Source organism: Borostomias antarcticus, assembly GCF_949987555.1.
Source record: "Borostomias antarcticus genome assembly, chromosome: 11".
NCBI lineage: Eukaryota > Metazoa > Chordata > Actinopteri > Stomiiformes > Stomiidae > Borostomias > Borostomias antarcticus.
Window position 1 is genome coordinate 7,148,494 of NC_140244.1, and position 62,236 is coordinate 7,210,729.

Sequence of the window (62,236 nt, forward strand, 5' to 3'; positions counted from 1 at the left end):
GACTTGGTCCCAGGCTAGTTGAACAGCTATCCACCCAGAGATGGGATCTCTCGTTGCGGCATGAAGTTCGTGGCTAACCCGCCGAGCTCGAGGGGGCTCACAGGCCAGTGCGGAGATGTATTACCAGTAGGCTAATTATAGTGGAATTGCTCAATGACAGTTTATCATTGAATCTGTATGCCTACACAACATCAACTCATTTCCATGTATGTGAATAAAGTTAATTCCAGTTATTTACAAAATATCACATCTCTGTCCATTTCGGGAAAAAGCAAATAATTTCTGTCAAATGATCACTCAAGTTTTATCAACAACCCCACAACTATTTTGAGTGAGTATTGTGAAAAGCGCTAGGCTATATACATACAATGCATTATTATTATGCATAGGATGTTGTGCTGTGGTCATTTTCATTAACACATTTGATTAATCAGTCAATAGTATTAAGCCCTTTTTGATCGTTTTCTGTTTGCAGTGTTAAATGTAACCCTATGCAGCCTCAAAAATGTAATGGTTACATCAGTCAAACTGTGAATGTCTTCATGTAGTTGTTTGTTCCAAGATCCATCTCCCATAGTTTCACAAAATTCGCTTGGAAACACTGCAATACGTACCCGTTTAGCAGATGTAATGTAATAGTTATTGTCATATAAATTGTAGTTTCACCACCTCACCACCTCCCTCAACCTTTCACATAGCTGTGCTAATCTAAATTATGACAGGATGACCTCCAGGAGGTCAACACACCTAGACGTTGTCTGCTCCAGAATAACCATCCTTTGTCCCATTGTCCCTGCAAGAATTACCGCCTTTTCTCATGTCACGTGTCTGTATTCTCGACCACTGTTGATGATGCCTGCCATTTAATATGACGTGCACAATGAGTTAGCCAATCACATCCCTAGAAGCGTCATACCTGTGTATTGCTTGAATATAAGGCTGTGCAAGACCAGGCTGCGGCACTTCTGTTGGATGAACCACTCACCTGCTTTGTCCTGAAGTCCTTGCGCTCGTATGTTTTCTCAATAAACCAGACTTAATAACCTCTTTGAGCGAATCTTGGAAAATCATTTTTGACTAGATCAGTTAAAAATCTTCTACATTATACACATAGCCTACTGTAATTTGCACAGACAGACGAACCAACTTTAGCCTACTGATAGTTTTAAGTTTGAAATACATTTGATTAAAGTATGGAGTAGGCTATACTGCATTGAAGGTGGGTTGGCTTACACTTGACAGTGCACACAGAAAACGCTCCAAAAGGGCTGAAAGCAGGTCAAACACAGCAGCAGGTCTGGTTGAGCTGTGGTTGAGCGCTTCTCATTCTAACATCAGCAGGTGCCTATGGGTGAAAATGGCAGTCACTGGGGAATCCTCACAGAGTTCTTTACAAGGCCCGAGGCAGACTAGTCCATTCACATTGGGTCTATAGCAAAAATATATAAAATTAGCACCCCACAACATAGGAGCCTTGTCCGTTTGATTGATTGATTGACTAATCACTAGATCAATATTTTCAGTGGGGGATAGGACTACAACACCACCTGTGCTGTGGCACCAGGAATCTGCTCTGACCACTGTTTTTATTCACCACCATATCATGTTATTATGCAGATTAAATGTACTGTATGTCTACGCAACACAAAAAAGGCTTTATATAAATGTTATTTTAGTGCTTGTTGAAAGCTACAACTGACGCCAGCATCTGAGTAGCTATTTCAAAAAGCTCCCAAACATTAAGAGTTAACAGCACTTCAGGTAATTATCATTGTCATCATGTATTAGCTATTCCATTTTATTGACATGGTATGGTTATATTTTATTTGTGGGCAATATTTTAATGCACTCTCTCCCTTCTGTTCTGTTGCAGCTTTGATTTTGGGATGCCTGGTGTGGTTGAGCAACTGACTCTGCACCACTGTACACTCGAACCAACACCTGACAACACTTGAGCAATTCAACACCTCGTCTATACAATAGACAACTGACTCTGCACTACTGTACACTATTACTTGAATCAACACCTGACAACACTTGAGCAATTGAACACCTCGTCTATACAATAGAGAACTCACTCTGCACTACTGTATACTACTGTACAATATACTTGACATGTTATTCAATTGCACTGCCTGTATCATGACACAGTCACAGCCATCCATGATCAGATGGGATAAGTAGATGAGCGTGATACTGATAGAATACTAGTTTGCCAGTAAATTGCCTTTAAATGTCTAACTGCTTACCTAGGACTGGAATGAGGAACTGATCAGCACTGATACTGAGGACAAGCGAAGACAAGAATTCCAATGTACCTGTTTGCTATGCATATTCTTGCTATTGTATGTACCTTTACAACTTATGTTTGCATCACTGGATGTTATAGAAGCTATGTAAAAATGTGGTTACCAAGTGGTGCTATGTCAGTTATTGAATTTATGCACAGTAATTGAACATTTGAAATACTCCTGTTTTGAAATTATATCTACAGTATAGGTGTCTCAGTAGTTATACTGAGACACCTATATATTAGGCTATACTTTGCATGTATGCAGGTATTTGTTACGTTTTTTCAGGGAGAGATCCCATGGGAACAAAATGTTTTTTGTTTTGTTTATCTTTAAGGAAATACAGTGTGTTTTGCAGATCCATCAAAACAAACACGCGATGACATCGCAGATTTTCCAGATCCTTGGTGGTGTAGTGGATAGCCACAATGTGGACGATATTTTGTCACTGGATTTTTTAGAAGCTATGTAAAAATACGTCAGTATTTTTAATACTGTTAGTATGATTCGACGTTCTTTGTCTGCAACATGTACCGGCGATGGACTGCATTTACCGTTTTCGGCCACGGGAGGGCAGCAACAGGCTTAGATAGACTGTGTTACTTCCAAAGTATTTCTGTTAGTCGTCATTATATTACTTTATTATTTCAGAAACCACACACTCACTGTCTTTATGTTCGTGAAGAGAATTGAAAGGTCAAATGATGCTTATTAAGGGTTTAAAAAGTATTAATACTGTCACAATACTGAGGAAAGCGTGCATGCTCCTCTCACTTAAGAAATTGGGCTCAGCATCATGATCATGACCTTTTTATCCCTAACATAAATTCCACAAGTAGAGTAGTGGTCAGAGCATTAGACTCCCACATGGGACATTCTCAGAGATTACGGTTTATATGTAGCAACCACTGTTACATTTTGTACATCCGGTGGATTCATTACCCCAAGTGAAGTTTGTGTGTGAATCTCACACAAGCCCAGATTGGAGGTTCCACTTGGCTACTGGCACAAACGAACCCTACTAAGCCAAACTAAGCCCTAATGGTGTCTTCCTTTCCTACTAAATTCTAAATACATACAGAATATAACATTACAAAAAACATAGAGTTTAATTATCACTTTATTATAAGTTGCTTATGAAAATGTAAGTACAATAATGGTGTCTTTAATATCTTCATATCAAGATCCTGTATATATATATTTCTATATATATATATATAAAAATAAAAAAAAACATCAAACAGAAGTTGAACCAATTGCAGCAAAATAGCTAACATTACAGGAATCATCAGTGTAACTGCTTTAGCCACTGACCGCTACCATTAATGTTATGGAAGCTGCTGCTAGTTGTTGTGAGCTCATGAGCTAACTGGCTATCCCGCTCTCATTGTGCTGGATTAGCATTGGAAGCATTGGAACTGATGTGTCCAGGTGACAAGACCCATCTTTATTTATCAGACATTATTTCATGTCATTTCAATTCACAGCAATTTCAGTGGCATGACTAGCTTCCGTCCTAACAATCCTGAATAGAAACAAGCCAGCCTCGCACCTAAGCCAGGCTGGACCTGGCCTGGTTAAATTAAAACACCCTGCATTTTTCCAGCACTCCCTTGGCTGTAGAGGACTATGGGGTAGGTGGTGGTCTGGCATTCTGACCACATGGCTGTCCTAGTCAACAGAAATGTAATTTGGCAAGGGCTTCAATTCAGAGGATGTTGGTGGTGTGGAGTATTTCTCTGTGGGCTGAGGGAAGCAGTCGTTCCATGACAAACTGAGGATGTTAGACACAAAATGTGAAAAGCCTCTAGGAGCCAAACATGGTGCCTGCATGGAGTCCATGTTTCACATCTGTAGAGGAGTGTGAAGATGCAGATGGCAGTATGACGACCTTAGGGCTTGTTCTGAAATTGTAATTTTCGAATACCCTGATGCAGAGGCAACCACAGGCAGCAGAGACTCTACTTACATGAAAATCCTGGTCGATGGAGCAGATTGGGGAGAGGACAACACTGAGGGAGGTGAAGTGGGGTTTTGAGGAAGATTCCATTATCGTGGACAGTTGGGAGTGAGGAGGGTATGGTGATGTGCTATGCATTTATCTCAGTTCTTTAGATGTTCATTTGAAGACTGACAGAGTGGTAGATGAAGGAGACCACATTAAGCACAAGCTGCATAGCTTCAGGGGTATGAGCACGAAGAGCACAGTAATCTGCATACTGCAGTTTGAAAATCTGTTGGGTTTGTGTCTTGGTCTTTGCCTGGAAATGTCTCAGGTTTCCATCCAGACAATTCTTTAGGTTAATGCCATCTTTCTTGCTGAGGTGGATGTAAGGTGCGTGATTATATAACTGTTACTAGAGGATGTCTCACACACATACACACACACACACACACTGAGAGGCTGAAAACAAGATGCTAAAAAAAAAAAAACTAATCAGTGAGAACCCAATCCCATGGCTTTCTTCATGCAACAGCTGATCTCCTGTTGCAGAATCCCACCTACAGGTCACATTGTTCCATTGTAAGAAGTTAATTCCCTCTCTCTCTCTCTCTCTCTCTCCCCTCCTCTCTATCAGTGAACTTATTTCCTGTTGTCTTTCAGGGTCAGTTGTTTCTTTCTTTGTTTCTGTTGGGTGATATGGTCCACTACACAAAAGCCACAGAAAGAGAATTCCAGAGTTACTTGATTAGCTGACCAAAGTTGAATTGCATTCTGTTCTGCAAGCTAGGAACTGGTTGTAGGGGATAACAATAGTGTATACAGTACCTACATTGTTCCTATGCTACTGTATGCACGGCTATTTAATGTGGTCCCGCTAGCTTACTTTTTTGTTTTTGTTTAATTTTTCAGAGCCACCTAGTCACAGGGTGTGTGTTAGTTTAATCTCTAAAGTGATTGGCTACACCATTAACATGTTCTGAGCAATCTGCCCAGAGATTGGCTCTTTGACATGTTAATACAATTTTATGTCCACGGTATGCTGTTTGCTGTTATGGCGACCAAATGTCACAATGTTGCTAAGAATAGGCTTGACCTTAACAAAGCTGTTAGTGGCTAATTAATGTAGCTTGAGTGACTGGAGCAGAAGAGGCTCAGGGATGCTGGGACACAGATGTTTGCTCAGTTGAGCCCTAAACTCAGACGTGACGTGATTTAGCTCTCTAAGAAGTAATTGGTAAGCTTTAGCTCAGCTAGTTAAGATGGTCTTGTGGTGGAGAGAGAACTTGGGTTAGATTTGTTGCAAACATGAACATGTGAACGTCGGTTTAGAGGGGGGGGGGGGGGGGGGGATTATGGCAGTTTGACTAGGCATGGGGCCAGGTACTAGTGCCCGTGGCCGTTTGTCTTGGAATGGTCACACATCAGTACTTCAGCACAGTTTTACAACAGGATAGAAGGATAATGTTTAGTACAGCACACCCTCTGAACCTGTCCTTCTGGCAGCTTATAGAGCAGGACACACTCAGGGATGAGAGCTTCTGGCTGTTGGCTGCTGGTTGAGAGCTGCAGCAGTCAGAGGCCGGCCAGAGAAAGCAGGGCTGTGGAGAAAGCAGGGCTGTGGAGATCTGGAGCGGGATGGATGGGGCCCTGCAGTGATACACCAGGCCTGGTTAGATATTGTATCATGGGAACATCTGTTTGGGTTGGCAAACACCCTCTGAGCAATATAAATTAGTCCTTCTCAGACCAACATAGTTCGCTATACTAGGCCACTGTTGAGTGAGAGGACTGAGACAGTGTGATTCAAAATATGTACAAAATAACCCTAGAAATATAAAATTTCTTTAAAACAGAATTGTTCACCATGGCCTGTGCCAAATACTTAGATTCAAAACTTGCTTTATCTACCGATTTATTTATCTAAATGCTTTTCTGGCTGTTCCATTGATGACAATGTACAGCATGAAAAGATACATTTTAAAATCTATATCAAGTTTTTGATAGTATTTGTAAATAATATTTGACCCTGGATTGATACTCACCTTATTTGTTATATTTGTATTCTTCCACTGTCTATGATGTGTAATGATTTGGCCCTGAGTATCATTTCATCATTATAGGCCTACTAGATAGTTTACCATGGAATATATGTTAAAACTGACTTTGTTCAGTGCTCAACTGTTATTTCATTCATTTGATATGATGTAACTTTATTTATATGGTATAACTTTCCTCAGGTGCATTGCCTGTAAAGTGAACATGCATGCATATAAATATTTGATATCATATTTTACTCCACAAGAAGCTAATGTTCTATTTCAAAAAAGGTCAGCAACCCTGCAGCCCGTTTAGGAATGATGATTTATTTCATTTATATTGATACCAAAAACAGCTGGTATTTTTCTATTGTGCTGTGTCTGTCGTCTGAGCTTATTCTGCTCTGCAGGCTAGGGTGTTCTGAATCAAAGAGCTGGCCTCTTGGGCTGTGTAGCCCATTATCATTCCTGGCTCTTTGTTCTAGCGGCTGTAAAACGGACTCTGATCTGCCTGCTCTGATGAGGAGGGAGCTAGGTCACTACTGAGGCAGGAGTGTGGGGCAGGGAGATAAAACCACTGCAGGCCCTGAAGACTTGTCTTCCTGCACCAACTGGGAACAGGCTGGTTGTTACTGAAGGCCCCCAGGTAGGAGCCGACAAAGCTTCCTTTGAAACTCAGATCTGCTCTCTAAACAGTAAACAGAACGGCTGTATGGTTGGTGTTGGGTTTATTATTCTGTTGATTATATATTTAAGAAGTACACTACACGGCTAGACGAGACCAAAATAGACAATCCCCTACCCAGCCTTCCAGGCCAGATCAATACCCTACCCCAGCCTTCCAGGCCAGATCAGACCAGACAATGGTTGTTCTCAATCGAAGCCCTCTTAAAACTATGGAGCGATACTGCTCTCTGGTGGTTGGTTATGTGGAACTTACTGTAACAGTAGTCCTCCTGTCAGTGTGTTTAGTATTCACTAAATGTAGCTTCAACTAAGTTATATTTATATTTACATAATTTAGCTGATACTTTTATCCAAAGCAACAGCAAAGTACTGTACATTTGTCTACATTAAGTCAACCATCACAGTCATAATAAGTAAAGCCTTCTGACACCAACACTTTTTTTTTTTTGCACGAATGTGCAAGGCCCCCTATTGTAATTGGTAGTTTCCCTATTATTCTGCAATGGAAGTCTATGGCAGCCCCTATAACCGACTGGTATCTTTTTACGAACTTGGCAGAATGGTAGAGCCTTGTGCCAGGAACGCATGGAACAAGTGCTGTGGTGTTTCAATCCTCTGTCTCAGCCCTCCACTAACATCCAATGTCCTGCACGCCTCTCACGGTTTATCAACGCCCAGACACCTGCTAAGTTTTCCTCTGCTTTTGCTGCCGCCCAAAACACCAGGGCAGGTGAGGTGCTGTCATCAGACCCAGAGGAGCTTATGTCCGTGTTCAACTCCACCTGCCGTTCTGTTCTGGACTCTATTGCCCCTCTCAAGATGAAAAAGCCCAAACCCAAGGCTGTGGCTTGGCTAAATGAGACCACCAGAGCAGAGAGGAGAGCATGGAGACAGGCTGAGCGGAGGTGGAAGAAAGATGGCCTGCAGGTCTCTCTCGAAATACTGAGGGACAGACAGAAGAGCTACCACAGGGTGGTTAAAGCAGAGAGAGCCAAGTACTTTGCTAGTCTAATTGCAAATGCTCCAAACTCACCCAAAGTGTGATGAGTTTCTGTCCTTTTTCTCAGAAAAGGTCGACAACATCAGAAGAAACATCCCACCCTCCACCCGGGACTTAGCTGTTACTCTGAGATGCTCATCCACCTTCTCTGTGTTCAGCTCCATCTCCCTCTCATCCCTTTCCAAGATGGCCGCCGCTTTGAGACCGTCCCCTCAGTACCCCGTCCCTGCCCCCCTCCTTAAGGAGGTTTTTGAGGCAGTTGGTCCTCACATCCTGTCCATCATCAACTGCTCCCTGGCCACAGGTATCGTTCCATCATGCCTAAAAGAAGCGGTGGTCCAGCCCCTTCTTAAGAAAGCCAGCCTAGATCCCACTATCCCCAGCAACTACAGACCCATCTCAAAATTACCATTTCTGTCAAAGCTGTTAGAAAAGGCCGTCCTCAGTCAGCTGCAGCCTTATCTCCAACACAACAACATACTGGAGAAGTTTCAGTCCGGATTTAGGGCCGGCCACAGCACCGAGTCTGCCCTCTTGAAGGTGTTAAACGACCTACTCCTCATCGTTGACTCAGGGAAATGTGCTGCACTGGTTCTCCTGGACCTCAGTGCAGCATTTGATACTATAGATCACACCATCCTCCTCGACCGCATCCAACAGGGGGTTGGCATCACCAACACAGCCCTGTCCTGGTTCAAGTCCTACCTCAACAACAGGACCTTTTCAGTGAATATAGCCAACCATTCATCCTGCCGTGTCAACCTCACCTGCGGGGTCCCTCAGGGCTCAATACTGGGTCCCATCCTTTTCTCCATCTACATGCTGTCCCTCAGCCAAGTCATTCATCGCCATAAGATTTCCTTCCATTGCTACGCAGACGATACTCAAATCTATCTTCCACTCAGGGCAGACGATCCCTCTGGGCTGGACCGTCTGAAGGACTGCTTGTGGGACATAAAGGAGTGGATGTCACAAAATTTCCTGCAGCTCAATGACACCAAGAGTGAAATCCTTCTGATCGGCAACTTCACCTCGATCAGTCAGATCAGAAATAATCTAGGAAGTTTGTCCACCCTTGAAAAATCCCACGTCAGAAACCTTGGGGTCATATTTGACACAGACCTCAAGTTTGACAAGCAAGTGAGATCTGTGGTGCAATCCTGTTTTTTCCAACTGTGCACAGTATCCAAAATCAAGTCCTTCCTCTCCTCCAGCGACCTACGGAGGGCCGTACTAATGCTCATCTTCTCCAGACTGGACTATTGTAATGCCCTCTATGCCGGGGTCACCGACAAGACCATCCACAGCATGCAGCTAGTCCAAAATGCCGCTGCCAGGCTGGTGACAGGCACTAAGATGAGGGAACACATTTCTCCTGTCCTCTCCTCCCTTCACTGGCTCCCAGTGAAGCGCAGAGTGAAATTCAAGATCCTCACGTATGTCTTCAAAGCCCTCAATGGTCTCGCCCCAGCTTACATCAAAGATCTCCTGGACCAACCTACCAGCTTCAGGCCTGGTCGCCGGCTCAGATCTGACAACCAGATGACCCTGAAGGTCCCACGGTCAAAACTTGTCACAAAGGGAGACTGTGCATTCTCAGTGATGGCACCTGGGCTATGGAACAAGCTTCCTCTGAACATCAAGTCCGCCACCACCCTGGACTCTTTTAGAGCACAGCTTAAAACTCACCTCTTTGTCGCAGACGATCTATAATTTATGTCCTTGTCTTGTGTCTTAAATGTAGTTTCATTTTGTGTCTCTGCAGTCCTTTGTTTTTGTTTGTCTCTTTTTGTACCCGGGCTGTGCCCCGGGCTGATGTAACAGTTGGTTGGGGGGTCTGTTACGTATTGTGTCTGTCCTGTGCTTTGTTACTGTTCATGTTTGTCTCCCCCAGGTGTCTGTCAATGCTGTGTGCACCCTCCCTTGTCATTCGTCCTGTCAATCATTGTCTCCTGCCATCCTCCTGGCTGCCACTGCTACCACCTGGCTGCCATCAGCAATCAACTCCCCCCAATCATCTCCTGCCCAATCAGCAGGCGCCTTCCCCCTATATATATGTGTCTGTGTTCCTTGTTTGTTAGAGGGAGACAGAGGGGTATGTGATTGTGACGTTGATTGACCTTAGTTTTCTTATAGCCTACTGTTTGTTTACTTCTGTTTGACAACCTACCTACCTTAGTTCTAGTTGTGTTTGGGTTTACTGTGATCTTATCTCCCCTTGTGTTCTTCCTCTCCTGAGAGAAGGGCTTTAGGTAAGATACCCTGGGGTATACATTTTCACCACGTAGGTAACCCTCTGTTAAACACTAGGTAAGAGTGAGCGGCTGCCACGTCTTTTTGTAGCAGGTAGGTAAGGTTCCGGTTTAGGCTTAGATAGATAGCTAGTTAGGGCCTCTAGTTCTGTTTTCAGTTAGATATTGTTAGGGTCTATAGGGTAGAGGTGTAGGGAAGGTAGGGCTGTGCTTCTTAGTGGCACCGTTCACAGTCCTTCTCCCTAGGTCCCTTATCTCCTGCCCTCTGTTCATTTATTTCCCCCTTTGTGGTTTTGTCGTCTTGTGGTGTTTCTGTTCATTGTCATTTGTTGTGGGCGGTAATAAATCCTTTTTTTGTGACGAACGGTATCTTTGGTTTTCCCTGCCTGGTTCCGTACAGCAATCCATCCCCATAGTACTGTCTTGTTACATCGGCCCGGTGGGTCTAGACACAGGCTGTTGCGTTCCCCTCTCCCCCCTAGTTATTACATTCATTCCTTCTCCCCCCCTGGTTATTACACCTGAGTAGGGGATGTAACAGGGTCGCATTATAAATAAAAAATAACATAGCATAACACGTTTCACATCGATTGGCAAAAGGGGGATGCTATAGCAACTGTTTGAAATCGCAAAATTAGAACAGGAATATCTCATGCTCTGTTTGACTGAGTCATGAAACTTTGCACACATGCCTCCCGACAAGGAACATATTTGCCTCAAGAACCAATAACTTTCGGCTACTTAGATTTTCCGCCATTTTGAATTTTGTGAAAAACACAACATCTATCTCCTCCTAGGAGGTGTTTCACCTATCTGCATGAACCTCAGTATACACAAATAGGCACCAACGTATGAAGTCGAATTTTGGCAAAAGTTGTAAAAGTTAAATAATACAGCCACTATGAGCCAATTACGATTGTGGAGGGCGTGGCTTTTCACGTGAAGGTGTGAATGGTCACAAGTTCTGAATGGTTGGAATGACCACAACACTTTGTAGGCATATCACCACCCATAAATGGAGGCTAAACCTTGATTATTGACCTGATCAAATGCAATGAGGGCGCTAGAGAGCTCATTTCCTGTTTAGGCCTAACCGCTATGCCGATTTTTATGAAACTTTGTAGGGGAGGACCGGGACGGATAAAACGGGGACGAATGAAACGTGCTTGTTTCATCCACAATAGGGAGACCTCCAATCACGTACTTATACGTGCTTGTGCAAGTTACTATGGACGAGGTTCATTTGAAATTTGAGCACTATCGGACAGTTTTTGGAATCTCCATCTTTATTCATTTCTGTGTAAATCTGATCAAACCAAAAAGTGTTTCATTCGACCCGGTCCTCCATTACCATAATGCAAGGGCATGCCTTATGGTAACTGGTGAAAGATGAAGCTGATTGACCGCAGGGTGGCGCTATAACAATCATGCTCTACAATTTATTAAATGGACTTGAAATCACCTGATTAAATTTTTATGTCGATATAAGTAATTTTGTGAAAAGTCAGCCAATGTGCTTGCATGGCATTTTTATTGACATGTTCAAAGGACATATAGCTCAAATGTGGCTATAGTGTGTCTCCTTTGTTGCCTTTGATGCGTTCGTTGCGCTTGGCCCCTGTGATTGCTCCTTGCAGCTTTTTTTTTTTGAGAACGCTGGCCCTTCATTACAATGATGAGTCAAATCGTCTTTAGATATCAACTTAGATATCAATTTGATTTGCTGTTTAAGCAACCAATATTATCTTATCTTTCTAATATGTCGGGCGAACCCCCTGGCTATGGCTGGGGGTTATATATATGGGGGTTATATGTTGCCACCCTGGGGGGGAGGCTGACAGGCAATTCTGTTCGAACTTCGAAGTGCGATTTGTTGACGGGGGGGTGTTTACTTCGTGGAGATTCGCTGAGTTTTTTTTCTGCTCCTCTTGCCGCCCCCTACGAGATGCCGCCCTGGGCGGCTGCCTATGTTGCCCATGCCTAAATACGCTAATTTTGAGCTGCTAATTTTGCATTTTAACCCTTTTTCTAACTTGTCGCCATGCCTACAGTGTTTACGCTATACGGACATATTATACATAGACATGTCCTGCAATTTCTCAGGATTCCTATGTTGTCAATATATAAGCTGTAACATTTATAGTTTTCGCGATAGAGCTGTCTGAAGTGGACCATGTCTAGGATCAGAGTGTCAGTTGGGATTAGAGTGGTGGCAGCTGTTGCTTTTTTTGAATTTGTGTGCATGTGCAGTCTCTCTTAAAGGTACAGGCACCCTTTTATAACTAAATGTGGTAGTACAGAACTCAGCCTAAGTGGAATAGAGACGCATCTTCACTGGTGGGGGGCGGTGGGAGAGGAGTATACCGTCCCTGACTGGCTATGACCAAAAGGGGCCGAGCCTCGCCACCACGCCATTATTCACGCCACAGAACCCACTTTTCAGCCCCTGAGTGGGCTAGAGACACACAGTCTTCAATGGTGGATGCATGGAAATTGCCCGGAGGTCACTGTACTGTCCCCGACTAGCTGTGACTCAAGGGGGCGGAGCCTAACCAGCATGCCACTATCCACGCCACGGGCCCCACAACTCAGCCCCTGAGTGGGCTGGAGACACACGGTCTTCACCGGGGGAGTCAGGTAAGTGGCCCGGAGAGGGGTACACTGTCCCCGATCAGCTCTGACCTGAGGGGGCGGAGTCTCGCGACCACACCACTGTCCACGCTACGGATCCCACAATTCGGCCCTTGAGTGGGCTAGAGACGCACGGTCTTCGCTGGTGGGTGCATGGAGATTGCCCGGTCCGTAGTAGTTCTAGCAGTAGCTGTTACATACAAATGCATCAGCTAGCCCACCTCACATTTTCTCCAGGAAATGTACTTTCTAGTTGTTCTATGTTGTCTTGTATGGTCTTGAATGTTATTGTTGCATTTATGTATTTATGTTTTTACCTGTCTGCAATTAAATTTCCCCTAGGGGACAATAAAAAAATTGAAATTTGAGAATGGAACCAACACGTTGCTAATGTTAAAGTCAAGGCAGACAAGGATTTATTTGTATTTTATAACACATTTGAACCACATTTGCCTATAGATGGCGCTGTCTTCTACTCTTTACACAGTAGAGTAGTAGCCATTATGTGTGCTAAACCAAAGACTTTCTGGCCCTAACAATGACCCATGAAAACATCTAATTGGCTACAAATAATCTAACAAGAACACAAATACTACTCTGACAGTATGAACACAAGTAACATGCATCACCAATTCTCCAGTTTTTCTGCTGTTCTGAGCCAGCTCTCCCTACACCCTCCACTACCCAGGTCCGCTAGCATTGGGAAATTAGCACACAGCCCTCTATTTCTATACACTTAGCTAAAATTCTCTGATCGTTACTTCGACCAGAATGTGTAGATGATTTAATCAGTTACATGTTACACTCGTAGAATATCTTGATTTACATTCAGTTTAAGGCATAATGCTGACCTGTGATACAGAATGGACACAAACACGTTGCTGATGTTAACGTCACGGCAGACAAGGATTTATTAAGGCGTGTTGCTTAAGTCACAGAGAATTGAAGAACAAATGATCAGTCTGTCTGGTAAGATAATTCCTGAACCCAATAGCATGACTCAGAGAGGCGGGATGAAGGGAAAAGCCAAAACGGTTTATTGTATAATCCAAGAGTGAGGTGGAGGATGTGGAGGAGCAGTCGTATTACCTACTCTGGCGGGCATCCAGCCTGGTTCTCTGGCTTGTCCCCAGGGCCCTGGCTGGGCCTGGTTCTCTAGTTGGCCCCGGAGCCCTGGATCTCTCGCTGGGCTTGGTTCTCTGGCTTCTCCCCGGAGCCCTGGTTCTCTTCCTTCTCCCCATGCAGCTAAATTCTCCATCTAGGCTGGATGATTGATTTAGCCCTGGAGGCCTGGTTCCGTCTGGCTTTGATCTAGCCTGGAGGCCATGTTCTCCCCCTTCTCCTCCATCCGGCCTGGAGGCTGTGTTCCCTTAGCTTCGTGAGACCATCCTGATCTTGCGAGCTGACTTTCAATTTGCATCCACAGATCAGTCTGGATTTCCCGCTATCTCAAATGATTATTCTCAAAATTATGTTTTGACCGGCTCAATCAGGGAGTGTGATTTGGCCCCGATTCTCTTCGCCCTTTACATGCTTCCCCTGGGCTTCCTGATCAGTCAATTCAAGGGTGTCTCCTACAATTGTTACACAGACGATATACAGATCTATTTTTCTTTTAAACCTGACAAATTAGAGAAATTGACCATTCTCCACAAATGTCTGTCTGCCATCGAGGATTGGATGTCCAGTAACTTCCTCCAACTAAATGCGACAAAAACTGAAGTCCTGGTTGTTGCTGCAGACAGCATCACCGCTAGGGTTGTTAGCCACATGGGCTCCTTGAAAGACAACCTCTGCCCCCACCTTAGATCTTGGTGTGTATTTTGACCAGTCTATGCACCTGGACAAACATGTGAGAACCGCACCTGCTTCTTTCACCTAAGGAACATTGCAAAACTCTATGTCTCCCATGCAGAGCTAGAAATGTCTGTACATGCTTTTATATCATCAAGATTTGATTATTGCAATTCACTCTTCACCTGTTTAAACAAATCATCTGTGGACCAGCTGCAACTGGTCCAAAACACTGCGGTGCAGCTCCTCACCAGATCCAATAAATCCTGTCACATCACCCCCATCCTGGCTGCCCTGCACTGGTTCCCAGTGCACTATAGGATCAACTTCAAGGTCCTGGTTCTCACCTTCAGAGCCCTCCGTGGCCACGCCCCCACCTACATCTGTGACCTCATCCACGCTCACACAACCAGCCGGTCGCTGAGGTCATCTGACCAGGGGTTCCTGGCGGTGCCTCGGACCAGGCTTAAAACCAAGGGGGACCGGGCTTTTGGGGCAGTGTCCCCAAGGCTCTGGAACGCACTCCCCCAGGACTTGAGAGCCTCTGCCTCAGAAAATACTTTAAAAAAACGCACCTGTTCAGACAGGATTTTGGCTGCTAGTAGCTCCGATTGCTGAGTTTGGTATTGTCTGTCGTTTCTATGTTGTTGTGGTTCTCTTTACCTGTGTATTAATCTCTTACTGCACTGCACTCTGTATTGCACCGCACTTTGTATGGCATTGCACTTTTACTTTGCTTTCTTATATTGTTTTTAGTCTGCCTTTTTAACCCCTGTGCAGCACTCTGTGCATCTGTGCTGTGAAGAGCGCTATACAAAAAGTTTTACTTACTTTACTTACTTACACTGCTCTGCCCCCCAGTAGAACGTAGCCCTGAGTGGTTCCGGTGGCAGAACGGTATCCCGAAACAATGAACGGTAACGTTATTGTTAGCAGAATAAACACAGCCATACTGTAAGTGCCGTACTGCAGAAATAGACTCAATAACAACAATTAAACAAGAACAACGGGAGTTTCTGGGAAGAAAATAAATTTTTGCGATTCTTCTGACTGGAACGTTTTGTTACGCTGATTGGCTGAAGTTGTTAGTCTGTCAAGTCAAATACTCCTGCCCACAATAATCATTCAAGATAGGGGGAAGGCCAGGCCGATCTTCAGAGAGAAATGTGAGAATGTGACCTTGCTAGATCAGGATGGTCTTACAAGGCTAGTTTTCTTTCCCTTCTCCATCTAGCCTGGAAACCTGGATCTCTCCCTTCTCCTCCATCCAGCCTGGAGGCCTGGTCCCACCCACTCCCCCTTCTCCTCCATTCAGCCTGGTTCCCTGTGTGGGCTTCCAGCCTTACGTAGCCCTGGAGCCTGGTTCCCCTAACTGCTGTTCTCTGCCTGCTCCTCCATCCAGCCTGGAGGCCTGGAAGCTAGCCTTCCCCCCCATCCAGCCTGGTTCCATCTGCGGGCTTCCAGCCAGCCTGCCCCCAATCCAGCCTGGAGACTTACTAATATAATACTATTATGGAACTTACCCATTAGCAGTTTGCTGGTCTCAACTGAACCCTGCAGACATGAGACATGAGGCTGAGCTCAGCTGCTGCTGTCCATGGGGTAGACTGTAGAGATGGGACCGATCCAGTATCGGGATCGGGCTCCGATCCAGACGTGGTTCATGGATTGGGTATTGGCCTGACGTGGGGGACCTGATAACATTAATTAGCCAATCTGTATACTAGAGCCATTTCTCCCTTTCTTATTCTTGTTGTGTCATAGTGAAATATGACACCGTTGCTCTCTACTGAGGCTGAGACCCACTGTTGTGTGCGGAGTGAGTGACAGGAGAGCAGAGCAGACAGGGGGTCTCATCCCAAGTTTATATTTTACAATTTACTTTTTATTTGATGAAAGTGGGCGCTGATATGAGAAAATGAATAAATAGGCATATATTTATATATATATATATATATATATATATATATATATATATATATATATATATATATATATATATATATAAAGGATTATTTCATTGTTAGGCCTACATCCAATGTACAAGTAGCCATATGTTGGGTAAAACTGATTATTTAGTATGATTATTTAGTATGTTTTTATTGTGATTAATTATTATGTTTTGGCTTCTCAACAAGATAGAAGATATCCTAATAATAAAAACTGTTCAATGCAGTACAGTAGCAATACAGTAAGAATATGGTGTGTGCAAAGTGTATGTTAATGATAATAATTAATTGAATGATAATTTTTTTTTTTTTTTTTTAAGACCGCTGGTATCGGATCGGTATCGGTAGATATCCAAATTCTGGTATCGGAATCGGAACTGAAAAAAAGTGGATCGGTGCATCTCTAGTAGACTGTCATCTTACACTGTGCAGCAGCAGGGGTTGGAGTGTGCTGCTGCGACAGATGGTCAAAAGAGGCTGGGTGGCTATGCATTTGTTATTTTTTAAGATGAACTAATATGAAAAATAAACATTATTAAGTACCTAATGTAAAACATTTTATGCATACTCAAAAGCATATTATGCATATGCGACTTGAATTGCGAGGGGTGGTCGTGCCTCCTAGTCACCCCTTAGAGGCGCCACTGCTGCAAATGTTATCAGTAATGGCACACAAATGATGAAAATGTGCAATATTGGAGAATGCCCACTATCCACATATAGCATTATTGGTGAAAATAGTAAACGCATGATATATATTCTGCCCTACAAGGCCAAAAGACCGTAACTTAATTTTTGTCGAAAAATAGTTTTTGGGACATTAAGCATGTACTTTATCATGTGGAAAAGTATCTTGAGTCAATTGTGTTGTTTTTTCGAGAAAATAGTGGGTTCACTTTAACTTAACTTCCAAAAGCGCTACAGAAGCCAAGGCAGAAGAACGTAACTTCAGTTACGGTTCTTTGCCATGGCTTCTCGGCACTCTTGAACGTTCGTTTTAAGATACGGTAGGCTACTCTGCCTTGGTTTTGCTGTGCATCAACATGGAGTTAGCCTAGTTTACTGCGCTCATGTTGCGGTTCTATATTTGTATAATATCTGTCACCGAAGCATTTCTGACACACACCTTAGCTATAACTTGAGAAACAACACTGCTCCCATATGCGATCAGAACAATGCAAACAAAGCATTGGAAAGAAGCAATGCTTGCCAGCTGTAAGTTGTCATTTTTTTCCCTGTCAGCCTTTGACAGCTCGACAGCGAAACAATCTTGGCGGGCTGTGATAGCCCAACAGTGTGAGACACTTTCTAGGACAGGCGCGAGTGCGAGTGAGACACATCTCCTAGCCTAATCATACACACGCACGCACGCAATATGCATGTTCAGCACTAATGATTCACAATCAGTGTTGGGCACGTTACTTTAAAAAAGTAATTAGTTATAGTTACTTCTCCCAAAAGTTAAAAGAGTTAGTAACTTAATTACTCCACTATAAAAGTAACTAGTTACCAGGGAAAGTAACTATTGCGTTACTTTAAGTTTACATGTCAAAGAATTTGGATTGTTTTCTGAGCTGGTTTCACAAGCCAGTTGCATAATGTAGAACAGCATGTACCTACACAGAACTTTTCATATTTATTGCACCTCAACAGACCACAACTGGCAGACATATTGTACATCAAGTATTTTCTTCATCCCAAAAGTAAAGTTTTACAATATGAAGTGCCTTAAATCTTTGTAGTGTAAATTCAATAAATCAAACTTCCACACAACTTCAGACAACTGTATACTGTACTTCAAGTATTTTCTTAACAATAGTAAACAGTTTAACAATATGAAATGCTTTTAAAATAGTACTGAAAAGTATATTAATTTATTGGACAAATCCAACTTAAGCTCCTAAACATTCATTCATTGATCTATCAATCCATACACTCCTACCTAACACTCATCCATCCATGCATGCATTCATTCATCAACCCAGCCAACCCAGTCATCTAACCATCCTAGCCATTAAACCAGTGATTGTATATTAAAAGCAGAAGCTTTTCAAACTTCTGGTCAGAGAGCCTGTTCCTCTTTGGAGAGAAGACAAGCTTCCCCAGGCTAAACAGTCTCTCTACGGGGGCACTGGATGGAGTGGCTGCATTGTATTTGAGTGGAATTTTCTTTATCAGTGGAAATCCATTAAGAGTGTCCATCCCTTGTGCTTCAGATTTGAAATAATCCACGACTTGACTTTCAGCAGTAGCAGAGGAGGTGTCATCCTCATCCTCAAAGGAAAAGAACTCATCCTCTATGGCTGAGTCGGTGTGTTTTGGTGTGCTGGTAGTACCCGTTTGCTGGTCTTCGTCTCGGACACTTTTCCGGCACTCTGCCAGCAGACTTGCCTTGGCCTTGTCCTTCCTGTCCTGTGTCCGCAGCCAACGTAATTTAAACCTGGGCACAGCAGCCAAGACAGCATCCTCGCTTTCCAGCACCTCTGCAAATCTTGTTTTGATTGCCTGAAATGAGACATAATTGTAAAGAACATATTATACTATCTACACACACACACACACACACACAAATAGCATTACACATTATGAGCATATAAAAAAAAAAAAAAAAATGTACATCATATTTTTTTCATAATGTGTATCTAATGTGTATTAGATGTATTTAAAGATAAATACTAGTTCTTACTGTCACAACTGCCTCTGGAAGGTCAATGAGGATTTGCAGGCCACTCTTCAGTTCCAGGGTCTTGAACATCAATATCTCCAGCATGGGTAGAGTGTGCCATGAAAACAGTTGTCTTCTCCCTGAAGAATGTCTAAGGCTACAGTAAGTGGCTTCATTACCGTACAGTACTCCCTGATGAACTGATGCTCCCGTTCTGTGATGGCTTTCAACCCGAACTTGAAGGAGATGGTGTTCAGCTCGACTATAGGGATCTCACAGATTCGAGCAAGGGCATCATGAAACGAGTTCCATCTCGTAGTGCAAGGGACTAGCAGCTTCCTAGCGATGACATCATCCACAATCTCTGCAGCCACCGTTGAGCGGCTAGCCTTGTTCCATAAGGCTGTGCATTTTGTTGTAGCATTTCTGTATATCACTATTGCTTCTGGTCTTGAGAGTAACCACTTGTCAAAATCAGTACATGAAACAAGGTTTTAATGTGTGTGATGCACATCTCTGATGTGGTGGCAAAGTAATCACAACATCATCCTCAGTATCTTCACCAACACTGTTTTGCAAGACATCATTAATGTTCATAAATGTCACCTCATCATCCCCAGAGTCATCCTCCTCGACTGGCTGGTACCTTTTGAAGGCCTTGATGAAATTAGAGCCATTATCTGTGACAGTTGATGTTATTTTGTGGGATATGCCATAGGATGAGTGAATGTTGTCAAGCTCAGTTGCAATACTGTCATGAGTATGACGGCCCTTGAATCGACTGCATATGCCAGGGCTGCTTTCCTTCGTTCCATGCTATGTGGATGTATCCAATGTGCAGTAACGCCAAGATAGCTTTTATTATATGCAGTCCAAATGTCTGCAGTAGTAGAGACATATTCTAACTCTTCAAATCCCTTTTTGAGCTTGGCATTCATTTTAGCGTACTCTGCGTCTATGTATTTAGAAAATGTCTTTCTGCATGATAACAGCTTCAATGAGTAGCTTCAATTCGTAACGCGTCAAATTTAATTGTCGGTAACAGTAACGGCGTTAAAACGATCGAAATAGTACTTAGTTAGATTACCCGTTAGCCTACTGAAAAAAATAACGACGTTAGTAGCGGCGTTTATTTTAACGCCGTTATTCCCATCACTGTTCACAATTAGGCCTAAGTAAAAATAAACATTGCCTACCTTTTCTTTAACCTGATCAAATCTATTGCAAACGCCGACAAATTATATCCACAGCTGTTTTGAGTAGCCTACGCTGCATTGAAAACGTTAAATCCATTATTCTTTCTTGACAGGCTGACAGGTTATCCTACTGACATTAATCCAAATGCGAGTCCGAGTCCACTATCCTTGCATTGGTTGTAATCCTTGCATTCAACATTGTCTAACATTGTTTGCAAAAAGTTATCCTCCACATGTAAGAACGTGTGTTTGTTGACCGAACGGATGTTGACGTTTGTGATGTCAAAAAAACAACATCCAATCACGTTCGCTATGAATTGATATCTCTTTTTTTCTTTCGATCTGCTGTGGTCACAGCCATTTTCTGGAATGGTTTACACAAGGTATTTAACCACCTATAGGTTAAATAATTATATATATATATATATATATATATATATATATATATATATATATATATATATATATATATATATATATATAATAATTATAATTCATCCAGTGAGTAGATCTCCACGGGTGTGGGCACCCCTGTCATAATATAATAAATAGGACCTAATGATGTGCGAGTTTGTAATGCCTTCAAATACACATGAATTCATACTCATTTACATTATATTATATGTATGTTTATATTACATCAAGCCTAATTGTGCCATGTATGCAGATGGTATCATTATTATCATATACTGATTTTGTATAGTGATCATCAACCAATTGATTGATCAAATGGAAGTTACTGCCTTTTGCCTTGGTATGACTCCGTATTATTTGCAGGCAATGCAAAGGCAGAGTACAGTAACTTCCAAATAAGGGTCAAAGGTCAAGTTTGAACTAAATATTTTTATGTAGATAAATTACTTCATACAAAAACAAATAATTGCCAAATTTTCAATATCCTACCTACAATAGATTTGGCTGGCCAACAAAAAAACCTTAAAGTCATTTTTCTAATTTCTGCACTCTGGTGAGTTAAGGTCTTTTGCCTTTGTAGGGCAGTATTGTTATATTGCTCCTCTGCCAAGTTTATAATAATACATAATGTGGACATTTATAGGAATAAGAAAATAGCAACTAGAATTTTGTCCATCGATTTAATACCCAAAAGTGGATTGGCTCATGGACTATATTAGGCTACTGTGCATGTTGAATCTAATCTAATCAATAGAACTTTGTGTAAACGATGATTTTTGAGTAACAGTTGATTTCCTGTCCTGTGTATGAAGTATAATCCAGTAATCCAACAGCAATTTTTTGCACTTCCCCACTCATCTGATATCAGTGCATTTCTATGGGCAGGACTAATGTTAATAGCCAATGTGTAAACATGCTTCCTGGCTGTTCAATAGATTTTTGGTGATAATTGGTTATGTTCTGTCCTGATATTTGGTCAGGTCTGTCACTGTAATAATAGTAATCATACTGTAACATCCCATGGACTCAGACAATCAGGCAACTAATACAATTCTGACGAAGACGAGTGGTGTCACATTTCAAGTAAAGAATTCAATCCCTACCCCTTGTGGCTTTGTTCTGAAGGGCCACTACCCAGTCAAGGGCACTCCTAGGGGCTAGGGCTAAGGGGGAGTATTGGGATTGGGCCCAAATAGAATGTCAAAAGTATGATGCGTTAAGCAATCAGACCTCACTTCCTGTTTACATGGCGTTGTAGTGGAGTGGTGGCCATGTTAAATTGTTCCTATTCACCCTTAGGGAGCATGTTAACTAGAATGTCAAAGGGATGATGCGTTAAGACCTCTCTTCCTGTTTATGCAGTGTTGGTGTTGACCTTGAGTGGCGGCTATGTTAAATTGTGGTTGGTAGGTAGGAAGGAAGGAAGGGAGGTAGGTAGTTAGGTAGGAAGTTAGAAAGGAATGGAGGAATTGGCTGTAGATTGCTATCCCTACAGGACCTGCACGCCTCCAGGACCCTAAAATGGGCCATAAAGATCATGGCCGACCCCTCCCATCCTGGGCAAGATCTCTTTGACCAACTCCCCTCAGGCAGGAGACTGCGGTCCATTGGGACCGGGTCCACACGCCACAAAAACAGCTTCTTTCCCACGGCCATCAGACTCATTAATAAGGCTCGTGTCCCCCCAAGACGTGTCCCCCCTGACTCTATACCCCCTTGCACACGACCTGATTGTTCCACATGCCTCAATGGCACACACATTGCACACACTGTATACATACTGTATAACATCGCATCTATCACACTACACTCTGCACATACACTCACCACACTCCATTCTGAATATAGTACATAAATTGCATTGCCTCACGTTTTTTTAACAGTATATCATATTTTGTATATTGCACTGTATTTTGCATGTTTGTGGTTTTGTATTGCAATTCACTGTCCTGTCCTATGTCGTCTGCAACAGCGTATGCCTTAATCCTAGTAAAATTCCTAGTATGTGTGAACCATATACATGGCCAATAAAATGGATCTTGAATCTTGAAAGGAGGGATGTTAGGTAACACGGAAGGAAGGTAAGAAGGAAGGAAGTTAGGAAAGTAGAAAGGAAGGAATATAATGCTACCAGTAGTCATAAAAGGGTGTCTGTACCTGTAAGAGAGTCTGCTCTTGTGTGTCACGTGTTTACTGATTGAAAATTAAAATCCCAACTGCCCACTAACAAATGTACATTCCATGGGTAGGCAAGGCTAGCTTCAGACAGCTCTGCTAATCAGTCAGTCATTTTGGGAGCTCTACACAGCTGAGACAGGGAGAGTTACAGGGAGAGTTAAAGGTGCATGCATAAAACAATAAGTGCAAAACAACCTCACCAATAAAAACCACACATGCAACAACAAAACAAACTCTCCCTGACTAGACTGTGACAGTAACAGGTAGATTAAAATGACTTGACTGTGTCAAAATAAGTATTTATTTTTTTAATCCAAAATTCATTAGTCACATGTAGAACATTAAAGGGGTCCACGTTTGCAAAACTATCCTTTTCATTGTTTTTGCATGTACATGTGAGTCTCTGATGGGCCTACTAACACACAAAGTATGAAGTGAAACAACCCAGTCCTTTTGTTGTGGTCAGCCAAAATGAAAACATTAGAATAAAAAGTCAGTCCCTGCAAGCCATTCAAATCTCCTGTGTCACTTTACGTCACCGTCAGGAACCCCGCTAGCTGGCATAATGTCTTTGCACGGAAAATGCTCTGTTCTTAGATGAACTAAGCAGCAAAGATCGTCTCCCAAGATAAAAGGACAGCAGAGCTGAGTGGATAAATGTTATTTTTGATGGCAGCGTTTCTGCTGAAATTGGAAAAACACTGGTAGTGTGTGCTAGCCATTTTTTGCCTGATTGCTTTTCCAACCTGGATCAGTACAATGCAGGGTTTTGAAGAAACTGACCATAAGTAATTATGCTGTGTTTGTGTGCATATAGTACTAACGTTAGCTAGCTAACATAACAAACTCCCCTTTTGCCTCATCCTGGATGCTTATCTCATCATATGTTAGAGTAGCGTTAGTAGAATGAAATTGGTAGACTTCTAGTTCCATCGAGTCATTAAAAATGATCAAATGTTAAGAGGTGGACATCATTGGATTCCCCTCTGCTAGGGATGGGACGGTTACCGGTGTCACGGTGAACCACGGTGAAAACAGTACAACCGGTTACATTTTCATTTATCAAGATAACCGTGGATAAAAAAATAATTAAAAAAATATATTTAACCGTGCATGACTACGTCACTGAAAAATCATACTAAATGCTGTCTGACTTTGAAAAACATGCTAAATGCTTTCTGACCCTCATCCCCGTTCAATTTCCGAGGAAAAGCCACACAGGTAGTTGCGCATAGGCAGAGTTTTGTCTTCAGGCGAAAACAACAACACTAGCGGCATGGCCGAAAGTGAGATGTATTTTGGCGGAGAGAATGGCTGAGCGCACAAAGCGATCTAAGGCGTGGTTACATTTCACAAAAGTGAAAGAAAAGGAGGAGGCAAAATGCAACCTGTGCTCTAAGATATTTTCCTACAAGGGGGGAAATACAACGTCTATGCTAAAGAACTTAGAGTCGCACTAAAACGGACGTTTGAGATCATCTAACTTCCGTAGTTTGACATTTTTCCGACGCAAACAAGCTATGAGGGTGGGACATATGTTTAGAGGAATTCGATTGGAACATTGACAAGTGGACGGGTTTTAAGAACTTTAGACAGAATCGATAGAAGGATAGCGTTGATTGACGGGTGGATGTCGTGAGATTATTGGCCTAAAATCTAAGGTACCTGTTGTCGTCATTGCACGTGACCTACCGTTTTCAAGGAAGTAAGAAATTATATACTTTGATATAAGATTACAACAAAAGTTGAATTTTGTAATTCTTTTGGCATACTTCGTTGAATAGGTGAACACTATGACCAATTATGTGAACCAAAATGGGACAGAATGCTTTTTTCATTTCAGTGCGACTTTAAATGGTGCCCATCATATTAGAATTGGGACTTGCACTACATTTGATTGTCTCTAAATGCGAGACAGACCAACTCCCTCGTCCTCTTCTACCACCCCATGTATGCATGCTGTGCGCACCTCAATAAGTCCCGTTCGTTGACATTGACAGTACTTAAATCTAGTGCTAGATGTCTTCTTTGCTAGCTAGATTCCCTCTGTCATCGGCTTGCTAAAGCTATAACTTACAGTAGGGCTGCCTGATTATGGCAAAAATCATAATCACGATTATTTTGATTGCTATTGAGATCACGATTATTTAACACGATTATTCATTGAATTTTTTTTAAATCAAAAGTTTGAACATTTTCTTAACAAATCAAATTATACATTGACTTTGATAACAATTAATTTATTAAATGTTGATAGTGGCTTTTCTTTTTAACAATGTTCTTTGGATTATATACATGTCTCCCATGGGAGACAAATAGTGAACCTTGACCTTGATAAATAAATAAAAGTGCCAAAACTGATAAATAAATAAGCTTCAAAGCACCGCCACCACCACAGAAGAAGAATACCTCGGAAAAATAATTTCACTAGGACAAAACGCGTCTAAATAAGTTATTTAATGGTAGCGCCGAGGCTTCAAAACCCAGCATTTGTTAAAATAGACCCTTTTGCTTTTGCTTTCAAAACGCAAAAAAACAACGGCAGTGAAAAACAATCGAGTCTGGTAATGATGAGTTTGTAACCCCGATAGTGTATTCAGCCTGTTATTTTGACTATTTTGGTTCTTGAAGTGGTGTTTTTACAGCAAACTTTTAACATTGAAGGCAACGGACACTTCCGCATCCGCACCCCTCATTACGTCAGACTGACCAATATGGCAGCTGAGGTCTTCTTCTTCTTCTTCTGTGGGGCTTAATGGCGGTTGGCATCCTAAAAGTTGCATTACCGCCATCTACTGGAGCTAAAAACCTCTACAGAATCCGGTCCCTCAGACTCTCCGCATCAGGCCGGTTTCTTTTAGAAACCCCACCAAATACTTCCTGCCTCGCCCACCACTACCACACTCCAGTATTCCCTGTACCCCTGAGCCCACCAGCCCAGTCCTTCCCATTCCCTCCATCATAACCGTCCTCTCAGATTCATATTTCCTACAGTGCACGAGTACATGACCCACAGTTTCTGGAACCAGACACACCTCACAGTCTCCAGTAGGATGTTTCCCTATCACGTGCAGAGTCCCATTCAAATTACTGTGGCCAATATGCAGCCTGGTCAGCACCACCTCCTCTCTCCGGTTCCCCCCTCTACATCTCTCACCACCCACTCTACGTTGTATGGCATAGAGGTGCCTCACCCTTGTCTCCCGATCCCACAGCTGCTGCCACTCCTCATTGACCTTCCTCCACACAACACTCTTCCCGTCAGCCTTAGATAACTCAATAACTGTGTCAATGTGTTCCCTCTGAACTGCAAGTTTGGCCAGCTTGTCCACTCTGTCATTCCCCAGAATGCCCACATGCGCAGGAACCCACAGGAAGGAAACCACCGTACCCAATTTCCGCACTCGGGAATGCCCCTCCATAATTTCGGACAGCAGGTCCTGGCGAGTTCTGGACGTACCTAACTGAAGGCTGCAAAACACAGCAGCAGAGTCACTGCAGATCAGAGCCCTAGGAGGCCGGGCCCGCTCAACCCACTCCAACGCCAGCCAAATGGCATACAACTCAACCGTAAAAACACTCAAGAACATAGACGTCCGTTGACCTATAGAAACCTCCTGACTAGGGACTACAACTGCAGACCCAGTGCGTCCAGACAGCGGGTCTTTGGAACCATCTGTAAACACCTGCACACACTCAGCATATTTACTGTCAGTATACCTATAAAATTCAGACACCAAATCTGCATTGGCATGCCTTGCTTTAACCCGCAACAATGTGAAGTCCACCTCCATTGGTTCCAGAACCCACACAGGGGTCGCTGGCCACACCACCGTCGGGCAGAACTCCAGCCCATACACCCCCAGGTCCCTTGCTGCTGCATCTCCCGTCCAGCCAAAACTAGCCTTACCAGTGCCCCCCCTTTCCCAGCAGGCCTGTAACACTGATTTGGTGGGATGCTTGTCTCCATGCCCCCTCAGATTCACCCAGTAGTCTGACTTCTGAGTACTGCTTCCTCCGTAACTCCAGCGGCATCTCGCCTGCCTCGACTTGTATGGCACACACAGGAGACGTCCTTGCTGCCCCTATACACAATCTGAGAGCCTGGGCCTGGATCACATCCAACCTCCCTAACACTGTTCTCGCCGCAAAGCCATATACCACACTCCCATAATTCAGCCGTGACCTAATCAGAGCAACATAAATTTCAAGGAGGCCATATTGGCTCCCCAATACAAACCTACAAGGCACCTCATCACATTCAAAACTTTCTTGCACTTATCTACCAAAAGAGTAACATGGCTCCTCCATGTCAATCCCAAATCAAACTGAACCCCCAAGAATCTAATCGAGTCAACCCTCTCCAAAGCACGCCCATAGAGCTTAACAACCGCATCTCCCCCAATCCTCTTTCGTGTAAAGAACATGACTTTGGACTTTTCGACAGAAAATTTAAAACCCCATGCCTCCCCCCCACCTCTCAACTTGATGTACACTGTCCTGCAGTTTATGCACTACATGGTTCACATTCCTCCCCCGTTTCCACAAAGCCCCATCATCCGCAAACAATGATCTGCCTACATCCATCGCCACACCACCAAAGATATCATTTATCATAATAGTGAACAAAATTGGACTAATCACACTCCCCTGCGGCGTCCCATTTCCTACCAGAAACTTATTGGACATGTCCGAGCCTACCTTCACCTGAATGGTTCTCCCATCTAAAAAGTCCATCACCCAATTAAAGACCCTCCCCCCAATCCCCATGGCATGCAACTTTATCAGCAACCCCTCCCTCCACAGCATGTCATACGCTTTTTCGACATCAAAGAAAATTGCAGCTACAGTTTCTCTATTAACTTGCGCTTTGCTCACCTCATACTCTAAACACCACTGAATCTAATGTACCCCTCCCCTTCCTAAACCCACTCTGACACCCTGCAAATATCTCCTGTCTCTCTAACCAATACATCAGTCGTTCATTCACCATCCGTTCCATCTGTTTACATATGTGCGAAGTTAAAGCAATTGGCCTATAGTTCGTCGGTATGCTAGCATCTTTCCCAGGCTTTCCAATAGGAACAATAACCGCCTCTTTCCAACTAACAGGTAGACTACCTCCCTCCCACACCTTATTATACAGCAACAACAATTTGTTCAGACCACCGGTACTTAAGTGCTTTATCATCACATAACATGTCATCCTTCCCCGGGGCAGTCATACCACCTTTAGCCAGTGCCCTTTGCAACTCCCCCAATGTGAATGGAGCACTCAGCACATCTCCAGTATCCTCCCTCCTTCTCAGTACCCCTGCGTGCGCCGATTTTGTTACCTCCCTGCCCCTCCTACCCTCCTCCGACAAATTATCATCACTGTGAACTCTAACAAAAGCATTAACCAGCAACTCAGCCTTATCTCTATTAGTAACGGCTATGTCATTCCCACTTATCAGCACCGGTTAACTCCACGCCCGCCTGTCCCCACCCATCTTCCTGATCATACCCCACACCTCTCCTACAGGGGTAGTGTTCCCTATTGACCCACAGAACGTCCTCCAGTACGCCCTCTTAGCCTGCCTAATAGTGCGCCGCATCACGGCCTGATCCTTCTTATACTGTATCAGCTGCTGAAAAGCATGTGACCTCTTCAGGAGCCTAAAAGCCTTATTTCTAGTCCTCACTGCTTCCTTACACCTATCATCCCGGCATGGCATAGCCTTCCTCTTCAAAGTGCCCCTACTCTTAGGGATGGAGCTCAGTGCCGCCGCACTAAGACCTGCCTTTATCACCTCATCCAGAGCCTCTATAGTCCCAGCTCCATCAACCCTATTCAGATGGACATCACTCATCACTCAAGTCTTTCAAGCTCATGGAGGACCATCTTCTTACAAGGATTATAATAATTCACAATCACCAGGTTCTTCCTACCTGCCCATACTTCCACCACCACATACTCCTGCTCTTTCCCAACCTCCAGCACCCTATATGGAAGCCCCTGTCTAAGAAACGTGACACATCCCCCACCAACCCCATCCAACTTATCGCGCCTAACCGCCACATACCCATACAGAACAAAATCCAAGATGGGTTTCAGCCACGATTCCTGGACACACACTACATCTGGCTTCACCCTCCGACTAGCAATGAACTGCTTAAAGTCTTGCCCATTGGCCACCAGACTCCTCGCATTCCACTGGAGCACCAAGAACATTACTATGAACCACCTGGTGACTCTTGACTCGCCGGCACTAGGAGATCATCCCTCACTTCCTCCCATCTCAAACCCACCAGACCCAGATGATGCACAGCTGCCTTAACAATAATTTGAATCCTCTCAGTCTTAGACTTAACCTCACCTGTAGCATTAATCACCCCCGCTATAAAGGTCACCATCCTCTTCCTCTCAGCCCACAAATTCCGCTTCACCACCTGCTCCACCTCCACAGTCACTTGCCTCTGACTGGGCCCACGCTCCTCAACCCGCTTGTCCTGTCTGGCCTTCTGAAACGCCGCAGCATAAGATACTTTTTCCCTCACCCTAATCTGTTGCAATTCCACCTCCCTCTTCATCACAGCACAGCCCCAATACGCAACACTATGACTTCCTCCACAGTTACAGCACTTTGGCCCCACCCCCTCCCCACACTCCCCATATTCATGGTCCCCCCCACACCTAGCACACCGTCGCTGCACATCTTAGCCACATGCCCAAAACTCTGGCATTTAAAACATCTCATAGGCGTTGGGACGAACTCCCTTACCCTGTACATCACAAAACCAAAGTACAACTCCTGCGGAGGAGCCTCAGCATCAAATACGACCACAACGGAATTTTCTCTGCACCTCTTTTCAGCCTGTCAGCACTCTTAACCTCACTATGCCTCAGCTTCAAGTGCTCCACCAGCTCCCTCATACTAACTGAGAGTGGAACACCTGAGATCACCCCTTGCACCCCCCGCGCCTCTGTTCCCCAACCCTAACAACCTTTGACACATTCACCTTGCCCACACAGCTCAATTTCAGCGCCTTCTCCACCTGCACTTCAGTACGGCAGCCTAGAAGTAGATTGCCATCTCCCAAAACCTTCACATACATTACTTCACCAACATGTTCCCTAATGAGTTTTGTGAGCTTCACCGGATCCATTTTCTTCACTCCCCCTCAAACCTCACCAGAACATGCAACACCCCTGCCTGCTGGTCCCTCTCCTCACCCTCACTCCCCATACCCCCTGAGCTTAGCTCTTCTTACGTTTACAATCCCTCACCACCCGCCCAATACCCCCTCTCCCTACCGCTTGCCACCCAGTCCCCCTCCCCTCACCAGGAGAATCACCCTCACTCAACTCCATACTGTCACCCTCCACCCTCCGTCTAGCCATCCCGTCTCAGCCCGGACGGACCAGCGCAGGAACACCGTTCCGGACCTATACAGGCCGTCGGTCGATGTCCCGGCTAAACTGGTCCCCCCAAACCCACCCCCTCCGCAACCACCTAACTAACTAACTAACCCGTCCCGTAATCCGTTTGCCGACTAGTTCGATAAATTAAACTCCGATCACTCTGAGTTTCCATTCGCTCGATTTTGGCAGCTGAGGTGAATAAGGCAAATAGAATCTATGCATTTGACTGATGGACCTGGTGGCATCCGTAGTTCATTCTTTTGTTACCAAAATGCGCACACTAGAGCTGTGTTCGGAATCGCTCCCTCGTTCCCTCACTCCCTATTCCCTATATAGGGTTCACCATGTAGTGAACTACCTAGGGAACGGAGAAAATGTAGGGTACATGCACTGTTCCCTGGAAATCAAGGTGAATTGTGGGTAATAAATAGTGGACTATATAGGGAATGAAAATTCCGTGGAGAATTCGGACACTACAAACAAAATGGCTGAACTGAAGTGCACTATATAGTGAATAGGGAGCGATTCCGAACACAGCTACTGTCTATAACATAATCTGTGCAACGTCATCATCCTGTTTCAACATTGCGCACGCATCGCTATAATGACACCTGTCAATAGATGTATTTGATTGATCTGGACCTGGTGGCATCCGTAGTTCATTCACACACTTAATTGTTTACCAACAGTAAAAGGGTCTATATATAATGGGTAATTAGTGAGACACATATTGTAGGTATAATTTCAAAACAGGAGTATTTCAAATGTTATATTACTGCACATAAATTCAATAATTGACAAACAACCAACAGGTAACGCATTTTTACATAGCTTTTATAACATCCTGTGACAAAAAACTGTCTACAACACCAGTTTTGAACCCATGCGTTTTGTGGGTCCTGAGCTCGCAGTTTCAGCATGGCAGACTAGCTCCTTAACCACTAGGCCACCTTAGCTCTTGAAAACCAATGGTGTCATAGTCTTTTGTTTTGATGTTCTGGGTAGCGGCAGAGCTGCAGGTCAACAACGCCAGGACATACATGGCCAGGACATACTTACAACCCGACATTGGCTCTTCTAGCTGCGCTGGCTTACAGCCAATGCACAAAAAGTGCTCAATCAGCTCAATTTGATCTCGTGGTCAAAGGAGGGGCATAGAGGCATGCTACAACGCTTATTCTCAGTGGTACTTTTAGCAAAAATACTCAGACATTAAGAAACAGAAACGGAAAATTAGCATAATAGGACACCTTTAATTACAATTGCTAGTAGTATCATACAAGATTAAAAATGACATCTCAAAATCCACAAAGAATGTAATGGACATTACAGTTTGAAGTTGCTGGGAGTCTAGACATGTTTTAGGGACCACCAAATTTCAAATTGTTGATAATTAGCATAATAGGACACCTTTAAATACAATTGCTAGTAGCATCATACAAGATTAAAAATGACATCTCTAAATCCACATAAAGAATGTAATGGGCATTACAGTTTGAAGTTGCTGGGAGTCTAGATTTTGATTAACCGTTTGTCTTACTTCATCATCACCATCATCCTTCATTCAAACCTCAGAAATTCATTGATTCATTAACTCATTCCCGATGCAGAGGAGTTTGATCACTCGTCTTTGATGATGCGTGGTTGGAAGTTGGACAGCCTGCTAACCACGTACCATATCTGATTTATGTTTGCAAGACAGGACATTGGGATTGTACCAGAAACAATTTTAAACTCTTTAATTTTGGCAATTGCTCTTTCCACATTAACTCTGTGTTTGGCAATTTTTTGGGTCATCTCAACATCTGCATGTGACATCTGATGGTTGGATCTAGCAAAAGGTGTAATGTTCAGTTTGAGACCAATCTCCTCCACTTCTTTTTCAATCAGAAAACCCTTGTCTGCCATTAATCCATCTCCAACTTTAAGGTAGCCACACTGAATATAACCCTGCAGTATCTCTATGATATTACACTGATTAAAGATCTCTTTGTCTGAGATTGATCCAGTAAAGAGGGCAGACACATACATAACTGCACCTTGTGGGTCACAGGCAACTAGAGACTTGAGTGTGTTGGACTTATACGTAGAATAGGTCTGACTCTGCAGCAGTAATGAGCTGGGCCTCTCTATCGCCAGCTCTGTGCAATTTAGTATTGCAAATGTATTTGGGAATTCCTCTTTAAAGTTAGCAGGCATGTTCTGTGAAATCACATCTCTGTGCGACCAAATGGACAGTTGGCCAAGTCTGTCATACATGTAGTCTATCCAGGAGTTTATCAGTGTGCTTACACTCTGTAAAGAAATGTGAAATCTAAATGCCAGGTCTTTGTCGTCCACATTTTGTCTCAGTTTCATCAGTGTGAGTAAAAACTGACTACGCAGGGGCATTTTTTGGATTTCGTTATTTGGCATTCTGTATGTGAGAGGAATCTGTGTTTGTGGGGCAATGGGATCATTTGGCAGTTTGAAAATTTCACATAAGCTGTTGAACTGATCATAGGTGAATCCAGTGCTGTGGTGCACGTAACCAGGCACATTACTTTGGTTTAGAGACTCTGGGGTTAATGCATCTGTAGTGAATGCATTAAGTGCCTTTCCAAGCAAGTGGATTTGGCCATCTTTTGCATGAACTTCCATCTTCAGATTCAACATCTCCCGTTTCTGTTCTTCGAGTCTCTCCTTTAGAATCTTCAGTTCTTCTTCATGGTTGCTTGTGTGATTATGTGCCTCTGTAAATGTTGAAATGACAAAAAAAAACATTAGGTTCATATTCATAATTTGTATAATTTACTTCCCTTTTACAGCTTCCTCTTGTCAGTACAGCAAGACCAACACCACCTGCAAACCAGCCTGGCCATTTCCCTGATTTCCCTTTGCCATCACAACCAACACGTTTTTACCATGCTGAATGAAAATGGCATGTATAGCTACAGTAGTAGAGCGAAAGAACTCCCACACTGCCTTCTTCAGTGGCAATAAATTAATTTACTAGGTACAACGTTTCTGTCGTCTGACTTTCATCCGGTTGTCTAGACAACCGAAACATACCTATTAAAGGGGTAGTTCAGAATTGTGGACAGTTACATATATGACTTACCCATAATGTTGTTAATTGATGGTTAGCTGATTCCATGCTGTCTCGTTCACATCAGGCTAATGCTAGCGCAATCAAACTGATTTATTGGAAGTGAAGAAGGCAGTGAGTTATTTTGCTCTACTAAAGTTGATGAAAAGTAAGCCAATACGCACTCAACTAAGTCTTTAGAGCCTTACGACTTTGTGCTCAATGGGATGATTTGGCAGTTTGAAAATCAACTCGCCGATCTCTACTGCACAAGTAGAGTAGCGGTGAAAGCATTGGACTCCTACTCGGGAGATCGGGGTTCAAGACCCGATGGGGATGATTTTATGGGACTATGCCCCAAACCTCCACATGTTCGTCCTTTCACTCCAACCTTTACCCCTCGCTTTATAGGTCAGATCCTGTCCCAACCCCAACCCTTAATCTAACCCCAACCCACACTAGGGACTGGAAGAAGGACACCAAAACCAACCCTGTCGATCTCCACTCTACAAGTAGAGTAGTGGTGAGAGCATTGGACTCCAACCCAGGAGAATGGGGTTCAAGACCCGGTGGGGATGACTTTGTTATCATTAGTGTAACTGATTTAAATCTAATTTAAATAGCTACCCCTACCATTAATGTTATGGAAGCTGCTGCTAGTTGTGAGCTCATGAGCTAACTGGCTATCCCGCTCTTATTGTGCTGGATTAGCATTGGAAGCATTGGAACTAATGTTCCTTGATTTTCCCACCACATGATGTCAGACCAATATGGCAGCCCTGGCTCGTGATATAGGTGAATAGTCAGCAGTCAGCGCATGCGTGGTTAACAAAGCCCCGGACGACTGACCGATAGACCAATTTGATTTGTTTTTCTTTGACCACTTCCTCAGCCGAAGCCATCAGTAAAACAGAAATAAATGAACAAATAACTAAGTAAAAACACTTGGTTAAACACTTACCATTGTCATTGTCACCGTTTTGTGAAGCAGTGTCCTCAGCCGGTTTTGAGGTGCCGGCTTGTGCAGCATCCTTTTCATCAAATCTGGTTCTGCGTGATCTACAATCATTCCATTACAAACAAACAAATCAATTAAGTGATTAAATGCCTATCAAAGGTACTTTTCATGTACGGCTAGCTGGAATCCGAGTTGGGTTTTGAGACACTAAAATTATGTGGTAAATACACACATTAAAAACTCTAAAGAGAATAGTTTTGGAGTTGTATTGGGGGGTTATTTCATGACATTTGGAAAGTAGGCTAATCGGCCTAACCTGGTACCAGTGAATGCTGCTAAACTAGACTAATCGGTCCAGGTCTCGCCACTCCATATTGCACGCACAGAGTTGAAAATGCTTCATACTGCTTGTCTAACCCCAGGGAAGATGGAAAACAAGCATATTTCCCAAAATCTTGGCCATGTCCTTTAATGATTTACTTAACTTTCAAAGTTTTGCTCACCCTGCCATGCAGGTACAATTGGCTATGAGAATGTAGTTCTCCGTTCTGTTCACGATGACCCAAGCCTTGTACATTTCCATCTTATGTCCTTGTCTTTGACTGGGCAGGACTTTTGATTTTAGCACACAAATCTCAGGATCGATGTCATGATGTTTTATACTCTGTACATGACCACACATTACATAATTGTACACATCCAGAGACTTGTACGCTCGCATATTCTCTCTAGTATAAACGCTGGGTTTCTCCACCAAATACAAATGAATGTTGTGCTATTGAACATCAGGCCACTTTGTGGCATCTTCCACCCACTCAGTAATTCCATACGGATCTGGAAGTTGGTTACCGTTCGCTAAAGTTAACTTATTTAAGTAATTTTCTCTATCTTTTATCGTCAACCCACTAGCATAACTTGACATAGGCCTACCGAACTCCGCCATGGTTTAAAAAATGTGCGCACATCCAGATTGCATCATCACTGTTTACAAACAGTAAAGGGGTCAAAACATTTGGAAGGGTAAGGCCTAATTATTATTCTTACATTTCCATCTTTGCCTTGGGGTTCTTGGGGTTCTTGGGATTTTGTTTTGTGTGAGAAAAAATCGAGGGCACAAAATCAGGACTCTGGTAGTCCAGTGACATCTCACCTGTAAATAGAAAGATACACATTAGCCAAATAATACCAATAGCATCCAGCGGCAACCTCGCAGCCGGGGTCCAATGTGTGAGGTGCCCCATGCGTGAGGTGCCCCAGGCGTGAGGTGACGTCACGAAGCTCGCGCAAGCAGAGAGGACAAGACATAATGCAGTATGGAGGCAAGTCATGCTGAAATAAATCAATCACTCGCCGTTATGCTGAAATAAATAAATCGCTCGCTATTAGGGATGCAAATTTGGAACGTTCCTCAAAATGGTCTGACATATTTTGGAACAAGCTAGCTAGTACAACACAGGTAATGTCATGATCTAGCAATGTCCCGTTGTTAGCCACTCTGCCATTGTTAAGTAGCCAGTTGGTTTAAGTTACCCACGTTGGTTTCCACGACCATCCTTATTCTAATATCTTGGTACATGCAATGTCTAAGTTCATGAGGTCTACCTGTAGAAGAAATTTTAAATCCAGCGCGAGCCAAGTTTATCCATGTAATGGCGGCGGACGGGGTGCTGGAGCAAGTGAGGAAGCTATTTCGTTTCTAAAGACGTTTCTAAAGATCAAATATCATATATATGTAAGCACAACTAGCGATTCATAAAGACAGATTGATGAAAACAACCATTTCGCTGCAGAAAATAGATTTTTTAGAAGCTGCATTCTCAGTGCCCCGTCCGCCGCCATTACATGGATATACTTGGCTCGCGCTGGATTTTAAATTTCTTCTACAGGCCTCCGAATTACACCAGTTATCTCGGTGAGTGAAACGTCTTATAATATGCCGTAAATAAGGTCCAGGTATTCTATATTAAAGGAGCATTCTCCTTTAATACATCCATGCGCCTGGGGCACCTCACGATACCAACTAACTTTAGCTAACGCTGCTTAAGGGCCCATTCATAGTCAACGCAAGCTACGCAAGGTGACATTGACGCGTCCTTGCGTAGCAACGTGTCATGCAGAAATTTGTAACTTTACGCGAGCGCAAGTGCTATTTCACACAAACTGATAGGGGCGCTGACGCAAGGCCACGACCCCCGCGCGAGTGAACCACTTGCGTAGAGCCGTGTTCACAGCTGCGTCAGCGTAGCTTGTGTTGACTATGAACCAGACAAGTGCTCCAAGATGCTCAAGTCAAAGCGCGGGGAAGGGGGCGCACCTCATCACAACCAATGGTATGGATGATGCTAGCTAGCGTGTTAGGCAGTAAAGTTAACTAGTGTGAACTTAAGCTCACAGATTAGTGACATGGTGAAGGAGAAGGTAGTGAGGGACAAGGGGGTGGATGGGGCTTCGTGCAGACGTAGCTCACAGGCGGCCATCTTGGGACGGGGTCGCTCTTGATCACTCTGGATACAATAATGTAAGGTAAGTGATCTGAACAAACAAAAATACTCATAACTCGCTGACATTCTGACCGATTTCCAAACGGTTTGGTTTTTTACAAACGTTTAACAATGTTGACATTGCAGCCTTTCATTCCAAAAAACGACTTGCTAATCATGCAACTTGGCTAGGCTAGTGCCAGCTATCACGGCTGAGAACAGCTAAACCACAATCGAGATTTTCAATTATTTTATACCAATATCGATGTTATGACAACCCAATCTTTTGTCTAAATGACTATCATTGTGGACATGGTTGTATTTATTAGCTAGGTAATAACAAAGAGGTTTACAAGACTGTAGTAGGAATGGCAGTTGGATGTAACTATGTTAGTGTAACTATGTAAGCTAGCTCGTAGTTCGTCCAACGACCGTTCTTAAAGTAACGTGAGGGGCAATTTTACAACATTGGTTCACGTCTCTCTCTCGCAGTTGGGGTCAAGGGAAATATTCAAGACATGATTATAATGGACTCATGACAGCCAATGTCACACCCAACCACATATGACAGTATAATGTAATGATAATCCCTAGTTAGTTTCTTCAAGTTTGATAATAAGGCCTATGTCACTTCTGAATGACACTTAAAGACAACAGTCATAAACATTCCTAAAGAGTCCTTCATGTATCATGTCATTGTAATGACAGTGTCATGACAGTGTCACATCATGTCTCATGCACACCCCTTTTTGGATAATTAGGCCTGCTAGGTCATGTTTATGACAGGTTATATTGTTTTGGTTTATGTCAAGTTGTCATAACAAAGACATATCAAGCAATGTCAACTTTGCATTAAAAATTACAACTGACCGAATGACACTCAATGACAACATTCATAAATATTCTTCATGTGTCATGTCGTTGTTATGACAGTGTCATGACAGCGTCATGTCAGTCTTATGCACACCCCTTCAAATAAAGTGTTACCTCACACTCTAACTTCAACCTCTCCTCACTGTCATAAACCCGCCCAGCGTAGCTGTTTGTATTTCACATTCCTCAGAACCAACATTGATTGGCGAGATTGTTTTCCAATCAGGCTCAAAATGTTCCCTATAGAGAGTATCCAGACTGATTAACAGATTAACTGAGTAACAGCGTGCTCTAGTCTAGCGCTAGTCTCACGAGGCAAGGTGGAGAGGGGTCATTCAATGGTTAATAATGCTTTCTTGGACAAACTGACATGAAGTGATTCCATCCTGTATTTCAAAAATGGATTGTTGAGATTGGAACCTGGACCAGTAAAGTTTGAGCTAAATGGTTAAATATGAACGTTTCTACGAATCAGTACCCAACCCCCATCTCCCCTCTCTCCCCTGTGCTGTCTCTCTCCAGGTCCTCTGGACACAGAGATGAAGGTGGCGGCCCGGACAAGCACCGCCGACCCCGGCCTCAGGCAGTCCTTCACGGCGCTGCACGCCCAGGCCAGCTGCTCACCTGCCACGGCTCCTGCACCAAGCTGCTCAGGGTGCTTCTGGAGGACAGCTTCACCTCCGGAGCGCACCTGGACTACTATGACCTCTGACCTGTAGACCGCTCACCTCCACTACTACTGTATGACCTCTGACCTGTAGACCACTCACCTCCACTACTATGACCTGTAGACTGCTTACCTGACTACTATGACCTCTGACCTGTAGACCGCTCACCTCCACTACTATAACCTCTGACCTGTAGACCACTCACCCCAACTACTATGACCTCTGACCTGTAGACCACTCACCTCCACTACTATGACCTGTAGACTGCTTACCTGACTACTATGACCTCTGACCTGTAGACCGCTCACCTCCACTACTATAACCTCTGACCTGTAGACCACTCACCCCAACTACTATGACCTCTGACCTGTAGACCGCTCACCTGGACTACAATGACCTGTAGACCGCTCACCTGGACTACTATGACCTGTAGACCGTTCATCTGGACTACTATGACCTGTAGACCGTCCACTTAGACTACTATGACCTCCGACCTGTAGACCAGGAGGTATAAGACGGTAGCTCTTCAGAAGCAGCGGTCTGAGTCAAGTCCATTTCTATTCACATTATGATTTACTCAGTACTTGGATTGAAATGCTTTGAAGTCAGTTGAAATGTAATTCTTGAGTCAAAAAATCATCATGGGTAATGTGCAATTTTGAATTTGTTGAGTTTGTTTTAATCCACTTCAAGTTCCAAGTGAGTTGTAAAGGTAATTCTATTCGAATTGACCAAGGGGGAGGGGAGCTTCTATTTCACAGATCTGGACCCAGTTTTATTCTCCCTCAATCATATATCAACCATTCTGGGAGACAATTCTGAACTGTTCCTAGATCAGATCAGTAGAGAAAGGGGCTTCTTTGTGTAACACCGTGTCCTAACTGCTTGCGACGCGAGCAACAGAACGCGACATTGCATGCTTGCTGTCCTAACTGAAACCGTTCTGTTACGTCATTTGTCTATATTCCCAACTGAAGACAGTTAAAGAACGAACGCCTGTCAACGCGAGCGACAGGAGGAAAATAGAAACAGGGCGAGCGTCAAAAGGGCAGTTAAAACCTCACGCCGCTTCACTCGCGTCCAGTTAGGACATAACAATAGAAAACAAAGCAATGGAACGCATTTTGTCGCTGACATGTCGCCTGTAGTTAGGACACGGTGTTACTCTGTGATAAGAGATACACATTCAAACTGTGACACCAGTGATATATATTCCAACTGTTACACCAGTGATATACATTCCAACTGTGGAGGATGTCAGTAACATTCCATTCCGCTATTTGATTACAATGTATTCGTCTTAGTTCATCTAGTACTCTTAGAAAATGTTCTGCAGGTAATGGGACAGGAGAGTGTGTGAATGAGGGAGGGTGTGTGTGAGAGAGAGAGCGTGTGTGGGGGGGAGGTAGAGTTTGTGTGTGTGAGAGAGAGTGTGTGTGAGTGTATTCGTCTTAGTTCATCTAGTACTCTTAGAAAATGTTCTGCAGGTAATGGGACAGGAGAGTGTGTGAATGAGGGAGGGTGTGTGTGAGAGAGAGAGCGTGTGTGGGGGGGAGGTAGAGTTTGTGTGTGTGAGAGAGAGTGTGTGTGAGTGGGTGTGAGAGAGAGTGTGTGTGTGTGAGAGTGACACACACACACTGTTGCTATATTTAGGGTTATTATTGTTTTGGTTTGGTTATGCTATCTATTGTTCATATTTGAGAATGTGATGCCCCCTCCCCCCCACACACACTTCCCCAGCAATATTAGATTCCTGTTCTAAGTTTTGTATTTATTATTAATTGTTATATGTATTTTATAGAGTGTTACTTGGTTGTATTATACAATTGCACTACCTTGTGCTGCGTGCTGTGTTTTGCTATGCAATACTTAATTGTGTATGGTCATGCCAATAAAGCCGCATTGAATTGAATGTAATTGAGTGAGTGAGTGAGAATTTCATAAGAAAGTCCATTATAATTATTAGTAATTATAAAAGTGTGTTACTAGTGACATAACTAGGCTACATTTCTGACGTTTATAACCAGTAGCGTTTCTAGCTTATATGCCACCCTGGGCGAACCCCCGTTCCACCCCCCCCGAGCCGACGCAGTGAGATGGTACAGTTTGAGTTTCATTTTGTAAACGTTAACAAATACGCCACTGTTTATAACAAACCAAACCGTTTGAAAATCGGTTGAAAATTTAGCAAGCAGTGGTTATTATAGTAGTACATGCATAGATAGGCAAGAGGGAGCAAACGGGAGCGAAACCCCGTCCCAAGATGGCGGCCGGGTGGCAACGCGCGTTTCATTGGTCAGCAGCTTAGGGCGAGTCATCTAGTGTTCTATATATATATATATGGTGAGGGAGGCAAGGGTTGATGACAAGGAATAGCTAGCTTGTAGTAGCTAACCTTAACTAAAGCACTTTGAGAGAAAAGTGCAGAGTATGTCCCCGACTCCCCGGGCCTTGAGTTAGCTAGATAACACTAGCTAGCACTAGACCTGGTCCAGGGCGATATCCCTGTTACTCTCAATGCAATTTACCTATGAATGCGCTGAAGAATAGTCAATACGCTGTGGATATTAGCCATTTAAGTGTACAAATTTGCCTTTTATTTGAAAGGTGGGGGACTACAAACTTAGCCACCTCGGAGAAAAGGCTTTCATCTTTCTAACGATGTTTTTACTTTGGTGAGTAACGAAACGGTTTCGTCTGTAGACTCGGACGAGCGGGCCGAGGAAGCGCATTCATAGGTAAATTGCATTGAGAGTAACAGGGCGTTATCTGTAGGATATCGCCCTGGACCAGGTCTAAGCTAGCACTAGCTAACGTTAGCTAGCTATCATTAGGCTTCAATTCCTGAACTTAGCTTAGCGTGCAGGTAATGGGTTACTTCTGTTTACTTCAGATATTACTCTACATTTCAACCAGACATTCCAGTGAAACCAGATAGTCAAAATAACTTACCAGATATAAAATGGGCACCACAAACGCGGGCATTTCTGATTATGTCCTCAGTCCAGTCCGTACGCATAATGGCTTGTAGCCACAGTCGCCTCCGGTTCTTCTGAAAAGGCCGATTTCCTCTTGGAATCGAATAAAGTTTGAATCCACTAAAGCGCCGATTTGTACACCCGTTGACGCAACAGCCAGACATCTTGATGGTATATAAAATACAACTCTTTGCACTAAAACACTGCTCTTTACGGCTCCTTGCTCTGAATTCGTCCGTCTCCTCCTGCTACTACTTCGAGAATGCGCGCGCATACTTGTGCTGACGTAGGCTGTAAAATCGTCTTCTTCTTCTTCTTGAGGTTTCCGGCAGGGTCTATTGTCTTGCTGGATCCGGTTGCACAGTCGTTACCAAGTGGTGACCAGGCCAAGTAAAAGTGTTGACTAACTCGAGATTTAGTCACTACTAAATTTAAATGGGTTGCACCACTCACGACTATTTCCTAGTAACAACTAAATGTAGCTAAGTGATGACTAGTGCGTGGAAGTAGCTAATACTAGCGTCTTCAACTCTGCTAAGCAACAAACACCCCTGAAAAATATCGGTTTAGGATATCATTACAAAGTAGCGTAGTAGTGGTGTTAGGACGGAGATGGGCTGAAACGTTGTAACGTTTGCAAGCGAATTAGCAACAACTGGGGCTATAGTCCCGAGTCGACTCAATAACGGTCATTTTTGTGCCGTTTATATGTCAGCCAGCATTAGCGCGTGCAAGATACATTTGAGCGCACGCTCCTTGATTTGAGCCAGCAGCTTCTCGTAAGACCAAGCTCCTTGGTAAAGGCTGGGTAAGGGCGATCAACTTCCTTGTTTACATTTTTACTTCTTCTTCTTTGGGTTTATGGCGGATCGCAAACAGCTTAAAGGTGCATACCGCCACCTACTGTACAAGAGTGTGTAGCATCATGTCATCATCCTAGTGCTTACAGACTAGTCTACCCCACAACCGTGTGTCACGCAAGAAAGTAAATAGAGCCTTCCTGCAGATTCCTACCCCTTCCCCCTCCGTGCCCAATAAACCCCTCAAAGTCGATTCCCGTCCTGCTTCTCTGACTTTATCCCAGAGTCTCTCTCTGTCTACCTCATAGTTGGGACAGTGCAATAGAACATTTTCAGTGTTTTCTTTAGCTCCACAGTATTTTTACTTGCTTGCCGATTGCCTATTTGGATCCTGCCGTCAGTCATACGACGACAATTGTTTAGTAACTAGTTAGTGGTTACTAGTTAAGACAACGCCTAAATTGCCGTGGTGCAACCGAAATTAGACGCCAACTGGTATGCGACTAACTACTGTAGTTGGAATTTAGTCAGGGGTTAAGATAACACAAACTGGTGCAACCCAGTCCAGAACTTTTACTTTGAAATAATGGTACCGGAAAGGCGTATTGCTCAGGAAGCGGGATGGAAGAGATGCAGCGTTTTCGGGCATGTAAACAGCAGACCGACATTTACAGGAGACAGGATTTTTTTCTTAGTGGAGGACAAAATAATGAACAACAATTGTTGTTGGGGAATAAATAGCTAAGCGCATTGAACGTTTAATATGATAGCCAAGACTACATCGATAGTGATAGTTTACCTTACAGCTGTATAACGTTACTACCGTTAGCTAGCTAGTTAGTTAACTTTGTTAGATTAACGTTATCTAGCGAAATGTGTAAGGTACATGTGTTGCAAGCTAGTCAGTCAACCTAACTTGTCTTCTCGACATAAGAAATTAACCGGCTCCCTGGGGTGAGTTCAATCTCAAAACGTTCTGCACCGTTTTGCTACGGTTTCCTGGTTGAACAAAAGTGTTTCCTCAAAACGGTGTGAAATGGTGTCCACGGGCATTGAGGTTTTCTCTCATTTGGTGGGTGTGACAGAGGTGTTACCAAATCAGCAGACTGATAAATAAATCCCGCCCTATCTTCTCAGTGACCGTGCAAGGTGTAGCCCCGATGTGACCCCAGAGATATGCTGTCGCTCCTCTAATCTGGGGTCACGTATATAAGGATATAGAAAAGGGTGACCGGACTATTCCGGACGGCGAATTTCAAATCGGACGCTCACCATGCATTTCTGTAGATGTCTTTTGTCATGTCGGGGCCTTGTCGGTTCGTTTATAGGTGAACTAACCACTGTTATAGCCTATTTTTCACTCACTGTTCCTTCATTTCGGATATCTAGGGTTGTTCTACGCTCTACCGGAAATAGCGCGCGCTCTGTGCGAGTCACAGTGCTGCCACCAATCGGTGAATGCTTCAGCAGCACATGTTTAAAGCTCGTCACGCAAAGCAGGTACAGGTGGAAGATGGCACAGCCAACATGTTACACACAACCTTCTCTTGTCACCGTTACAGCCACTACAACAACCACTAGCTACGGTTAGAACTTGGTTCGCGCAAATTTTACATGTGCTGCTGCATTCACCGATTGGTGGCAGCACTGTGACTTTTCGCACAGAGCGATCTCTGGGGTCACATCAAGGTGCAACGTTTTGTCAGGGCTGAACTCACCCCTGATGTAATGTTCGCTGTCCATGGTGCTTACGTGAAGTTCCACCAAATGTTAGAAAATTGTGCCTAGATAGCGCATCACTGCAGCGCCTTAGCTAGCTAACTAGCTAGCTAGTGATATCCGCACAAGCTAGAAATCTATTATCCAGATGCTCATGTTCAGTCCATCCTTAAAGTCGCACAGAAATGGAAGTTTGAGATCATCAAACTTCCGTAGTTTGCCGGGTTCGCCAGATTCGCGCTGCCCGCCGCCCAGTTTGCGCAAATTGTATTGACTTCTATGTAAACTCGCCGCGTGGCCGGAAAAATTTGCGCCCGTTGTGAACACAGCATAAGGTACCTGTTGTCGTAATTGCACGTGACCTAACGTTTTCCAGGAAGTAATACATTATTTTTTTGGCATACATCGTTGAATAGGTGAACACTGACCAATTATGTGAACCAAAATGGGACAGAATCTTTTTTAATTTCTGTGCGACTTTAAGAAACGTTGATGGATACACCGCACGTCACTCCTTGGATACACTCTACCTCTCCCTCCACAGTCAGGATCAAGATGAGTGTCACCCCTGTGGCTTGTGCTGTGAAGACACCTGTAGCCCTGCAGATAGGGGATGCTAAAACTGACACGTCTCGCCCAGGGGTCTACATCATAGATGTCAACCTCCCTATAGGACAGACGGTTAACGTGAGTCCAGTGTGTGTGTACGTTTGTCTATCCACATGTCCCCCTAAGGTCAAGGGGTATTGTGAGTGAAACAAGGTACAAGTGTTGCTAAAGATAAATTCTTCTATCCTATCCTACCCCTCCTGCCAGATTGAGGAGCTCTGCTTTAAGAATTATTACACAGCCTTCCTGACGGTGCGTCTGCTGAGGCGTCAGCCGGGGGACCAGGAGGGGCCGGCCCGTTGGGCCACCTGCCTAAGGGACCACTGCCTGATGCCCAGGCCACACACAGAGGAGGGCTCCCAGGACTACTGCGCCATACACAGGCTGCAGGTCAGACCTCTGTCAAATACTCTGGGCTTAATTGATCTTGCCTGGTACATTGGAACAAACCGAATTGTCCCCCAAAATGCAAACCCCTCCCACTGAAACTCAAGGCAGACTCAAGTGAAGTCTTACCAATTTAATTAATTTTCACATATCAGTGCCCACTCATCAAATAAAGCAAAACTCAAATTTGTAAAATAGACTTATCGTGTTATCAATATTTGGTCTGAGTAATCACCGTTAGGCTACTATGAAACAAGTGTCTGCCCCACACAGCAGAAGTCACAGGCAGCAGAGCTGCGAGTTCAGAGAGCGAGCTGTCAGCCTACTCCCTTCACTTCGCTGCTGCTACAGTAGGCTAGACGACAATGTGAGGGGAGAGGAGAGGGTGGTTATTTATTAAACTATAAGGGCTTTATTGTTCTTTTAAAGAATATGTATAATGTCACTATCAAAGTGATGTTTTAGCCTACCTCCAAATTACTGACTATTAGTATTTACATATAGCGCATCACTGCAGCGCATTAGCTAGCTAACTAACTAGATAGAAATCTATTATCCAGATGCTCATGTTCAGTCCATCCTTAAAGGACAATGCTCGTTTTCGACAACCTGGACCTTATTTACGACATATTATAAGACGTTTGACTCACCGAGATCACTTTGGTGTAGTTCGGAGGCCTGTAGAAGAAATTTAAAATCCAGCGCGAGCCAGTATATCCATGTAATGGCGGTGATCGGGTCAACGAGAATGCAGCTTCTAAAAATCTATTTTCTGCCGCGAAACGGTTGTTTTCATCAATCTGTCTGGATGAATCGCTAGTTGAGCTTACATAGAGCATAACTGTTGTGGTTTTCACATGCCATGATCTTTAGAAACGTCTTTCGAAACGAAATAGCTTCCTCACTTGCTCCAGCACTAATGCGCACAGCGCGCAATCGTTGCTCCAGCACGCTGTGCGCATGCTTGCTGGAGCAAGTGAGGAAGCTATTTCGTGTCTAACGACGTTTCTAAAGATCATATTACAGAGGCATGGGAAATACCACAACAGGTCTATGCTCTCTATGTAAGCACAACTAGCGATTCATCCAGACAGATTGATGAAAACAACCGTTTTGCGGCAGAAAATAGATTTTTAGAAGCTGCATTCTCGTTGCCCCGATCACCGCCATTACATGGATATAATGGCTCGCGCTGGATTTAACATTTCTTCTACAGGCCTCCGAACTACACCAAAGTGATCTCGGTGAGTCAAACGGCGTATAATATGTCGTAAATAAGGTCCAGGTTGTCAAAAACGAGCATTGTCCTTTAAGAAACGCTGATGGATACACCTCACGTCACTCCTTGGATACACTTCCTCTCCCTCCACAGTCAGGATCAAGATGAGTGTCACCCCTGTGGCTTGTGCTGTGAAGACACCTGTAGCCCTGCAGATGGGAGATGCTAAAACTGACACGTCTTGCCCAGGGGTCTACATCATAGATGTCAACCTCCCTATAGTGGGCTCCAAAATTACTGGCACCTTTCTGACTGGCAATGCACAAACAATACATAAAAATATAAAGAATATAATTACAGAAACTGAATATACCATCATGGGCGAAATACTGTACTTTATTAATGTTTCATTTCAAGATCCTTCATATTCTTGGGTTTGCGCCTATCAATTGCCCTCTTCAACTCACCCCACAGGCGTTAGATTGGATTGAGGTCTAGCGACTGATGAACAAGGAACTGTTGGCTTTTGGTGTTTTTATTTGATGATATTTCTTGTTTTGTTGTTTTCTGCATTGTGTTTTTTTAAATTCAAGAAAGTTGCAGCATCACTCAGCTAGTAACCACATTTAGTCTGGTCTTCTTGGAAATTAAGAATGTCCAACACGGGATTTGGAGCAGCAAAAACACAGGTTTATTATATAGGTTTCAGTATACAGAATCTTATGGAATAGACACTTGGCCTAAATCTGTCTACCCTCTATGTGCACGAAGTGCCTGCCTTCCACGTTCAGAGCCAAAATCAGTATTCCAAGGCCAAATGCCGCTTGAATACTGTTTTCCTGCCTGCGTATCGGTATCAGCTAAGGTTCTGATTAAATGGTGCTATGGGGGCCAAGATGACCCTTACTTGCAATTCACAGTGTACTAGACTTGAATGTTCCATAACACCCATGTGCGTCAGCTGGGGCGCCCAATATATATGACGTAACCCCCTAGACTTCAACCATTAATTAATTTATGACTTTGAAGAGGGCCTTCTTTCTAAATAAGATATGATCTTAGGCAGTGAGATTAGGCCTCTCTACTAGTCTGCATTCCCAAAGTTGACCCCTTAGCATGACCCTTCTGCTAGGGCCGGTTGGCAGAACAGCTATTGTATATTTACCAGTGCGTGTTGACTACCCTTCAGAAACTACAGGACATACATATATGTTATATGTGAATCTCTCCAAAATCCATCAGAACCATTTCTGTGTGGATCTTGAGGTAGGATTTGGATCATTGTCTTGCTGGAAAGTTCACCTACAGCCAAGTCCCAGCCTTCTGGCAGAGGCAACCAGATTATCCGTCACAATTGCCTGATAATTCTTGGAATTCATTATGCCATCAATCTTAACCAATGTCCCTGGGCCTCTGGAATTAAAACATCACTGACCCACCACCATAGTTCACCGTGGGTATGAGGTGCATTTCCTCTGGATGTCCATCCCGGGAGGGGAAGGACCGGCGGCCGGGATGAAATCACAGAGTCTGGAGGTATTTGTCTCCCACTCCGCACGCCAGGTGTAGTCCTGCCTCGCTGAAGTTATGATCTCTGCATTGCTGCAGGAGATCCCGTGCGGCAGACACAAAAGGGTGTCTCGATTTGAGACTTTGCTGTATCTGATGAAAACATTCTATTTTGCTCTCATCTGACCAGAGCACCTTCATCCAGTCATAATTTTAATGACGTTTGCCAGTGCTTGCTTTTGTGTCTTTTGGTCAGAAAAGGCCCTCTTCTGGCAACCCTAACAAAGAGCCTGTGGTTGTGAAGGTGGTGTCTGATGGTACTTTTTGAAACCTGGTGACCCCAAGACGCCGCCAAGGCCTCCATTTGTTAAAACTAGCTGCATTTACATGCACACTTTTTTCAATCTGATTTAATTCAATCTGATTGAAGATATCGGGGCAACTGTTTACATGGGAGGTGATCTAATATGTTGTGGTGTTTATATAATGCATGTAATCAGAAAAGCTGTGTGACATGCACTGGCAGGAGTGAGTGAGTTACTATGGTTACAGAAACTCAAGTCAAAACTTTGCTAACGGATATCTATCGTCTGTTTGTTATTGTGGTGCTCTTAATGAAGCAGCAGCTTGATAACAACTGACTCTAATGACGTTTTGTGGTCATTATTCCTTATTTTCCTGCCGTCTAGGCATCCAATAATGTTCAGTTCTGCATTTGGATTAAAAACGAATTCTCCGCTGTGGTTCAGTTCTGCTTGGAAGCAATTTACCCGCCATAGACGTACGTCCCCTTTGACAGAGAGTGTGCGCAGAAAGAACGCAGCCAGAGTGTAATCCATTTCATCGTTTATATGATACTTGATCGGTTTATGAAAATGTTTACCCTACGCCTCTGCAACCGATTGACATTTCAATCGGTTTGGGCCTTTTTATTTGGATTGAGGTGTTTATATGGAGCATTTTCATTCGGTTTGTGCTTTTAAACCCTGTCAGTGCTCAGTGGTATTATATTCAATCATTTGTAGCCATTACCAGATTCATGAAGGTCTACAACCATCTGTCTCTTTTGAACTGCCAGTTATTTATTTTTCTCCATGGTGTTGGATGACAAAGTGATGTAATGGCACAATATAGCTCATTAAGACTTAGATGAACTTAAATAAGTGGAATTTAATAACTGGTTTCATTTTGGTAGATGATATTTACAATAATATTAAGGTTCCATTGGAACATTAATATAGTAGGCTACTTATCACACTCTGGAGTTTCTCTGTAATTATATTATTCTGGCACCTGAGCACGTAGCGGGGCACACATCACCAGACAAACACTCTTCACTGACTTGACTGGATAACCTCAATGATGATGGAGCATGAAGTACGTTGTTGAACTGTACTTCCATTTATTGAAGATGGTCAAGTTGTTGTAGTGTTAAACTGTAAGTAATGCCATGTTCCAGATAGAATTTTGAGCCAGTAAGTTACGACTTCAAGTCACGACTCACGACTTCATAGCGTTCCAGGCAAACTGTCTGAATGCGTGGAATTCTAGATAAATGTAAACAAGCCAATATGGCAAAAGCTTGAGATTTGGCACACTGTCAGAGCTGGCAAGCTAAATATTGTATGCCTAATTTCGCTATGCTAAGAAATCGTAAGTTACATAATTTTATTTATTGACATCATCGACTTTGCCGTTTGCATGGTCAAGTTCAGGTTTACCTTAACGTTAGCTAGCTAGCGCTAGCTAGCACTAACTATCTCTTGTCAACATATTTGGGCATTATTACATACACATAGCAGATTGTAGTGCATAAAAACATATATTATTTTGATACAACGTACAAATTTACTTAACGTTGCCCTAAAGTTATCTTTGTCGCCGTACCCATGTGGGCTGCCATCTTGTTTAGAGGGCTGTGTGACGTCAGAGAGCGCAACTGGGAGTACATCAATCGGGTACGAGTTCAAGTTACGGGTTTGACTGCCATTCCAGTGCATTTGCACGTGAAGAAGGTTGGAAAAACGGATGACCAATGACCAAAACGGTGGTAGAGCAATTATCAGACTTTCTCAAAAGTGCTAGTTTTGTCAACCTTTTGATCTGAACCATTGTATATGAACCATTGTATATGATCATAAGTAACCTTAAAATAGGCCTAAACATGATTTTTCCCTTTACTACTCCTTTAATGACCTGTAGGTGGTGCTAGAAAAGTATGTGTAACATTATATATATTGTTTAGTTTAGTTTTTTTTTCATGTGCATTGCTTGTCAGGGGTGCCAGTAATTTTGGAGCCCACTGTATTATTTAAACTAGTAGTAGGCTATTAAAAGACATAGTCAGCTTGTGTATGCCTATGCAAGCCGTCATCCATCTTATTCAACATTTTGTTAAAAGCTCTAGCAACAGCATTGTGATAGAAATTTCAGGGCCTACACAAAGAGATAAGTTTCAGCTGTTCTTTACTGCCCTGTCCATCCTGTTCAACCTACTGACCTCCTTTGAAGCTTGTAGAATTTGGTGTTGTACTGTCATTTTTCTGATTAGACTTGCTTTACGCTGGTTTATTCTACTGTATTGCTAACTCTTTTTTATACTTAGCTTGCTTTATATATTGTCTATACATTGAAGTGTAAACGTGTTCTATATTTTTGAAATTTACATACTTATGCCTGGCTGTAATAAAAGGGGCAAAAAAGTAAAGTACATTCGGTCCTGTGCTTCTTTATAAGTGTTAATACATGAAGGCACTCTTATTGTAGATAATGTTACTGGCAATACCAGTGTTGTCATGGGTCGGTTGGAAAAAATCCACACCGTGGCAACCCTAGTGGACGCAATACTGACGAACGACAGTGTCATCTGTTACATAAGTCTGGGGCAAACTGACAATTGTAGCAACTGATACACTCTCTTACAGTTTTGTAGTGAGGAAACAGGCCTGAGAGCTGCAGATGTGTATTAGCTACCTGAGCTAAAGGCTCTGCTAAGGTGACCTGGAACACAAGCAGATCCAACTGAAAGATGCAGCATAATCAGCTGGTATTCATTCCATCAGTCCCTACACTAGCAAGCCCTAGGACATGGTGAACAAGCACAGACCATGTTTGTGTGTTTGCATTTTTTGAGCTGATTTTTTTTTCAAATGTTTTATTGAACAAGCAGTATAACTTGTATAATAGAGGGAAGCATTCCTAACCCATCACATGTACAGTGAGGTTGTTTGGAACAACAGTTATGTGATGAGTACCCGTGCCTGTGACTTTGTAGAGCCAAATATTGCCCTTGGATCTCTAATAATTCCCTTTTGGTCTAGAGGTCGATGCTAGGTTTCCCACGTAGAATGTTGGTTCAAATCCCATCTGTGACATTTGATATCTGTTTCAGATGCTGGTGGAGCCAGACAGGGTGACGTCGGTCAGACTGATCCTGAGGCAGCCGTCCTCCGCCTGGCTCAACTTCACTCTGGACGAGATAAAGATTCACCCTTATGTCAAAGAGGTGAGCCACAGGTCACTGCAGAAGTTTTCCTTAATCTCTAAGGTCCAGTAGAGTCCTATTATAGAAGTCACCATTTAACAAGGCACTGGTGTGGTTGGTACAAATAATTAAAATAGTCATGTCACTCACTTTTGTTCATTTATTTTTCTATTCTAGGATCCAGAGAGGGACATTCCTGATTGGTTGTCTGGCCTCACACATGTGGGCCAACATTCCGATATGGAGGTAAGAATCTTTGAGGTCAAATCAGCAGCTACATCGCTTAGTATTTACATTTTTAGTCCTTTCATTCCCCCTATTCTGTCTCCAGGGACTTCCTGATTCTCAGACTGTGTCATCCAGCATCCAGCAGATGTGGGCATTGACAGAAGTGATGCAGACCAATCAGACCACAACCTCCATAGGACGCTTTGATGTAAGTCCTGCCTAGATTCTGAAAATGAAAATGAAAATCTTTGTTTACATGAGGGAGAAATACAGACGTCTCATGTAATTTTTTGCCTCAGCATTGTTGAGCACAACTGGCAAACTGCTGTAACAGTGTCTCTATCTGCCAACCTGTCCAATAAGTACTGATGAATGTGGGTGAGAGGCTCAAATGCACTCCTTTGCCAATGCAAGGCATATACGCAACCTTTATGAGGGCATTCATATTTTCATTTCTAAACTGAAGTTTGGAAATGGTATTGTATGCAATAAAACCTTAATGCATACTAGACAACTGCATTTCCATTCGTGGGACTGCTGAGGCAAATATAAAATAAATGACAGCTTCTGTGCAGCACTGGATCGGGGCCGGGCGTTGTTGAGGAAGAGGAAGGAGACAAATGAGGGCCTCTTTAAATCTTAAATAAATAAAAAAAATCGCTAAAATCACAAGTCTGAAATCCAAACAGTACAATGCCTGAGTAGGCATTAGCGTGTTTTTTTCTGCATCACCCAGGGCTTGAACTCACAACTGACCTAAAAAAGTATAAATGTCACAGGTAGATATTTACACCATAGGAATCCTGCATGAACATATTAATAAGCCTACATATTGTGATCGGTGTGAGTTGTGGGACTCTGGACTGAGCATGGATTCACTGATTGACTGATTTGATTTGATTGAACACAAGTGGGACTGATTGAGATGTAAGCAGACAAGACTGGTCAGATGAAGAGATGCAAAAAAGAACAGTAACAGCTACAAATAAAATATATCGTTAAAAAATAATTTCACACAGCAGAGTAGAGTATGCATTAGTATTTTTATTTTGCATCCCCATGGGCTTGAACTCTTGTTGAGCTATGCCATGTGAGAAGCCATGAATGGTTTCACATCGACTTAAACATCACAATCACAAGGGTTCCATGTAAATGTCACAGGTGCATGTAACATGGAGGTTTAAGCAGTTTCCACAAAATGTTTGTTAAAATAAAGGCACCCACAAGGAGCAAAAACAAAAAAACTAAGAATAAACGATGAAACGAAACAAAAGACAAAGCTTACAAGCTTACAGACTTACAAGTTGGCACAGGACAACACCAGGGGCAACGCACAGCTACAGCAAATAATGAGCAGACAAAGGACAAGAGGGGAGATACATGTAGGCTATATATATACAGACTAACAAGACAGGTGGAAACCAATCAAACAATCAGTGGCGCTGGTGTCCTCTTAGGTGCCGTTTACATGACAACGATCCCTGCATAAAACGGAAAACCTTTGTTGCGGTGTGGCCTTTCGTTTACATTACAACTGCGTTTTGCGGGCCTGAATCCACAAACTTTTGAAACCGTGTCCCAGAGTGGAATCTTTTAAAACGCCACAGTAATTCTCGCCGTGTAAACTGGCAATACGCAGAGCTTCTTGTCTTTGAAGTCGAGAGTTTAACATGTTTTTGAATGATTTTTCAAGATGCCCATCCACATCCATTGTATGACCAAAATGGTGGTAGAGCAATTATCAACTTTCTCGAAAATGCTAGCTTTGTCAACGTTTTGATCTGAACCATTGTATATGATCATAAGTAACCTTAAAACAGGGCTAAACATGCATTTTCCCTTTACTACTCTTTTAACAGTAATGTCAAATAAGGGGAACTTAGGAAAACTTCCATAGGCCATGTCCAAGCCCTGTTGCCTACTGGCTTGGCATGCATACTACAGCCTTTGCAAACATGTTTGCGGATCCGTGTGAACGCGGATCCTCATCGCAATACTTTTGTGTGAACGCAGAACCTTTGGGAAACGCAAAAGAAGATCTTTCCCGTTTTGGAAAATTCGTTGTCATGTAAACAGGGCCTTAATCAGAGTCAATTTAGCCAGTTGTAGTCCTAGTGTCCACTGTTGGGGCAGGGTTGCCAACAACGTCTCTGGTTAGTGGAGACATTGCTTTTGCACTATAGGATTGTGGGTAGTGTATTTTTCCTTTATACAACAGCTTGTGTGAATACTCGATTGTGATTAGAATTATGTTTTTTGTTGAAAGGCCGTTGTATAAGCGGGATAATGAACGAGGGGCGGGTCTTTGTGCTGTTTAAATGACCTTTGCAGATGTTCACTACCTCCGCGTCGGTCATTTAAACAGCACAAAGACCCGCCCCTCATTCATTATCCCTTACGTATGAACAGCAGTAGCCTATTTTGAGGGGGCAAAATTAGGACATACAGTAGGACCCCACTTATCCGAACCCAACGGGACCGAAGGTCGTTTGTATCTCTGAAATGTCCGGATGACTGAAACTTATGTTAAAATGCACCAAATTCAATAAGTGGTATACTTGTTTCATATAGACTCATAATAGACCAATAAATACCCTTAATTACTTGTGAAAATGCATCAAAATTGCAATCAAATAGCCAATTAAACTCATGTAGCCTAGCCTATAATAGACCTACAGTAGCCTTTAATAAAATAACCGAATTTCCACTTGAGTGCGTGCTTTGATCAAATACAGTACTTTATTCTCAAATGAGGCGTACGCTGCATCGATAGGCTACTGTATTCGCAGAACAACATGGTATAGCCTAAAAACAACCCAACATTAGAACAATTAGAGCAAATGATAATGAAGAATTAAATAAATGAAATGACAGACAAGTTGTCGTGTCTTAGGCTATTGTAGCCTAAAAGAAAGTCTCTAAAACAACCGATGTAGGCTAACGTGGCCTAGGCTGTAGGCTATTATTTAACAAATACAGTAGGTCTAGTAGGCTAATCTTCATGCCCACAACACGTCTGTGTTCCTGAAGTCCATTAACTGGGAACGAAAAATGACACGATGCTCCTCTGCTTCAGGTTGCTGACACGCTTTCTGGCTACCAAAGAATGCAGCTCTCTCGTAGCAGACTCGTTTGCGTTTTGCGCTCGACATTAGAGTAACAAAGAAATGAAACATGACAGTAGGCTACAGCCTACAGGCAACATGTAGGTCTACATACAGTTCTGTTTTTATTCACAGTAGGATACAGTACTGTAATGAAAATCCCACCAGTAACCATATAGCAGGCTAAAAAAAAAAGTTTTTTAAGCCTGTCCGGTAGACCGGGAGGTTCGGATCTCTGAAGTTCCGATGAGTGGGGTCCTACTGTACTTCAAAATACTGCAAAAATTCAGTTTTTGAGATAAAATTAGGAAAAATTTCACACTAAACCTATCATGTCATGAAAATGTTGTAATTTTTTCATGAACATTGGAGATTGAGTGAGTATCTGCCATAGGTGCATACAGTACTTTTTACAGTAAAACATTTTGATAAAAAATGATTTTGGATATTTCAAAAATCTGTAAAGATCGTTTGTAGAGGACAGTCTGAAGATGTAGTGTAGCAATTGGGGTGTCAATTGGCCCAAAAATGTGGGAGGAGTAGGGTTTGATAGGTTTTAGTTTTTGAAAAACAGAGTGAGAAAATAAATTTTTTATAAGCTGCATTCTCAGTGCCCCGTCCGCCGCCATTACATGGATATACTTGGCTCGTGCTGGATTTAAAATTTCTTCTACAGGCCTCCGAATTACACCAAAGTTATCTCGGTGAGTCAAACGTCTTATAATATGCCGTAAATAAGGTCCAGGTTGTCGAAAAAGAGCCTTCTCCTTTAACAATCTGGGACAGTTTCCAAGGAAAGAAGGGGTCGCAACTCAGCCTCAGACTTAATCTTCTGCCACTTTTCCACCGAATAAAAAAGGCATGACTCAACTCCCCTGGCAAGTACAGTCGAGTCAAAAACACTGCAGACTACTGATGGTTCAGGCGAAGGAAACCTGGCCACTGTACACAGGAACACTATGTGTTCCTGTCATAAACGTGTACATGTACACTCACAATGTGCATGATGTAGGGGGTCGGCTGTAGCTCAGTTGGTAGAGCGGGTCGTTCAGTGATCGAAGGGTCAGTGGTTCGAATCCCAGCTCCGACTGTCCACATATCGAAGTGTCCTTGAGCAAGACACCTAACCCCCAATTGCTCCCAATAAGCAGGTTAGCACCTTGCATGGCAGCTACCGCCATTGGTGTATGAATGTGTGTGTGAATGGGTGAATGAGAGGCCATTGTAAAGCGCTTTGAGTGCCGCTAAGGTGGAAAAGCGCTATATAAGTGCAGTCCATTTACCATTTTACCATTTTGTTTATTTTGGATCCAAAATTATATTGGATCTAATGAAGAATTGATTTATTAGAGAAAGAGAGAGAGCGAGAAAAAATTGGGCAGCCATCGTTGCGCCCGGGGACCAAGTGCTCAGTCCAGTTCCTGATCAGGGCAGGGAGAGCATGCAAATGCTACACAGAAAGGCCCAGAGAACTTCTTGTTGTGACAGTACTAGGTACTGCGCCACCGTGCTGCACGTGAGCCATTGGGGTTCGGTATCTTGCTCAAGGACACTTCGGCACACTGTCGGGAGCTAGGATCGAACAGAGGACCTTGTGATCCCCAGCTGGCCGCTCTACCTCCTAGCTATTTGCCTCCCCAATAGTATTAGTATAGTATAAATATTTCACTAGAGATGATGGTACACTAAATTGTGTCTGTCTTTCTTATAAAATGTACAGTTACCTCTCGGCTCAGACACCTTGTCTGAGGCTGGTAACACCTGCAGCGTCATGCCTGAAAAATCAGATGAGAGACATCAGTGTGTCTTTGACATGGGTTCAAGCTCTGTCTTTGAAATGTGTCTCTGTCTTTCAAATTGTCACCTCTGTTTTGTCTGTCTTTTTCTCTTTGAACAGGTGGATGGCTGCTACGAGATCAACTCGCTGTCCTTTACGTGACTGAGAGCTGCTGGAGTGTAATCTCCAAAATGGTGGACCTCTATAGCACTATTAGTCTACTAGTATGTGAACAGTTTTAACAGAGCACTGAACCCTTTACTTTGAAATCACACAGATAAGATAAAAGTACACTTTTACTATAACCATCCCCCTTAAAAGTAACACATTTATTTAATGTTTACATGAACTGGCGAATTGCAAGAAGAAGTTCTCATGATTGTGAACATGTTGACTATAGCTAGAAGGGAAGGGGGCAGCAGTGGTCCATAGTGGAGGCAGAGTGGAGGTTGTGGCTATGATTGCTTCATCAGGGTATGCATGGCAATGTCTGGATAATTTGTGAACTATTATCATATTATTTTATATGCAAAGTATGTGTATATTTCTAGCATGTATGTATAGAGTTATGTCAACATGTTTCAACAGTATGGCCTCTGTACATGCATGTGCTGTATGTATGTCTTGTGCCTATATAAAGCTCACTAGCAATACTACAAATACATCAGAGTGAGGTAAAGTCAAAGATAACTTGCTGCATTCCTTGTAGAGTGTGTAAGGAACATGTGCCAGGAACCCCCCTCTCTCTCCAATAGTGCTTTGAGCACCTGGAAAGGTGCTATACAGTACATACAGTGTATTATTATTAGATTAAATAGGTTTTCAAAGCTGAGGAACTTTGTTAGTGCAAAGATCAAATTAATTCTGTTGCTCTCGAATTTCATGCCTCTTCTCAAATATAATTTTTAATTAAATAAATATGTTATTCTAGCATTAATTTCCTTTGTCATTTGCCTTTCATACCATTACAAAATGTAATACCCACCATGCAAACCCTTATGACCTCTTGGGAACTATTGAAAACTAGAAATGGTGCTCAGAGAACACAGACCTCTGCCCATGAATGCATTTCGAGCAAGCAGGATGTTTGGTATTGCTGCATTTTTTAGGTTGAGATAGGTCTGGCTATGTGAGACTATCTCCACACTTTGTTTATGCTGTGCCAGCACTGGAGAAAGGTCTGGCTTCCCACGTCGAGATATAGCCATTTCAAGACCTTCCCTTAACAATTAATGGAAGTTGTAGAGCACGTCTCCTGTGTGATAGGTACAGGGAGAAGGCACGCACGCTCAGCGTGCAGAATTTTTTGGGGGGTGCGCTTTCAAAGCATGCCCTGATGGGCGGTTTCACAGCACCAGAAGGGCGCTGAGCAGTAGCATTTTTATATGTAAAAAACATACAGGAAAACTACAGTAGCCTAGCCTACTGATGTTTTTTAACACGTCAACAAAGGCCAATAATATGAGAGAGAGTGAATAAGAGGACAATATTTCGGCCGAAACAACCAAGCTTTTAGGGACACACTAAATAAACTACAGAGCCATTATATGGCAACAATAGCCAAGAACCACGAAGAGGAATGACAGGATGATAAAATACACCCCCTTAAGGCACAGCACTCAATAGCCTACGCCCCTACTTCACTAATCAGTGTTTAGGCTACTACTAGCCTACTAGCCCTATTAGCCCACCGCTCCAGGAAGCAAATTTCACGCTCTCGAGTGCTTATTAAATCTAGGCAAAGAAAAACGCACAGCCATAACTGTAATTAATCACAAAAGACCTACCTTATATCGTAACCCAAACTTGTTTAATCCACTTCATTTTGGAATCAACTTTCAATAAATACTCAAGAACTCCGTTTTCCATGTTCATTGATGCTAGCTAGATAGCTAAAGTGGGTAATGTGATTGACAGGTGACGTGAATAGTCGCGTTTCCATTACACCTAGAATTGCGTAAAACCTAAATATCGCAATAAAAAATTGGTAATGGAAACACCTAAATTTCGAAAAACCTCTCAAATTTTGATAAAACGTTTTTACGTTCTCATGAGGTGGTTTTTCAGAAGTTTCGATATAGACGTTTATCGCAAAAGTGCAATAGAAACACAGTTTTCACAAAAACACGTCACCGGACACTTGCTTCCTTGTCGGTACTGGCTCCCGAGGGGATAATGGGTCTGGTGCAACTAGATCCTTGATTGAATTGCACAGTACGTCGAATGTAGGCCGGGTCATCCTGAAGTTTTGGATTCACAACTCCTCTGTGAACTCCTCGGCCACGATCCTCTCCCAGAAGTTTTTAATACGTGGCCACTGCCACACATACGGACTCTGGCATTCATATTGTAACGCCCTCTGCCTTCGTCTGTTGACAACATCAGCAATAACAGTAATGGCCATCAAAATAACTGTTCCTGCTCTTAAAATGTTAGGAATATCCATGGTTACCGCCGGTTACAGTCCTCCTTCCTTCTTCCGCATTCTGCAAATTGAATCTCGCAGGACGAGATTTTACTCAAGTTTTGCGCAATTCTAGTCGTAATGGAAACACCGGCAAGGCGCAATTGTACTTTATCGAAACTTCAGAAATATCGCTTTTATTTAGCGAAAAAGTGTAATGGAAACGCAGCTAATGACGGGACAGTCATGACAAGTTTTGATTGGATAAACCGTCCCAATGTTAAAATGTCAATGGGAATTCCAATGTAAGCACTTTGAGAACTGGCTTACCCTACGTCCACTTTTAAACATTTTGACAAATTACAGATTAGGTTACATTTCGACTGATGGCGACATTTTTCGTGGTTTTGTATATGTGAGCTAATTTGATTGGTTGATTTTTCATTCGGTCTTGATTTCCATAAGCCAGAATAATTTTACCTGGCCTACAATGTTATGTTAAGTGAATGACGAGCTAATAAAACAGCTGTAACATGGACTGTATTTTCATGAGGACTGTAGGAGGAGACGGAGCACTACCAAAACGCTAAACACGGATGAAAATGAAGCGATATGGCAGTATACAAGACGCATTTAAGTCAAAAACTGTCTGAAAGTCGATTTCCGTGCCTTCTTTCACTGAAAGCAAACAAGTTTTATTTGGATTTGTATGGGTAAGCCAGGCTTACCCTGGCTTATAGGAGCAATCACCACTGATTATTATTGAAATTGCATTGATTATATGGAGTAAATACACATTTTCAGTAAGTATGACTTAGCTATCTCGTAGGCTACGTACAAGTTAGTGAGCAGTTTTTTTTTTCACATGCGCCTAGGAAGCTCCGTTTTGCTTCTGCTTCCGAAGCTCCGTTTTGCTTCTTAACCCATATTGAACAAGACATTCTCCAACAAAGTGAATGGGTGGCCATAAGGATGGCTCTGTGATGCCCACCTCGGGTCGGATCAGCTCCAAAATGTAATGGGTTCTACCAGGGGTGTCATGCAACCCCAAAAATCGAGGGGGCACAAGATAGCGCAGCACGTGTGCGTGCGAGGCGTTAGTAGCGCACGCAAACTTAGTGTTTTTTGTGCATTTTTGCAGCACTACTAACACTACCAGTTGCCACTCAAGCGGTGTGAAATTAAACTTACCGGTAGTGTTCTTTCAATGACTTTCAAAATAAAAGTAAGGGAAAACAAATCTACTTTTTTTTTTTTTTTTTTTTACTCACTTGACATTGGTCCGAATGATATACTGTATACTGAATAGGGCTGTAGGATTGTATCGATACAACGATGCATCGCGGTACGTAGTCTCGCGATACTGTATCGATCTTTCAGCCCGGAGTATCGATACAGCCGGGCGCTGTAAAATTAAAAAAAAAAAAAATAATAATATTTAAATTTTTAAATCCAGTTTAAAAAGCATATTCTACAATATTAAGTTAAAAAAGCATACATATAAATAATTTTGAAAAACCATAAATACTACAATGTTGACAGTTTAAAAAGCATGGATATCAAATATAAAATATTTATTAGCTAGCTCTCTGTCCAGTCATTGAGTTTGAGTTATCTATATAGTGCATTTGAGCCATTCAGTTTTCAGTCTTGAACACTTAAAATCTTTCAGTAAATGATGTGTGTATCGCAATACGTATCGTATCGTATTGTATCGTGACCTCTGTATCGTGATACGTATCGAATCGTGACCTGTGTATCGTGATGCGTATCGTATCGCGAAATCCAAGATGATATACAGCCCTAATACTGAAGTATGAAGTATATTGAATCTGATATACTGAATATCCTAATATTTGGAGGACCTGTTCATCAGTTAAGGACAAACTTAATCTAAATGTATGCAAGCAGACCATAAAAACGTGTTTATCTGAGAGGCGAGGGGGGGTGGGCTTCCAGGTCCAGTGTTAATTTGGAAGAAACCAAATCTACCGGGAAAGAGGGTGTTTGGCTTTTTGAAAGAGGTTATGGTGGCTTTTCGAGGTGGTCTATGACATAATTAAAATTATACATTCAGCTTAGTAGAGAAAATAATCATATCTCTGCATTGTAAAATGTAATGGTAAACAAACAATAACAGAAATGTAAAAAAGAAAAATAACACCTCCAAATCTGAGGGGGCACTTGCCCCCTCAAGTTCATGACGCCTCTGGGTTCTGCATTGGCCCATGCTACAGTATACCCCTCCACTGAGTTTTGTTTAATATTTTGGATACAAAATGATATTGTATCTGATGAAGAATTGATTTAGTAGAGAGGGAGAGAGAGAGAGAAGCCATCGTTGCACCCAGGGGCCAAGTCCAAGTCTGGTCAGGGACAGGACTGAAGAGCATCTCTTCTGCTAGCCCCGATGTGACCCCAGAGATACGCTGTCGCTCCTCTAATCTGGGGTCACGTATATAAGGATATAGAAAAGGGTGACCGGACTATTCCGGGCTGCGAATTTTCATATCTGACGCTCACCATGCATTCCTGTAGATGTCTTTTGTCGGGTCGTTTATAGGTGAAATAACCACTGTTATAGCCTATTTTTCACTCGTTTAGGGGTTTTCTGCTTCTTCTTCTTCTACGCTCTACCGGAAATAGCGCACGCTCTGTGCGATACGTCACAGTGCTGCCACCAATCGGTGAATGCTGCAGCAGCACATGTTTAAAGCTCGTCACGCAAAGCAGGTACAGGTGGAAGATGGCGCAGCCAACATGTTCAGCTGATTCCTGCTGTGTTAATTGCGAGACCCCGTTCGTTAAATCAAAACATGGGTACAATGTCCATTATTACTAGTCCAAGGACTAGTAATAAAATATTATATCCTAAATTTTCGCCTGCAGAAAGGGGTTTAATTTGTTTGCAGTGTTTAGGCCTATTCAAAAATGCTACTGTCCCCAATTGAAAGAAAATAACCTTTTATAGTTTGACGCTGCTGCAGCATTCACCGATTGGTGGCAGCACAGTGACGTATCGCACAGAGCGCGTGCTAATTCCAGTAGAGCGTAGAAGAAGAAGAAGAAGAAGCAGAAGGGGGGAGTCTGTAACTCAGTTAGTAGAGCGGGTCGTTCAAAGATCGAAGGGTCAGTGGTTCAAATCCCAGCTCCGACTGTCCACATGTCGAAGTGTCCTTGAGCAAGACACCTAACCCCAAATTGCTCCCAATGAGCAGGCTAGCACCTTGCATGGCAGCTACCGCCATTGGTGTGTGAGTGTAAGAATGGGTGAATGAGAGGCCATTGTAAAGCGCTTTGAGTGCCGCTAAGGTGGAAAAGCGCTATATAAGTGCAGGCCATTTACCATTACCATTTACTGCGACACCGTACAGTGTTCGGTGGGTTCTAAGTTGGCCCATGCTGCACCTCTCCACTAAATTTCGTGAAAATCTGTCTGGTAGTCGTTGCGTAATCCTGTTAACAAGTAAACTTTTCGCTGGGGCGGAGTTAATACGCACCATGCATACAAATGTCCAATCCAGCCATC

The 62,236-nt window shown here is 43.1% G+C and overlaps 2 protein-coding genes across 2 annotated transcripts; one reads left to right on the forward strand and one right to left on the reverse strand.

The window, feature by feature from the left end:
• Nucleotides 1–31,682: 31,682 nt before the first annotated feature.
• Nucleotides 31,683–42,252, reverse strand: LOC311314868 (uncharacterized protein). Its single transcript, XM_084445390.1, has 4 exons — nt 41,442–42,252; nt 35,513–35,618; nt 34,472–34,569; nt 31,683–33,175 (listed from the first exon to the last, which is right to left on the reverse strand). The coding sequence occupies exons 1-4, from the start codon at nt 41,629–41,631 to the stop codon at nt 32,064–32,066; spliced, it is 1,506 nt and encodes a 501-aa protein (XP_084301516.1). The 5' UTR covers nt 41,632–42,252; the 3' UTR covers nt 31,683–32,063.
• Nucleotides 42,253–42,968: 716 nt separating this feature from the next.
• Nucleotides 42,969–57,056, forward strand: nicn1 (nicolin 1). Its single transcript, XM_084445341.1, has 7 exons — nt 42,969–43,221; nt 44,531–44,673; nt 44,803–44,985; nt 51,102–51,215; nt 51,372–51,440; nt 51,526–51,630; nt 56,424–57,056. The coding sequence occupies exons 2-7, from the start codon at nt 44,542–44,544 to the stop codon at nt 56,463–56,465; spliced, it is 645 nt and encodes a 214-aa protein (XP_084301467.1). The 5' UTR covers nt 42,969–43,221; nt 44,531–44,541; the 3' UTR covers nt 56,466–57,056.
• The last annotated feature ends 5,180 nt before the right edge of the window (nt 57,057–62,236 follow it).

Excerpts from the sequence above, each read along its gene's own strand:
- nicn1 (XM_084445341.1), top strand. The coding sequence starts at position 44,542 with ATGAGTGTCACCCCTGTGGCTTGTGCTGTGAAGACACCTGTAGCCCTG. Across the intron at positions 44,674-44,802 it reads CTATAGGACAGACGGTTAAC|ATTGAGGAGCTCTGCTTTAA; the intron begins GTGAGTCCAGTG and ends CCCTCCTGCCAG. Across the intron at positions 44,986-51,101 it reads GCGCCATACACAGGCTGCAG|ATGCTGGTGGAGCCAGACAG; the intron begins GTCAGACCTCTG and ends TATCTGTTTCAG.
- LOC311314868 (XM_084445390.1), bottom strand. The coding sequence starts at position 41,631 with ATGTCTGGCTGTTGCGTCAACGGGTGTACAAATCGGCGCTTTAGTGGA. Across the intron at positions 35,619-41,441 it reads TGGTGCCCATTTTATATCTG|GTGAGATGTCACTGGACTAC; the intron begins GTAAGTTATTTT and ends TTCTATTTACAG. Across the intron at positions 33,176-34,471 it reads AAACGGTGACAATGACAATG|AGGCACATAATCACACAAGC; the intron begins GTAAGTGTTTAA and ends CAACATTTACAG.